This window comes from Bidens hawaiensis, unplaced genomic scaffold, assembly GCF_021521415.1.
Source record: "Bidens hawaiensis isolate Kalapana, Puna unplaced genomic scaffold, B.hawaiensis_p1.1 tig00030202_1, whole genome shotgun sequence".
Lineage (NCBI taxonomy): Eukaryota > Viridiplantae > Streptophyta > Magnoliopsida > Asterales > Asteraceae > Bidens > Bidens hawaiensis.
Genome location: NW_027495021.1, coordinates 1 through 56,168, shown reverse-complemented (window position 1 = coordinate 56,168; position 56,168 = coordinate 1). Strand labels below are relative to the sequence as shown.

General features: G+C 36.6%; 2 protein-coding genes and 2 long non-coding RNA genes across 4 annotated transcripts; 1 reads left to right on the top strand and 3 right to left on the bottom strand.

Moving 5' to 3' along the window:
• The first annotated feature begins 23,838 nt into the window (after positions 1-23,838).
• Positions 23,839-28,076, top strand: LOC143580017 (uncharacterized). The gene is made up of 13 exons (XM_077063162.1): positions 23,839-23,976; positions 24,050-24,104; positions 24,172-24,227; positions 24,879-24,979; positions 25,229-25,298; positions 25,387-25,456; positions 25,602-25,658; positions 25,760-25,827; positions 25,894-25,974; positions 26,428-26,505; positions 26,591-26,746; positions 26,820-26,972; positions 27,631-28,076. The coding sequence occupies exons 1-13, from the start codon at positions 23,839-23,841 to the stop codon at positions 27,712-27,714; spliced, it is 1,167 nt and encodes a 388-aa protein (XP_076919277.1). The 3' UTR covers positions 27,715-28,076.
• On the bottom strand, positions 27,909-28,632 carry LOC143580019 (uncharacterized). Its single transcript, XR_013143574.1, has 3 exons — positions 28,589-28,632; positions 28,266-28,343; positions 27,909-28,011 (listed from the first exon to the last, which is right to left on the bottom strand). It is a non-coding gene; the product is annotated as an uncharacterized LOC143580019 (long non-coding RNA).
• A 19-nt stretch (positions 28,633-28,651) lies between these two features.
• On the bottom strand, positions 28,652-29,035 carry LOC143580018 (uncharacterized). Its single transcript, XR_013143573.1, has 3 exons — positions 28,964-29,035; positions 28,812-28,878; positions 28,652-28,729 (listed from the first exon to the last, which is right to left on the bottom strand). It is a non-coding gene; the product is annotated as an uncharacterized LOC143580018 (long non-coding RNA).
• Positions 29,036-29,116: 81 nt separating this feature from the next.
• Positions 29,117-31,335, bottom strand: LOC143580016 (uncharacterized). The gene is made up of 8 exons (XM_077063161.1): positions 31,254-31,335; positions 30,967-31,083; positions 30,753-30,833; positions 30,240-30,341; positions 30,067-30,150; positions 29,864-29,982; positions 29,355-29,456; positions 29,117-29,267 (listed from the first exon to the last, which is right to left on the bottom strand). The coding sequence occupies exons 1-8, from the start codon at positions 31,266-31,268 to the stop codon at positions 29,147-29,149; spliced, it is 741 nt and encodes a 246-aa protein (XP_076919276.1). The 5' UTR covers positions 31,269-31,335; the 3' UTR covers positions 29,117-29,146.
• Between the last annotated feature and the right edge of the window lie 24,833 nt (positions 31,336-56,168).

Sequence of the window (56,168 nt, the reverse complement as noted above, 5' to 3'; positions counted from 1 at the left end):
ATATATATAACCTTAACACCTGATGTTGTGGGTACCCCTACCCACCCATAAGCTAAAGAAGCTTAAGAATAAAGGAACAACAAACACAAGCTTATAAGCCAAGGAGGCTTATGAACAAGAACGCAATAAACATAAGCTTCCAGACGGGAAGCTTGACACTTGCCCAACAAGGTTCCTAAGTTGACCAGGAAGCTCCTGCTACAGTAACGTCAGAAAATTCATGGCTAACAAAAGCTGGTGTGTCACACCCCGTTTAACAATTTCGAAAGCGTAAAACGGTAATGTAACAGACACCTCTGGTATCAACCACATTGTTTATAAAGAAACAACGCTAACTAATTTACAGTACATTACATCGTTCCAACTTCGTTTACAAACTAGGTGATACAAATCAAAACCAGTCCGTTAACTACTTTACTTCTTACTAGCACACTTCATCAATTTACACAGCATCGATCACAATCCGAACACGTTACACATAAGCAATCTACTCCAAATTTCTGCACATCTGAAAAACATGTTAAAACGGGCCAACTACGAATAGTTGGTGAGTTTTATAAGTTTCAACGACATCAGTTATGCGTAACCATACCAGTAATAGTTTGTATGTACGCATGGATAATATATGTACGTTTGTATGTATGTTTGTATGTCATATTTACGTTTTTAGGTATGTTTGCATGCATATATGTACGTTGTCATGCACATATGTATGTTTGTAGTGTAAGTATGTCAAGCTATAGTGAATCTTGACTGCTTGTTCGTGCTACATGCCTCCATTTCCCACGTCTACCACTGTGGCCTCCGTTCCGCCAACAACATATCTCAAGTAACTATGTCTAATACTACATAGTGTGTATGTATGAATATATAGTCATGTATAATTGTAGTAGATTCTTGGCATTAATGCCATACTCAATTTTGTTTATTAAATCTTAGTAGAATCTTGGCATTCGTGCCATACTCAATTTAGTTTGTTCAGTTGCAGTAGAAACTTGGCGTTCGCGCCATACTCAACTTAGTTTGTTAAATTGCAGTAGAACCTTGGCATTCACGCCATAATTTAATTTGTTCAATTGCAGCAGAACCTTGGCATTTACGCCATACTCAATTGGGTTTTGTCACATAGATTCATGTATATAATCAATATTAATATCCACATTCCACCGACTAATAATCAATTACTATAGGGATCTTTCGTATGTCAGCACTTAGGTAATTCCTATGATAGTGCGTTTCCAAACAGATAAATATGTATAAACATGTTTTTCACCCCAAAAGTTCGTAAAACATTTTAAAAGAGGGGTCATGAAACTCACTGTATTGTAGTGTACTCAGCACAGTATCAGTTCGCGCTTTGTTTCGCTTGTTATCACTCAGTTCCTATAATCGGTATTATAATATTAATATTTTAATATTATTATTGTCCCCATACTAAATCGGGCTGCATATCTTGTTTGGGTATAGCTGTCACGCACATAACATGATAGCAGTCTTAGATTGTGACGTTGTTCAATGTCTAATGTTTAAAATCAAATTTGCCTCAGTTTCACCGTTTCACCTGCTGGGCCAAGTTGATTGTTTACGCTTTTAGGAAATAGGTAAGATCATACAAACTCGGGTAAACGTGTTGGTTGATAATATGATTCAATTTATAAAGAAAGATCAGAGTTTAGATGTCTGGGTTGCTACATGGCTCGTTTCCGTTTTATATTGTTTGGTTTGGAGAAAACACGCACAATTCATCCGAATTGTCCGAATTTCTCACAAAATATTCGGTTTTATCCAATTTAATCCAAAAGATGGTATTTGGCCACTCTTGATGTTATGATATTCTACCAGGTTCGTTAATCGCAAACCTGTCGGTTTTTATCAGAACTGTATTTGTTTAAGTTTCAAATTAACACAACTAATTATCTATTTATCATTAAATTACAAAAAATTATACCCTTGCTAATTAATATATGCATATTTTTATAAAAATATTACTGGGAATATTTATTGATTTATTAATATATAAAAATTCATTTTATATGCTATTTTTAACCGGTAAATCATCCGTTTATACCAAACGATTTCCAAAAAATCTGATAAATGTTTTGAGTGATAAAAATAACTTCCAAAATATCCTGTAAAATTTTCAGAACTTAACAAATTTGCTAAATTATCTGTTTGAGCCAAAAACTCCGTTAAAACTCGAATAAACGCGAATCCAGAAACCATAGTTAGGGTTCTCCAATTGATCCCAAAATTTATATGTGATCATTTGGTGCATCACCTGAGTTCTAAATAAAATTTCATAATTTTTCAAGTAGTTTGAGTATTGTTTCCCAAATAAACGCTAATAAAATCGCCTAATATTCCCAGGTTATCGAAAAATTACCAAATTTGGACAGAGACTCATTCATATGGTCCCTTAGGTGACTTCAAATTTTTATAGTCTAACAACAAGCATGTCATAATTGAATCCTAAACAGCCCCTAAACGAGGATTTCAGTAATACCTTTGCGGTTTTCAGTAGTTTTGACCTGTTTCTCGATTTTCCGGGTTCTTGGCCTTCTAGCTAGTGTATATGCAGGTCATATATCCCAAAAACCAAGCATGTAACATCAATCATCCAGCCTTGGAACAAAGGGTTTTGGTTAGGGTTTCAAACCGAGTTTTTGAGCCGTAAAAACGCGATTTAAACTTTTTAATTCGAGTTTATAGACGAAAAAGTATTTGATTAAGATTTCTAACCATGTCTAATACCAAAGTATGTTTTTGTATCACTTTAAAGGTTTTTGCATGTCTAAGCCCCCGAGACCCGGGAGTAATGTAGCGGAAAATAAGTAATGTAAAAAAAACGTGTAATAATAAATGAATAGTATCTAGAAGTAATGTAAAAAAACGTTCCCATTTATAAGTAATGTAAAAAAAACGTTCCCATTTATTCAAAAACACGTCTAGAGTTACATGCAGCGGAAAATAATCAAGTACCAACTCCCAGAACCGGGAAATATGCCCAAAAATCAAAATTTAAATATGTTTAATAATAGATGAAAAGAAAATAGTTTGCATTATTGATTCTCCGGCCTGCAACCATCCGGGTAGTCTCGAGTACGTCCAAGCGGTAGTCCCCAACTTCTCAACCTAAAAATCAATCTAACATACAAACAAACTTAGCTTAAGTTGAGTGAGTTCATGTTTTTATAAACAACATTTATAAATCAGTTAAGATTTATAAATATAAAAATAATGAGAACCTCATAAGTAAATAATATAAAATTATAGAGAAAATAATAAATAATTAAACCATTAACTTTTTTCTCGGTCAAACACGCAAACAGGGGCCTCCCCACCACGAGTCAAGACTCGAGTAATATATTGACCCGGTCGCAGTAAGACATAAACGCGTAACACGAGCCTCCCCACCATGAGTCAAACTCGAGTAATATATTTGACTCGGTCACAGTTTAACAAAACCTAAACACGTAATACGGTCCTCCCCAGTCCCCACCATGAGTCAAGACTCGAGTAATATATTTGACCCGATCACTGTTTAGCAAAACGGCGGGCCTCCTCACCACGAGTCATGAGACACGAAGTCAAGGACTCGAGTAATATATTTGACCTGCCTTAACATAAACATGCAAGACGGGCCTCCCCACCACGAGTCAAACTCGAGTAATATATTTGACCCGGTCACAGTTTATCAAAAACATACACATCAATAGACACGCCTACGACATCTCAGCCAATCAATCAATCAAATGGCATCATCACGCGTAAACTATAAATAATATATTGTTTAGGAATTAATACAAGGTCTAATAATATCCTCAAGTATAGACTATAAATAATATATAATTTTCAGGAATATATGATCATAGACAAGTCTAAATAATATCCTCAAGCATAGACTATAAATAATATAAATCTTAACCAATCGATCAACCAAAGAACATCATCACGTGTAAACTATCATTAATGAATAGTCTAGGAATTAATACAAGGCCTAATAATATCTTCAAGCCTCGACTATAAATAATATATATAATTTTTCTGGAATATATGATCGTAAACGGGTTTAAAAATATCATAAGGCATAGAATATAATTTGTACAATTCTATAAATATACAAATACTAGTAAAACTATACAATATCGTCCAAATAGTTTAAACGAGTAAAACCGTAGTAAGGTATATATGCTAGTCCAACACGTAAAAAGATTAAAAAGGGAATCATAAAACTCACCTAGTGTCGCGTGTAATAGACTTTTCTTAAAAGTCAAAAGAATGTACTTGACTCGTTAACTGATACCTAGTATGAGTGTTTAATTATGAGAATGTGTTCATGCAACTAGACAACCCAAGTGTTCAACCACACATAGTTCTATGGTTCATATAATGACTCACAATGCAACGAGTTTGAACCGTTGGTGATTATATTAATGTCATGAGTGGAAACAAGTTCTAACATAATGCATACATCAAGTATTGACCAAATAACCAAGCATCTCATCGTATAACACATGAACAGATTCTAGATTTATAAGACAGATTTTAACATGCAAAGATGTATTTTATTACATAGAAATATCATAGAAATAAATTATGAAATTTTTACCAGAGTTGCATAAATATCTTAGGTTTCTAGAAATATTTTTTTATATTTTTCCAGTACACACAAAAATCATAAAAATTCATTCAACACAGAAAGGTACGTGCAGCTATTTCAGTGTGCAACAAAATGGTTTTATTTGTTTAAAAATTAATATCAAACAAAATTAAACGATTTTAATTGGGTTAGAATTCTAACTCAAAATTTGAAGTTCTAGAAGTGGAAATAACCCATTTGGACTTGTCATTAAAGAATTATGATATCTGGAAGACAGACCAGAATTTGACTCTCGCATCAGCTTTGACACATATTTTTTTAAATCATAAAAACCATTCAAATCTCGTCCAAAAATTACAAATTATATCTTTCTGAAAACTAGATTCAAAGTATAACATCATGGAAGCATGAATCAATCAAAAACAATCAATTATAATCAATTTATAGATCAAACAATAAACGAGTACGAATCCGTCAGCAAACTATTATGATCAAAACTCAAACCCTAACATGTTTATGACATTTCTAGGTTTTTAATTCATCAATTAATCATAATAATCATCAATATTACAGAGATTTAACATCTAGGGTTTCACAATAACTCATCAAAACGTGAAATTGATGTATAAGACTTACCAGTTAACGTTAGGAATGATGAAAATCACTTAAAAATACCACCAATTGCAAGAAACAAGATTGAATTGAAGATGAGTTAGGGATGGGAGGTGCTTGTGCTCGTTTAAGAGAGCAGGGGAAAGGATCGATGGTTTTATGTGTGGAATTTAGGGTTTTAATTTTATTAGTATCAATATTAATCCTATTTACAAGTATGGCCATTTTACAATGAGCTTTGACTTGAACAAACCTTTTTAACTTCAAACCGGTTATAACAAATCATTATGACTAACGTAATAACCTAGATCTATATAAAAAAAACCTCGTTGTTATTTCATAAAATATTATTCTTTTAAAAAGTTGAAATCGTATGAGTTAACGTGCAATTGATCGAAATTTCACACAACAAGCTACGAACTAAACACACAATCCTTTAACGTGTAATTTCACATAGATGATTTAATAAACATATGCTCAAGATATTATTTTCATATTTTCACCAACGTTCGGGTCAGACTCGTGTGATTTGGTAATTCTCTAATTATCGCAACGTGAATGTTTGTGCAATATAAACGGCACACTTAATTTACCCTAATTAAGTGAAATGCATGAATGAGTGTTTGAGATAACGGAGATTGTATTAACGGTGTTAACCATAAATTGCCGAGTGTCGCAGGATGCACCTGCCCCTCCACAACTATCAGTACAGAAAACGAACTCCAGATTCGTTCGGTTTTACGCGTTAACAGTCGAGTAATTCGAAACCCTAGCAAACGAACTCCGTTTTGGGCGATTCATATATCCACGCGTTCGTCTCGACGATCCCCATCAAAGCCACCATTTCCCGTCGCCGAAAGCTACTGCCACTGTCACCAGAAAACCAAACCGTCTGCCGAAAACAGAACCGTCAACCGGAATGCGAACCGTTTCTTGTTTTTCTCAGAACTTGGTCATATGAACTCGAAATCAAGCAAATAATAAATCCACGCGACCGCGTCACCGAGCACTACGACACTGTACAATTTTCACCGCTGGCTGCTGCCATAACAGTCGCCAGAAAACCCAAACAGTGGCCGGATTTTAATCAAAACGAAGAATTGATCAATAAACGCGTATACGAAGTGGATTAATGGTGAAGAATATGTTCCTTAATATAGTAATAACCTTGAATTGGTTTATATAATCTTGGTAGAGGATGGATGGAAGGAGGAACGGCCAAGCTTATTTTAGGTAGAACATATTACAACTTTGGCCCTTCTACTTTGTAAATGATATTACTTGTTCCTAACGTGTAAAGAATGAACTTACAAGAAGTACCACGTGCATGCCGTCAAACGAAAATTAGCGGGTATTACATACAAATTTAGTCCTTCAAATTATGAGAGGTGATGTCTTGAGCAAAAAGATGGATAAATGGACTTTTAAAATGTACTATAAGGCTCCTAAATTAGAAATATGAAACCCCGCCTTTTAAACAAACTTTTATAAAAGATCATGTAACATCCCGAAATTTCCAAAATGGTATTAATTATATTACTTAATAATAGATGGAAAGTTTACTCGGGTTATCGGGAAATAAATAAATAGAGTAGGAGTTGGTATGGGTCGGGCTAGTGTTGGGTAATGGATATGGGTTATGGACTTGGGTTATGAAAGAAGGAAGGAGAGTCCATGGGCTTAAGCCCATGATCCCTAAATATAAATACCATTAATCACCCTTTAATCCTCATTCTCACATATTCCATACACACACACCCAAAACACACACGACCCGAACCAAGATCCGAAGGCGAAAACCCGAGCTTGTTGGTGCTGGAACGTTGTGACGGACCAAAACAACATCAAGGCTTCCGTGTTCGTAGTTCGACTCGTTCAAGGTACGTTTATAGTTAGAAATCGTTCGTGTAGGTTAGGGTTGATTTGAGAAATGATAGATCTGAGTTTGTATGGTAAAAACGAATCCAACAAAGCTAATCTTACTGAAAATGGTTATGATTTGATGGGTTAATCGATTGATAAAAAGAACCCGTAACCTATATGCCTAAATCGCACCCTTTAAACATCGATGTTAGGTCGATTTGATGGTTGGGGTTTGTAGGCGCTGGTCAGACGATCCCGTGGGTACCTAAATCGAGTTATTTGGTTAAGAAACGAAGGTGATTAAGGGATTTAAGAACGAACAGTAGCTGCAGACGACAACTTCGCCTGCAAGCTAAGTTCGCCTGATGAACTTCGCCTGCAAGCGAAGTTCGCCTGATGACAACTTCGCCTATAGCCAAGTTCGCCTGATGACAACTTCGCCTAAAGCCAAGTTCGCCTGATGACAACTTCGCCTGCAAGCTAAGTTCGCCTGATGAACTTCGCCTGCAAGCTAAGTTCGCCTGATGAACTTCGCCTGCAAGCTAAGTTCGCCTGATGACAACTTCGCCTAAAGCCAAGTTCGCCTGATGACAACTTCGCCTAAAGCTAAGTTCGCCTAAGGTTTAACTTCGCCTAAAGTTAAGTTCGCCTAAGGTTTAACTTCGCCTAAAGTCAAGTTCGATTAGAGAATAGATTAAAACGATAAGTAAAAGTAAGCTAATACTAGGCCACCAGATTAGATCAGGCGAGTATTGATACGTGTAACTTATACAGTCATCTGAGCACAGTTAAAGAAGGGATTTACAACTATCAGAGGAAGAAGCAGAGTTCAGGTGAGTTTCTAGCCCCATTCCTTGTTATGTTTTCGGGGCTGTGTGCATACTCGATGTGTTTGTTAATACATTTATCCTAAGTGATAAGTGTATGCCATATGTGATATATGTGATGGATATGAATGATTGCTTGTCGGTACGCGAACGATCTTCGGATATTGCGCGTACCGTCAGGTTAAAAATAAAGGTACGAATATTATATATCGAAGATGTATGAATATTACAAATGAATACTTGTCGGGGCGTGAACGATCTTCGGATATTGCACGTAATGACAAGGGGTATGGTTGTTAAATGAAGGATGTAAAGAACGCCTAGAGTGTTCTTATGCTATAATGTAATTATTGTATATGTGAAGTATGTGTATACAGGTACACGAATGGTATGTGAGTTCTACGTTCGACATAGTAAGTTAGGATGGCAAATCCCTCTAACTTCTGTTGGACATAGACTTGGCAGGTGATGGCGTAGTTAAGGACTGCGAGCCTTATACGTGATGTAGATGATAGATGTAAACGTAGATAGGGACGGTGAGCCTTATACGTGTTATAGGAGATAGACGCCAACGTAGATAAGGACTGCGGACCTTATACGTAACGTAGATAAGGACTGCGGACCTTATACGTAATATAGATAGGCGTCAGCACAGGAAAGGACTGTGGACCTTATACGTGCTTTAGCATAGGGGAGGACTGCGGACCTCGTACGTGCTATGAATTAGGTTGCAACATAGGGAAGGACCGTGGACCTTGTACGTGTTGTGGATGTATGATGGTATAGGGAAGGACCGCGGACCTTGTACGTACCATGAATGGTGAACATAGGTAAGGACTGCGGACCTTTTACGTGTTCACGATCGTGAGTACAGGTATAGACGGCGGACTATGAACGTACTCTCGGTAGACTGAGGTTAGTGATTGTAGATATGTATGTATGTATGGTAGCAAGTATGTATGTAGAACAGAAGGGTAACTAGTGAAGTATGGATATGTATCTTCGGATATGTATGTATGTGTTGTATTGTATGGCGTACGATTAACTAGAACTCACTCAGCGTAGCTGACTTTTAGTATGCACGCAGGTGAGTAGGATGAGGCAGCTCGCTTGAGGAGACACGTGGCACTGAATAAGAGGCTGGCATCGGAAGACTCAAGACGTTTAAGTTAATGTTCGTTAATTCTGAAAGACAAAATGATGTTTTAAGACAAGACGTGTTTTGTTACGAAATGTTTTATGAAAGCTTTTATATTCCGCGAATGTTTTAATTAACTCTGATATTTAGAACTGCGTTTATGAGTAAATCCAACGCTAAAGTAGGGCTACCGGTGTCGGGGCCTTACAGATCAAATCGATTAACGAAATTTCTGGGCGTTACAAGATGGTTAATCATGGTTTTTACTAATCAAACAATAATCTTATGTATTAAAACATGTTTAAGCAAGCTTTAAACCATCAAAATCATCATGTTTTACCTTAAGTTTTGGTCAAAATGGAAGAGGAAAGGCTGGAGCAGGTTATAGATCAGCTAAAGTGTGAAATATAATGTTAAAAAAAGCATGTAAAACCAGATATAACAAGGGGTAACAACCCCCTCTATTGCGGCCGCCAATCTTAGGGGAGGGGCCTTGGGCCATTTACTTATCTAATTTCATTTTTTTGCATGCCATACGCGAAATCCCGAGTCCAATTTATTTTGGATTTGGTTTTTGGCAAGAAAAATATATTGGTTGTGACAAACAGCGCGAAAATGATTGCTTTTCGCCAGATTTTTGTAAATTAAGAAACATATCATTTGGTTGTAAAAATCCAAAATATTTTCATAGATCGTTTAAAACATCTCGAATAAGTGTTTTGTAAGTCTTTTTCGGCTTAACGGATGATACAATGCTTGTTTTGGAACTAGCTTTCGCGTTTAATGTCATAGCGTATTATTAAACGAGTATCTTTTCATTAACTAGTTTGCTATGTACAATGGCCATAATATCAATATGTTACCTTCTAATATACTTATATCACTTATAGATGCCTCCCCGGGATATCCGGGTCATAACCAGACTCCTTTGGTTATTTGTTTGTTCGTTATGCAATAAACGGTTAATCGCTTATTCGATAAGTAAATACTAAGGAATACCTGATTTTGTCACGAATTCCACATGGTGTCTGCCATAAATTAAAAGTAACAAGAAGACAAATAAAAGTTGAGTGAAGCGTATATGGAAATCGCATACACCCAGCCTGCGTAAGCTGAAAGGAAAGCTGACATTTTCCTTTTAAGAAGCTTCAGCTTCCCCTAGGTAAACTTCCGACAACCTATAAAAGGAACACTTCACCAAAGGTATTCTCATTCCATCTTCACTACATTCTCTCTAAACTCTCTCTTTACACTCCTACAACCTTATAATCATGTCATATCATTGATTCTCACATCGGAGGTTGATCGTAGGAGATCCCCTCCTATGGTGAGACTAACGGTCGTGTTTTCTTTGATTCTTAGCAGGTATAGAAGCTCTGGTTTGGATACACTCTTGGACTACTATACTATTGTTGTTAGCTACATCGTTGTAGCAATAAGTGATGCCCATAGTGGGGCTACGCTACTTAGAACAAGAATTCCGGTAGTTCAGCTCCATTATTCTTAAGTATTGTCCTTTCATGGCTGAAAAGAGTAATTCTGGCAAGAGTATTCCTCCGAACGATGATCGGCCACTTGATAACTCCTGCTTAGAGGAAAATATTGGTTGTAGTTCACCAGAGACGAGCAGGCCAACAGCCACGTCATCACAATCTTTTAATTTCTAAACACCACCTTCAACTAGAAGTGGAATCTTCTCTCCGAGTCATTTTTTTACTTCCAACGGAGAAAATAGATATGACGCCGATGGGTGTTAAACGGAACTTCCTCCAGCTTAGGGAGCTGATGAACAATTATGCTCAAGATGAGCGAGTTAAGGGGGTGAGAATAAGGTTAGATTATACCGAGGAACCCGAAGTTACACTCTCCCCCATGCCTGGTCCATCAAACACGAGCACACTTTCTCCCTCGAGAAGAAATGCTCAAGGACTCAGCAGCTCACAAGCCGAAGAATGTGAAAACATGAACTCTCCTCGAGAAAGGGTAAGCCTCACAGCTTCGCCCATCACTCATGGCAGAGAAGGAGAGTACACCATGGAACAGCTTTTTCAAAGCTCACCTGCTGGGGTACCTCCCCCCACGAGCACCTCCTTGGCAAAAGCTCTGATGTCAATTCTTCTGGCAAGCAGCATGATGACCTCATCCATAGTAGAAGCTGCATGTTCCATGCCACAAGCTTACCTACAACCAGGTCTTATGTTGTCCGGCATGACGTATCCTCATATGGCTGCCCTCATGATGTCTCAATATGGCCAACCTTGGTCGGGAAGCCTAAACTGGCAAGCTTCTCAAGGCTTCCCTACCACAAGCCAACCTGTGGTTACTCAAGATCCAAGTATTGCTACCACCAGCATAGGTGACCTAACACATCTGGAACCTTATCAGCCATACAAGCCTTCAACCTTGTCATGCTTGTCTGAACAAATAGCCAACTTTATGTTCCAAACTAAAAGCAAGATGCCATCCAACATAAAGACCAATGATGGAAAAGAAGATCTCGAAGATCACCTCCAGATCTTCACAGGAGCAGCTACCGTTTGAAAGTGGAACAATGTTGAATGTTGTCACATGTTTATGCAAACCCTAATACCTGCCAGGCTTTTGTTCAATTCCCTTCCATCAAGAGCCATAGCTTCCTTTGATGACTTGTACTAAAACTTCCTGGCGAACTTTAGCCAAGAAAGAAGGCGCACCAGGGACGCTACAGTCCTACACCAGATTAGGCAAAAGGACCATGAGGACCTCCGAATCTTCATGGAAAGATACAAGAAAGAATGTTTGAACTACAGCGGTGCCTTAGAAAAGATGAGTGTTTCGGGTTACATGAATGCTATCAATGCAAAGAATCTTGTGAGAAGGTTTCATGAGAACATTCCCCTAACCATGAAGGAAGCTTTCGAAAGATCAAAAGCTTACCTTCGAGGGGAAGAAGCTTTGGACAATCAAGAAACAAGAAAACACGACCCAAGAAGCTGGATAAACCACTCCTCAGAAAGAAAGAAGCCATGATTCAGCCCTTTGTTGAGAAGCATCCATCAAAACACTATGAGCATAGAAGGTCAGATGACAGAAACTGTCTTTCTCGCAGCAAAGACCTCAAGAAAAGAATAAACTAATCTTCTCGGTTCTAATCAAAACTCCACAAGAGATATTAGCAACTAAGGAGGTTAAACATAACTTCCGTCCTTCTCACCCGTTATCTAAGCTAGCAAGCTAACGTGGCGCAGGAAAATTTTTAGCCTTCCACAACGACATGGGCCATCACACCAATGATTGTTTCCAACTAAAGAAGCTCATCCAAGACGCTATCCAAAGTGGCGAGCTAGCTCACTTGCTAAAAGATCCTAAAGAAGGTAAAGGGAATAGGAAGAAAGTATTCGGAGTAAATATGGTTTAGATTAGTAACAAAAGTCAACGAACGCTTGCCTGGAACCAACAAAGCATATGCTTCCCTCTAACTGACCCTCACCACAAAGTCACAACTCCAGTCATAGTGGAAGCTGAGCTGAATGGCTTCCCTATAGATGGAGCTTACATGGACTGTGGGGCAGCAACGAAGGTGATGCATGAAAAATTCTTCCTTCAACTCCCTCAAGAAATCAAGAAACAACTCCAACACATGGAGATTTCTCTCAAAAGCTTCACTGGAGAGAAGGTGATTCCCTTAGGGAAGCTCACTTTAGATGTTAGGCTCAAAGACGGAGACCTTTCTAGTATAAAAGATTACCTTCACAGTTGTCAGGTATCCTTCTAGTTATAACATACTCATTGGTAGAACTGGAATTGACATTTTCGATGCAGTAGTTTCTATAGCTCATGGCATGATGAAATTCCCAACCACGGCAGGATTAGCTATTCTGGTCCCAACACTAGAAGCTTTACTCATAGTAGCTACTGAAGAATCATGGGAGCTTAATGAAGACATGGAAGATAGCCCTGTAAGGGAGATAAGCATTAACTCAGTTTATCACGAACAAGCTATCAAAATCAATAGTAAGCTTCGCTCCTAAACTATGAGTAAACTCATAACTCTTTTGCAAAATAACAAAGATGTTTTTGCATGGTGTCCAAATGACATAACAAGGGTTCCAAGGGAATATGCTGAACATTCTTTGAACATCTCACCCACACATAAACCATTTGCTCAAAGGAAAAGAAGCTTGGCTACCGAAAGAAGCTTAGCTGCTTGTAAAGAGATGGATAAGCGTGTCAAAGCTGATATTCCCCGAGAAGTAAGATACCACTCCTGGATTGCAAATCCAGTTATGGTCAAGAAATATGATGGGTCTGGAGAATGTGTGTGGACTTTAAAATCCTTAACAAAGTTTGTCCCAAGGACAGCTACCCTTTTCAAGAAATTGACTGGAAGGTAGACTCCCTCACTGGCTTCCAATGTAAATGCTTCCTGGATGCATACAAGGGGTACCATCAGATTTTGATGAAGATCGAAGACAAAGAGAAAACAACATTTCACACTGACAAGGGGATCTTTTGTTACAAGAAGATGCCCTTCGGATTAAAGAATGATGGGGCCACGTACCAACGTCTGATTGACAGCACCTTCTTCGAACAAATAGGTAGAAACTAGAAACATGGAAGCTTACGTCGACGACCTGATCATCAAGAGCAAAAGTGAAGAAACAATGATCAATGACAATGAAGAAACCTTCCAAAACCCGAGGAGCATCAACATGAATCTTAATCTGGTCAAGTGTTCTTTTGGTTTCGAAAAAGGAAAATTCTTGGGACATCAAATCAATAAGCAAAGCATAAAAGCTAACCCAAGTAAGGTACACGCTGTTCTTGACTTGCATTCTTCAAAGTCTAAGAAAGAGGTTCAAAACCTCAACGGTAAGATTGCTGCCTCAAACGATTCCTTTCAAAATCGGCAGAAAAATCTCTACCTTTCTTTTGAACTTTGAAAAAATGCATTGACAAGAACGACTTCCAACGGACTAGCGAGGCAAAAACTGCCTTCCTAGCCTTAAAGAAGCATCTGGCTTCCTTACCTGCTTTGACAGCTCCTCAAGCAGGAGAGACAATAACAATTTATCTTTCTGCATGATGGGAAGCTATCAGCTCTGTGCTTGTGGTTGAATGAGACAAGGTCCACGTTCCAGTATATTTCATCAGCAGATCACTAAGGGAAGCTAAAACGATACTTCTAGGCTTATCAGATGAAGATGATCACCGACAAGCCCATAAGGTCAATTTTGGAAAACCCAGAGATTGTAGGAAGGTTAGCTAAATAGGCTATTGGTTTGGGTGAACATAGCATAATGTACGAAGCTAGGAAGTCAATCAAAGGCTAAATTTTGGCCGACTTCCTAGTTGAAACACAAGAAGAGCCCATGGAAGTAAACGAGTGTCACACCTTGCCAAAACGAAAGCGCGGGTGCGTGACGTCATGTATACCGTAAGCATATGATTATTGCCAACATAGTAGCATTAGGATACCAAAAGTTTTAAAAGCGTTTACAAACCATAACATGTTTGTAAATAAAATAGTTTAAGTCAAAATTGGGATTTTCGTATATGATCAATAGAGCTATACAAGAGAAACCCCTCCAAAAGGTATCCTAATTGTGCTTTGAGGTCCCGTCTTCATGATTCCTTACGCGCTTTTTAATTTCCTAAAAAACATATATTTTAAAAAGTCAACACAATGGTTGGTGAGTTCACAGCTTTTGTAACTCAATATGAAATCACGTTATTCAGAAAACTTTAAATCATTTCACGAATAAGTATACGATAATCTGTTGAAATAAATACGATGATCCTCTGTAGACTAGCTAAATCTACGAATTAATATGACGAACCCTGAGTCTATAACCAAACCACGGCTTATATCCTTTTTCCCTGTTCAAATCTCATAGATGGAATATACGCACCTTGTTTCGATGCAATATCGGATGTTAGAACGACTAACCTAAAATAGGGGGAAATGTCAACGTCAATAGTACTATTCGTATATTCCTGTGACTAACTCCGTTAACTAATGGTTATAGTATGCAAGAAAGGGACTTATAGCACTACATAGTTCAACTCATGTTCGTATAAGGATTGGTGTTTTGTTTCTAATTATCGTATATAAAAGCAGTTGTGTATGTTTTCCACCCCGATATTTATAAAGCAATAAAATAGTAAAAAGGGGTCGTGAAACTCACCTGTTGATTTAGTTTTGTACAGTCTAGTAATTTGATTAAGTGCGGTTCTCGTGACCTTCTAGTGTCCTAAACGCGAAAGGTCAGATAATTTTAGTTATCGACTAGCAAGTCTATTTATGCTAGTTGCTTTCACTCAACTAGTCATCTCGTTAATTCGTTTGTGTCGGTTTCTTTCACCAACCGAACGTTTTGTTTGTTTGTGTTGGTTGATTTCACCAACCGAGCGTTTCGTTTGTTTGTGTCGGTTTCTTTCACCAACCGAGCGTCAAATTTGTGTCGGTTTCTTTCACCAATCGAGCGTTTCGTTTAATTTTTAGATGACTCGTTGGTGATAAGTTTTTATATTCTTTTTTGAAAATAAATCCTTATATTCTTATATAAGTATAAATAACATAACTTTTGTTTGTGTCGGTTTCATTTAGATATAACTGATTCTTTTGGTCGAGTAATAAATATATATTAAAATTATATATTTCTGTCAAGATGATATTTCCTTACGTTGCGACCGATATTTTTGTGAAACATAGTATGTTTATATTTCCGTTCGAAAATTTCAAACTGACTTTATATATAGTTTGGCCGTTTAACTCGTAAAAGAAAACATTATTGTTACTCTAACATATAAATATATATTTAAGTAAAAACCACCTTTTTGACTCCAAATACCGTTTTATCCAATTTTTTTAGTTTCAAACTAACTAATATTTATTGTTGTCGTATTAAACGTAAAATTATATAGTTTTCTTTTAGAAACCGCGTTTAAGCTATAAATATATATAAAGGTATATTTTACATAATAATTTATAACAATCCATATTTGGTTTGTTATATATAAGTCAAAAAGCTTAGATACGTTTATTTTATATTTGAAAACCGATCATGGCCTTTAACCATATCCTTGCACTTGTATGGCCATAAGCCATATATTTAGTATTAAAACTAATGAAATTTTTCACCAAAACTATTTGTATTTAAAGTCGCCTATTTCACACAGTTGTTCAAATAACCGCTTTATAGACCCAATAACTCATGTTTTACTCATTTTATCTTTTTACATCCAAATTCTTATATTTTATGTTTTCATTTAAAAACTCCTTCTTAAATTTAGACATAATTAGGTTATGGCTTTTAGACATTAGTTCGCCACATCTAATTTGCTAATATTTTCTTCTTGCTTTTACGCATGTTTAATGACACCAAACATTTTCTTATTTATAACACATGTTTGATCATGACTCTAACCAATCTTTTACAAGGCTTTATTTTATTTTTATTTTTTTTCATTTATTTAGTTTATACCAAAACATATATTATTGATTCAATCTTATGTTTTATATCATTAACCCACTGATGTGTAGTTTGATTGTTAGGTGTTAAGAGCTAGCATAAACACACGCTAAATATATTTATAAAGATAGGCTCAAGTAGTTTAGCTCACTTAGTTTTAGGATTAAAGTTTAGAGAGATTAGAGAGTCTTGAGCTTGTTTCACCACGTAAATCTTGTTCAACTTCCCGGAAGAGATCTCATACACCATCTTGATTCTTGAACTTAGGATAATATGGATTCCTAGAATGTTTGTGTGTTTTTGTATATTAGCCATAGAGAGAGAGAGAGAGAGACAGAATCATAAGTATGTGTGTACGTAATACCTTAATAGAGATTTTAGAGAGAGAGAGAGAGAGAGAAGGTGGTGGTGGATGAATATGGTAGTTCCGGACTTCCGAGGTGGTGGTTTGCGGTGTCCGCTAAAGGATGGAGTTGGTTGCTGGTGGTGTTTGCGGCGTTACGGTGTAACGGAGATGGAACGAGATAGTGTGGAAGGTGATTAGTTCGGTGGTGGTTGACGGTGGTTATCAGAGAAGGAGGCGAGAGGTGAGGTGGTCTCATGATGGAGATGGTGTACCGGTGAGGATGGCGTACTGGTGGAGGGAAGTGATGGTTGTGATGTTATGCATGATGTGGTGCGGTGGCTGTTTATCGAGCATATGTGGGCTTATGATAGACTAATTGTAATTAAACTTGAAAAGTTTAAATCTAGAGGGAATTAACGTAAAGAAATCATTTTTAGTGATTGTATGGAAAATGTCTTAGTTTACGGGGTTTCATAACGAGCTTGAAGAAGGTGAACCTGCTATCCCTCTTGGAAAATTGACACTCTATACCGACTGAGCCTCGAGTATAGAAGGTTCCGGAGCTGGTTTCATCGTCACAGACCCCCAAGGAACCGAATATACTTATGCGCTCCAACTAGAGTTTCCATGCACTAGCAATGAAGCTGAATATGAGGCTTTGATTACAGGGCTTCGCTTAGCAATAGCGATGAAGATTCAGGAGCTAAATGCCTTTGTTGATTCAAGATTGGCAGCCAACCAATTTAACGAGTTCATGGTAAGGAAACCTTCAATGCTGAAGTATAAGCAGAAGGTCAAGGAGCTTATGAAGGAATTCAAGAACTGTTCCCTATCTCAAGTTTCAAGAACTCGAAACAAGCAAGCTGATGCTCTTAGCAAGCTAGCTTATCTGACCTTCGCTCATTTGACAAAGAAGGTCCTAGTGGATGCATTAATACCCCCCCCCCCTCCATTGAAGACTAGAAGTAAAAGATGTCATTGAAGAAGAAGGGGATACATGGATGACTCCCATCCTAGAGTTCCTTAAGAATGGGAAGCTTCCTGCTGAAGAAAGAGAAGCTATAAAGCTGAAGCTAAAAGCTAAGAAGTATGTTGTAGAAGAAGGTGTCCTATACAAGAAAGGATATTTGAGCCCTTTGCTATGATGTGTAGGACCAGATCAAAGTAATTACCTCGTAAGAGAAGTGCTTGAAGGCATTTTTGGAACACATTCTGGCCCAAGGTCAGTAGTAATCAGACTAATGAACCTAGGATACTATTGGTGAACAATGCACAAGGATTCTCCTGAGGTAATACACAATTTTGAAGCTTGCCAGCTCCATGCTCCCGTCAAGACTAATCCAAAGCATAACCTGGTACCCATCATATCTGCTTGGCCCTTCTACAAATGGGGAATGGACATTGTCGGGAAGGTGAAGTTTTTTACTAGTGGCTGTGGATTACTTCATCAAGTGGCCAGAAGTTAATCCCTTAACTTCTATCATAGGGAAGCAGGTGATAAACTTCGTATGGGAAAACATAGTTTGTAGGTATGGGCTGCCATGCTAGATAGTAACCAACAACAGGAAGAAAATTGTTGAGAAACCTTTCAGCCAATGGTGCAAAGAGCTACAAGTTAAGTAAGTATTTAGCTCGGTTGCCTACCCCCAATCAAGCGGCCAAGTCGAACAAATGAATCAAAGGATAGTAGAAGACATTAAGGCAATATTGGGAAGGTATGGCAAGAATTGGATACAAGAGATTCTGAGTGTTCTTTAGGCCATTCGAACAACGGAGAAAACAAGTCATGGCAAAACACCATATAGCTTAGTCTTCGGTTCAGAAGTTGTGATCCCTACTGAAATAGGGGTAAACACAAGAAGGTTCAGAAGCATCGATCAAGAAGCTAATGACTTAGAGGTTTTGCTCAACCTCGATCTCCTCGAAGAAGCCCATGACCAGGCTGTTGTCAAAGAAGCCATGTATAAGAATAAGCTGAAAGCCTTCTACAACACGAGAGTTAGAAAAGAAACATTCAAGCCTAGAGACTTGGTGCTCAAAAATAACGAGGCTAGTAAGCAGTCTGACACGGGGAAGCTGGGACCCAAGTGGGAGGGTCCCTACATCATCAAAGAAGCCCACAGGGACGGATCCTACAAGCTCAATGATCTAGAAGGAAAGAAGGTGCCACACCATTGGAGTGACAAGCACCTCAAAAAGTTCTTAGTGATCTTCATCGAAAATCTATGTAGTAGTTGTTTTGTTTATGTGAAGAAATTAATGAATGATTAAATCTTTTGAGTAACATACTTGTTAACTATTCTATCCAAGGGTGATCCCCTCCAAACAAGGCTCCATGAGGTCCGGCGAAGTTCCTACTCATGTACAGGGTTGAGCTCCTAGGCCATATAGCTCAGCAGGTAACAAGATGCTATATCTTCCTGTATATCGGCTGAGTCCCTAAAACAATACGACTCCAGAGAAAACAGAAAAAGAAATTGTATCCATGCAATGAAACTGAGCATCTCTCACCAACTCGCTCCATAAGTACAAGAAGCTAGAAGCTTACAAAGTTGAGAAGCTTAAAATAGCTAACGACTTATGCAACAATATACCACAAAACAAGTCATAAAAATTTCTTTTATCGTGTGGACTGACTAGCGGATAGGATATACTTTGCATCGGTTCTTAGTCACTAAGGTAAGGAAGGTGTATGCAGCACCACTCCTTAGAAAAGTTTCAAAGACATTGCAAAAATAGCAAACATAAAAAGCACAAGTAAATACAAAACAAACAACTACATGATTAATTAGGAAACATAAAGACACCATACAATGGTGCTACAAGCATCACAAAGAGTAAATAGTTTGTGCCGACAAAGGCTTACACACATGAAATAAAAGGAGCTTCACACATTAAGCTTAAACAACTAAATAGGCTACTTATCTCCGGCAGTAGCATCACCTTCACCCTCACGTCTTGAAGCTTTCGGGTCTCACCAAATAGGTCCCCATACAACATACTCATCTCAGCATCAAAGTTATCTAGGGAAGCTTCGGAGTGGCAAGAGAGGGAGTATCCTCAACCTCTCCTACAGGAGTATGGGAAGGATTTGCCTCAACTTCCTTATCATCAGAAGGATGGGTGGCAAGACCCCTAGTCGCAGGTGCTTCGGCAATGGTCTTGCCACCATTGGTAACATTCTTTTTATCATCTTCATCAACACTAACTTTCCCAGTGATCTTGTTAACCATAGCTTGAATAACCTGGTGAGCGAGTCCCTTCTTTAAACCTTTCGGCTCAATACTCTGAAAATTTGAAAATGGAGGATCATGAAAATGAGAAACGGCTTCGAGATAGGAGAAGGTCTTCATTTCCATGCCCTCACAGCAGCCGCAAAATCATTTGCGGCATGAGGTTGATAAGCAGGAAGTTCCTCGAGAGGACAGCCGGCTTGGCATGCCTCAAACCCAAGAGATAGGCTGTGATGACGACCATGGGCAATGGCTCTTGTATAAACTTCCCCAAGGTCTGAATTAAACTCACCGCTATTGAAGAGATACGAAACAACATGAGGAATACCTTGCTCGAGTAGTAATCGTTTCTCAGAGAAAAGCTCGTCAACCTAGGCCTGAAGATTAGTAATGGTAGTATCAGAAGCAAGCTTCCCATCTATGAGCTTCTGCCTCTCACCTTCCAGCTTCTAACGCTCAACATCCAGCTTTTTTTTCTCTTCAACGAGAGAGTTCCTCTCCTGACCAACCTCATGGCGTTGCTTGTAAGGTCCTTGGGATAGGCTTCTACTTTGTTCCGCTCATCCTCGGAGGAAGCCTTATATGCAGAAAGCTCGTGAACCAAGATTTGTTCACGAGCGGTTAGAGCCACAACCTTCTCATATGCCTCACTCAAGGCGCTCTCCAAGGATACCTTCTAACTTACCAGCTTTTTGGTCTCGCCCGGAGCATCCTCCACCGTCCCAAACCTTCCAGGACAAGAGAGACCAAGGAAGCTAGATGTTCACAATCTTTCCGATAACTTCACCATCTCCCAAACCTTTAACAACCTTCTTCGCTGCTACGGGAATAAAATGAAGAAGAAGGTACGAACAAACATGGGCTCTCTTCAAAATATCACCATTACGAATCTTCCACGATGGAACATACACAGAGGTAGTTTCATCAGAGGAAGCACCCTCAACATCAGCAGCTTGGGAAGCAACACCCTTCCCCTTGACCTTTCCAAATTGACAGTTTCTTCAGACGCCCCAACGCTAACAGACTCTTTCGCTTTCTCCACCACTTTACTAGAAACAGTGGGAGTTGGCTTCTTTCTAGAAAGCTTTAGCAGTTTTCTTTGGATTCATAGCCAAAGCTTCCTTCTCGGAACTTGTCTTCACATGTGACTTCAATGGAGAAGAGTTGGACTCCTAAGAACTTTCTCCACACCAGACGGAGTAAAACCAGTTTTGAGGCAACAAGTGCAGCATCTTCATCCAGATCCATAGGCTCGGTAACGGAAGAACTGGGAGTAGAAGTTTCCTTAAATCTTTTATTGCATCGAAAGGAAGCAGAAGCTGTCTTCCTAATAGTACCTTTAGGAGGAAGAGCTATAAAGGATAAAGTAGTCACATGATCACCAGGTTGACGAAAGTCCTTAGCATTCTCAACCACGTTGGGATAGCCAGGGGCAAAATCAGTTGACACAAAGGTCGTAGTAGAAAAATAATCAAGTTGGAGAAACTCTAAAGCACCACTCCCTGCAAAAGAGGAAGGTAAAAGTTAAACCCAAGAAGCAGAAGAAGCTTAAGCAAAAACGAACATACCTTTCTCATCAACAAAAACCTTGGGCTTCGTATGAGGGTTAGGCCATTTGATGCTAAAACCTAAGTAAACAAGGAACTCCTTCGAGAATGTCCGAAGCTTCACAAAACATAACAAAGGTTCTTCAAAAAAAGCAGCATCAAGCACCTCAACCTTAGGCTCAGCAAGGTTCAAAGCAAGTTCATGTTTCCTCCAGACAGAGGAAAATGGCAAATTGGATTTTGAAACAAAGAAAAACTTATCTTTCCATGGGGAAGTGAGCCCAACCATACTCAAAATCAATCCCGCTTCACAACGAGTCTTCTCCACGGTAAACCTTCCATTCTTAGCCAACTAAAATAACCTCCGCTACATCAAAAGGTCAGGATCGTACCCAAGAGAACGACATACTACCTCAAAATGTAATATTCGAGCGACCCCAACAGGGGCTAATTGACCAAGGAAAACGTTATGATGCTTCAAAACACTCACGAAAAACTTAGTGAAGGGGCACCGAAGGTTACATTGGTCAAAACAAGTATATATGGTAATTTTTCTACGAAGAAAACCGGACATGGGAGTAGAGTATTTGGGTAACTCCGGCTGAAAATCCGCCCCAATCCCATATTTGGAGAAAAATCGATCAAGTTTCGGTTGGGTCAGTATCTAGAATTGAGTCGCCATATCACCCTTAGAACCCATATTCAAAGAAAACGAAGAAGAGAAAACAACTTCTATCTTAAGAAAAGAAATGAAACAAGAAAGAAACCACCGGAAAAGGAAGTTATAACCGATGGTAATTAAGCGAAAATAAAGAAAAATGATGAGAGTCGCGGTTCTTTAGGGTTATAAAGGGATTTTTTGAATTTCAAATCCCTAAGAATCTGGACAGGTGGAAGGTCAGGATTAACATAGCCATAGCTATGTCAGTCGGCTGCATAATGGCCTCCTGACACAAAGGTCAAATCAATTGGACAAGGCAAGTAGAAGCCGTCATATTAGTGCATCACAATAATAACTAACAGTTTCTCTAAAAAAGCTTCAAGCTCTCACCCTTAGAATAAAACACAGAATCTTAGACTCATGAGCTTCAAGCTTCCAAAACAAAGAACATCACGAAATCACAAAACAAATAATATAGCATACGGTATGCCATAAGCTCCTATCTTCTAGCTCTAAGCTTCAGTATCAGAAGCTCCGGGCCACAAGCTTCTAGCTTCCGGACCACATGCTATAAACATTTTCCCGCTTATGGACTTCAATACACAAGTTCAAAATAGCGAAATGGGTATATGCATTGGTCTATGAAGATGCATGCCGCTGAGCCCAAAAGCATTAAACACCCCGGGGGGGGGGGGGGAATCCCAAAAAGAAAATGAGTTGAGTCATAAGCATTCATCATTACAATCCAAATACTTCTGCTTGGGGGGTTGATGACGTGGGTACCCCTACCCACCCATAGGCTAAAGAAGCTTAAGAATAAAGGAACAACAAACACAAGTTTATAAGACAGGGAAGCTTAGGAACAAGAAAAAAATAAACATAATATTCCAGACGGGAAGCTTGACACTTACCCAGCAAGGTTCCTAAGTTGACCAGGAAGCTCCTGCTATAGTAACTTCAGAAAAAATCATGGGTGACAAAGCTGGTGTCTACAATAAAGTAAAAGTAACAAGAAGACAAATAAAAGTTGAGCAAAGCTTATATGGAAATGGCATACACCCAGCCTGCGTAAGCGGAAGGGAAAGCTGACATTTTCCTCTTAAGAAGCTTCAGCTTCCCCAGGAAAGTTTCCGACTGCCTATAAAAGGAACACTTCACCAAAGGTATTCTCATTCCATCTTCACTTCATCCTTTCTAAACTCTCTCTTTACACTCCTACAACCTTATAATCATATCATTTCACTGATTCTCACACCAGGGGTTGATCGTAGGAGACCCCCTCTTATTGTGAGACTAACCGGTCGTGCTTTCTTTGATTCTTAACAGGTATAAAAGCTCTGATTCAAATACACTATTGAACTGCAATACTCTTGTTATTAGCTACATCATTGTAGCAACACCACCCATTAGGAGATATATGAAAAAAGATATCTATATAACAACATTATATTATATGAAGAATAACAACCAAACATAACTTATCTCTATTCAACGACTCAAAAATAAACACAACGGCCAACTAACTTCCTTCCACTCGCGCCAAATCCCATCCCCAAAATGCCCTCCGTCCTCCTCCATCCGCTCACCATATCTCAGCCGTATCGCCACCGCACCTTCCTCAATCACATTCTTCCACAAACAAGAAACCGTTCAATCGCATTCACCTGCAAATCCATCAACAACGATGCTGATGATGTATGCGTGTTTAGTTTCTAATTTCTATTTTGGTTTTGTTAACAATTTGTTTAAATTTAAGTTTCTCAATCAGGGCTATTTGTTGGATGCTCCTGTTTCAGCTGGAGATGGCTTCTCTTTTAGTGGAGGTTTTTGTTTATTCATTTATGAATTTGTGTGATTCTTTTCGGCTTTATTAATCTTTGTTTTGAGCAGGGAAGTACTCGGATGGACCGAATCCGGCTGATGAATGGTTTAAGAAAGGAAAATATGTGAGTTTATGTTTATTCAAAATCCTAAATTTAATTTCACATATGATTGCAGCTAAGGGTGTCAATCATGTCGGGTTGATGGGCTAAAATGTGCAACCTAAACCCACAATCCATGCTATTATTATTCGTGTCAAAGATTTCAACGCTAACCCGCATACACATAAATTCGGGTTAACCCGAGCTCAACCCGTTTTAAGTGTTTAACCCATCTATAAAAAGGAATCTAAAAATAAAACTGATATAATTTATAGTCGTAGAGTAAATGAGTAACATGAATATAATTTTTTTGTTAGTTATTGAAAATCTTGAAATTGAATTGGAAATTACAAACGTGCCAAACAATCAAACCATTTTTATAAAGTTGTTTTTAAATATAATTACAGTTGAAACTTGAAAGGGTTAACGAGTCAAACAATCAAACCATTTTTATACAGGTAAACCGGAACCCAAACCATTTTTAACAGGTCGTGTTAGTCGACCTGAACCCGACTCGTTTTTTAAATGGTAGAGTTAGTCGAACCAAAACCTGTTTTTTTTCGTGTCAGGTTCCGGTCGTGCTTTGGGTCGTGTCTACACTTGTCGCCCCTAACTGGAGCATAACATATGAGTTTTTACTTTTATTTTTATTTTTCTAACAATTTAACTCTTTAGATGAAAGCACATCCTGTGTATGGCACTGGTGAAAAGGCCAAAGATCCAATTTTTGGTCTTGCAATGGGTGGCAATTCTCAAGCTTCAACAGATCTTTTCAGGTACTCTTTAAAGTATTACTATTCTTTAAAATTACTCACCCATCCAATGAAAATTGCAATAATAATTCTTCGGCTTGATGATCAAAGTCAACATTTTTGCTTAACTTAATTTGGTCAAACACTGCAATTTACATAGGATGGAGGGTAAAAAAGTGAGTGAGTTAGGTGATTGTAATGCAGTAATTGAAGTGGGCTATTTGCAGGGCGTACCGATTGAAACATGCTCTATATATATAACTTTTGCACCAGATGGTTTTGTGTAGAAAGTGGAAATGCTGATAAACCTTCGGTTATATTAATTCATGGATTCCCTTCACAGGTGAGTTTTATTTTTCAGATTTTATAATAGATAAGAGGACTAATAACTTCCTTTAATTGGGTAATAAATTTCATTTGGTGTGTTTTAGGCTTATTCGTACCGCAAGGTACTTCCACCACTATCCAAGGATTATCATGCCATCACTTTTGATTGGCTAGGTAAGTCATTCAGGCTTTTTAGTAAAAGGCGAAAGAATAGTTCGGTTTGTGCTTATTGCATAGCTGCGTCAGTCATTGACGTGGTCAACGGTCAAAATGATGACATGTCAGTAGCTTTGACCAGGTTGTCTTTTTCCTCTAACAGGTTTTGGATATTCAGACAAGCCTCAACCTAAATATGGATTCGATTACACCTTAGATGGTAAAAAAATAAATTCAGTTTTTCATTTTCGTTGGCATTTTAAACTTCTATGTAGAATATTATACATCATTTAACCTTATGCTGTATTTGCTGGTAAACAGAATTTGTTTCAGCACTGGAATCTGTAATTGATGAGCTCAGTGTCAATAAGGTTTCACTGGTTGTTCAGGTATATTAATCCACTTTAACTTATTAATTTATCATAAAAGCCGATATGGATATCTAAACCTTGCAGGGTTATTTTGCACCCATTGTTGTTAAATATGCAAGCAAACATCAGGAGAAGTTGAATGATCTAATTTTGCTTAATCCTCCGGTATGCACCTTCTCTTTCCATATTGTTTCTACTGAAGCAATTTTATTAATGCTGACTATTGACATAATAATTCTGTATTGAATTTAAAATTTGAAGGGACCGATGTTCCGAAATACCCTTACCTATTGTCAGTACTGGCTAATAACTCGTTGTTTAACCAATTTTTCAAAGGTAAACTGTTCAGAAAATATGCATAACTTCTTACGAAACTGTAAAATAAGCTTTTGAGTTAGTTACTCGGATGGTCCATGTAGTAAGTGTAGATTGAAATGACTAAAATACCCAGACTCTTCTTGTCGTTTAGTATATAAATTATGCATTAAATGAAAAACAAACAAAACAATAAATGCCCAATCTCTCTAAACTCTCTTTTTATTTATTTATTTTTTTTAATATTCCCATTTAACTGGAAAATGAGATATTAAATTAAAAATTTTGGTTCAATGACTGTAGCTAACGGCCAAGCATGCGAACCTTCCTTCAACATTGTCAATATTCAGTAACTTTTTGTTGGGTGAAATATTCTCACAGGTATATGACATACTAATACATGTTACTAGAATTACATTTTGAATATTAAATGAATGACATAATTTTTGAAATTTTTGTTAACTAGGATCCTCTAAGGGCGAGTGATAAAGCCTTAACAAGCTGTGGGCCCTACAAAATGAAAGAAGATGATGCAATGGTGTATAGGAGACCATATCTTACGTCGGGTTCATCTGGCTTTGCTCTGAATGCAATTTCTCGTTCAATGAAAAAGGAACTTAAGGTGCTATATATAAAGATAATCACTTCAAAAATATTAAGATGTTTTTGTATATTTGGAATATTATTGTGCGTAGAAATATGTTGAAGAAATGAGAAAGATCCTGATGGATGACGATTGGAAAGTCAAAACTTCAATTTGTTGGGGTCTAAGAGACCGATGGCTAGATTTTGATGGAGTTGAAGATTTTTGCAACGCTACGAAACATCGACTAGTTGAACTTCCAATGGTACTAATCAAACATGTCACAGATACAAGGAGAATAGTGTGTTTTTTTTTGGGGGGGGGGGGTCGGGTGGCAGGTTAAAAAGGTCAATTTTCGTTGGGTTATTTTTTCCTAAATAGTTTTGTGAATTAAACATGGTTAAAAAAATATATCAGTACAATAATAATCTAAATTTCCAGATATAGCAATTTAATTGGCTGTATAAATTACAATTTCTGTTGAGTTATTTTTTTAATAAATAATTTTGTGAATTAAATATGGTTAAAAGAATATATCATTACAATTATAATCTAATTTTTCAACTAAAGCAATATAATTGGTTGTAACTAACAAGAATAACATCGTACCCGGCATAATCCCACTTATAGCATTAATTTAATCGGTTGATGAATTTAAAATATATACTTCCTTCGTCTGACTCGTGTATTAGTCTTTCCTAATAATTTGGGGTGTTAACTGTGAATAAAATAATATCTTATTACCCTAATAATCTATTTGTTTAAATAAAACAATTTAATTGGTTGTATGGATTAAAAGTAATACATTCTAGTCATTTAACTGTTTATTTTTTAGCTAATTTTTCTGTTTCTTTATTTTACCATCTGACCTATAAAAATAATAATGTAACCCAAATAATTAAGTTGCAAAATTTGGTTTGCAGGCAGGGCATCATGTACAGGAGGACTCGGGTGAAGAACTTGGAAGCATTATTGCTGGACTCATTAGCCGAAAGGTTCGAATTTGATATCTTGATCACATTTCTTTATCCAAATTACCTTTTTTCATGTGAAAATAATGGAAAAAAAAATATGATATATATGTGATTAATTATTGGTATCTGTAAGATACATATGAATTTGAAAAGATGTATACTTGTTAGGTTATTGTAACTTTATAAAATAATGGAAACAAAGGGATTTTGTGTTATAATAAGTTAGCGTCACTGATGGCTGTATGGATCAACCCAACACGTATCTTGTTCAACTGCTTTTCGCCATCTTCGCTTGAATGTTTCTAGCTCGTTAAATGACTGTTTTCGAACCTGCCAAATTAAATACAAGATTTGTAATTTAATTTGTCAACTTAAATATGCCCTTTTGACTTTTCTGGTCAAATATGTAGTTTTTAAAAGATTGGGTTTTGCAATTCAAAAAGGGGTAGCGGCGCAGCTTGTTGTCCGCTTGCCTTCTGTTTCGATGTAATCTAAACATTAGAATTGAAAAGTTTTTTTTATTTTAATCAAAATGAACCCAATAATCGATATGTATACCCATAAATGTCTTTTGTATAACCTACCTCAGTTCTTATATCAATGTGATTGGGTTCCAATGAGACTGCATCTTGTGAAGGTTGTTTTGATGGCTCAATATTTGTCTGCACAAACAAATAACAAATTCACATGATCACATGTGCACTCATTTCTTTCTTCATACTCATGCCCAAAAATCAAGCCATGTGCATGAGTCAACCATCCTTATAAAATCGACCTTTTAAAATCTAAGAATTTATTTATCTATTTAATTTGTTGTCATTTCGCTAAAGGTTAAATTATGTAAGATGGTTCAAAAGGTCGATTTATGACCTCAAGTTAGTCTAGAATATGCTGTAGACAAACAAACCTTGTTTTCTGATCCCCCGAGCGTAGGAAGACCATAGTGAACAACATACTCTGAGTCAATGATCCCGATATACTGAGTTCTATTACCTTGTGCACAATATCCCAATTGCATGTCTAACCCCCACGCATGAATCAAGTCATTCTGTCACAAATCAAAATTAAATGGCCTTTGTGAGAACAATTATATTTACAAGAAAGTGATTGTGTTGTATGATGTGGTTTACCTGAATCATATGCCATACGCACCGCCATGCTTCTTTTGAGAACACGGGAGCCATCATTTCAACCCACCTGAGTTAAGTCATCACATTGCTCCACATATTAAAAGAAAGGAACTTCATTTTGATGCTAATGAATGAATGTTTTAGCGTCTTACCCTGTACATGGAGGGTCTGTGCTGTTCCTGTAACAGTTCTTTTTCGAGCGACTCATTCTTTCGATCCTTCTGATATTGTCACATCAGATTTCAGTCATAAGACAATTTTTGACTTTTGGGATTAACCATAATATAATAGTTGGCCTTTTGAGAAAACATCAAACGAGATTCGAGGTCAATTGTTTACCTGTGTACTGTTGACCCTTTTTCTCGTGTTGTCATTTCATGATGCACCTCTGATTTCTCAGGGTCAAGTGCAGGCTGTGAGATATGAAGCCCTTCGTTTCTAACTATCGATACATATCTGCATCATTAATATTACCAAAACAAAGTCACATTCCTTTGATGTTTTGACTTTCTAAAAGAATGTAAAGTCAAACAGATGAATAACCTTCCGGCATCAAAATTTTGGACACCAAGATCTTCGTCCCAAAGAAAGATGTAAGCATACTCTGAGACAACATCCGGGTGCAAAAATCTCTTAGCAAACCACCTGTACCATCCATACACCATAGTAAGAATCAAATAAAAAACAAGCAAAGGTATCCAGTATAATCCCACTCGTATGATAGGTCTAGGGAGGGTGGGACAAGGACAAATCTTTACTCTATCTAGAAGATAGAGAGGCTTCTCCCACTGACACCCTCGACTACTCTTCTGATGTGCAGTATAAGTATAACTTATTAACTTTTTGAAAAGTAATAAGGTGTTTGGGATTGATTATGTTGTGAGAAGAAAATTTCTATAAGTTACACTTTTGTAACTTATTAACTTAATGAAAAATTATAAGGAGATAAAATAAGGAATCCCAAACACCCCCTAATAATAGTTGCAGTACCCTACCAATCAATAACAAAGAGGTGGCTAAGAGAGAGAAAAACAAGGAAACTAGAAACTTACCACTTTGTTTGACTAATAGCCGAAAGATGTATGGCGCGGCTACTCCATTCTAGATCCTTCCATTCATCCACAATCCCGTCATAATGGAAAAGCATGATCACAAAATCGTCTGCTGGGAACTGTAGGAAACCATATAAAATGAATATACAAAATTGTTTTTTATATGGAGTATATAGTTACACTAGAAAACTTTGATGAATTACCTTCTTAATCATTTCATTCACATTTGCTTTTTGCTTCTTTCCAACTGCCATAGCCAACAAGCTCATTGGTGATTTGGGGTTCTTCTAATACACGATATAAGACTAGTTATACATATATGAGCACTTCCAAGTCGACATTTTTGTTTTAAAAAGGCAGAGAAACTGGTACGCACCCGTTTCTTACGTGGTCCCCACAATGGCCGCATCTCTAGATCAGATGTTTTGACTACAATACCTTTAGGTAAAGCTTCACTTCCATCAAGACTGCATTGATTCTTTAAGAAAGCCATTGTGAAAATATCAACTTTCATCTTTATAAATCAAGAAAGTTAAAGATAAATTCATTCTGGAAATAAACATTGTAAATGATAACTTTGATCGTTGTAGATCAAGAAGGTTAAAGACAGATTCTTTAAGAAAACCATAGTCAAAAGATCAACTTTGATCTACATAAATCAAAAAACTTATATATTGATTCTTGAAGACCATTGCGAAGGATTAACTTTGATCTTTTATATCAAGAAACGTAAAGATTGACTATCCAAGAAACCATTGTGAAGGATCAGCTTTCATCTTTGTAGATCAAGAAAATTAAATATTGATTCTTTAAGAAGCAATTGCAAAGGGTGAACTTTCATCTTTATATATCAAGAAATTTGAAGATTATTCAGAACGGCGGGTCGAACCTGGCATTCGTTTGTTGGTGTAACCTCAGTCTGCTGTAGTTCTGGAAACTTCTGAACCACGATTGCTCGCAACTGTTGGAGCTAATAAAATCAATGAATACAAAACGAGTAGCATGAGTGGTTTTTTATAATTTAAGTGCGATCAAGGGCTGCTAAGTGGTTCAAACTTCAAACCCGAGACCTTATGTTTGGAAACAACTAACGATGGGGGTACCTGTTTATGACTTACACCTACAATCGCGCCTGCTATAAAGAAAGCCGATGAAACTAATATAGCACCAAAAAGAATGCTGCAAATTACTGATTTTTGCCTCTTTCTTGGCAAATTGACCTACAAAGCAATCAATCATTCATATATAAATTTTTCATTTTTCGTTAAACTAACGTCCTGAATGAAATGTTGGTGAGAATGATCAAATGTGAAAATTAATATGCTAACATTTTTTGATCATTGGATGCAAAACTGTTATTCGAATATCAGATGAAACAAAAGCAACTTACATAAGTGTTCTTCATGTGATTAGCTTGCAGAGAAGACGGAGTTTTAAGTGAAATGAATTCAATGATCAAGAAACAAATAATATGCAGAATCTTGTTTAATAATATATATGCGTGTGTCTAATGCCTATATTTGAATGAATGAAAAGTAGCGTTGACTTTAGATGTCAAAAAAGAAGTGGAAGTTGAATAGAAAAGAGCACCTTTCCTTGCAATTGGGGAAATAAGTTGCGATTTTACCCGCAAACTTTAAATAAATAAGAATATCCATGAAATTCGAATCCACGTTACCCGCTAAATTTATATTCTCTTTAATTATACGTAAAATTTATTGCTTATTCAATAACAATATATATATATAGGGTTTGGATCAAATATAAATGAAATTAACGTGCCAAACGCGAGAATCAAGTAAAGTAATTATATATACAAGTAGAAATGAAATTAACGTGCTAAACGCGAGAATCAAGTAAAGTAATTATATATACAAGTAGAGTAATTATGTAATTACACTACAGAGTAATTACGTAATTACTCTATGGTGTAATTACATAATTACTTTACTTGTATATATAATTACTCTACTTGATTCTCATGTTTAGCACGTTAATTTCATTTATACGTTAACCCTTCCTTATACACACACACACACACACACACACACACTAGTTTTTATCCCCCGTATTACGGGGTTTTTTAAATTTTTCATTTCTAATATTATGAATGCATTTCTTTAGATTTTAGTTTATTTATTGTAAGAAGTTAATAATATACTTAAACCTATTTTAATTAATTTATGTTGAGTTATGCAATTTTTTTAATGAAATGCTAAATGAATTATCTACTTAATTTTTATATTTATTCGTTTATATTCATTTGCTATAATTTGGATATTATTTTGTGAAACTTTTCATTTAAGTTAAACTTGAAAGAAAAAAGAATCGCCGATGTAACTAAAAATGCATATTAAGAAATCAAATTAGGATTTGATTACGGAGTTTGTTTTACATTTTACGTTTCTAGTATTTATATATATTTTTTATTTATTATAAGGAAATAATAATAAAATTAGGCTTTAATAATGAAAAGGTTTTACAAATAAATGAGATGTTATAACCCATTTAAAATCTATTTGGGTTTGATGAGACCCATGACCTGCTTATTTTTTTACTAATTATAAATAATATCTTTTTTAAAAAACTTCGGATATTAATTTTTAGTATATCCCTATTTTATAGAATTTTCATATCAAATATTTGGTGAGATTAAATTTTAATATAATGAGATGTTATAACTCGTTTAATGGCTATCTAGGTTTGGTAAGACCCATATCCGTCAATTCGGGTCAAATGCATGAGAAACCACCATTTAGAAATAAAGCAATCTGGTGGCTTAAGAAAAAATAGAGAGGTTTCGTTTATATATATATATATATATATATATATATATATATATATATATATATATATACTAGCATTAAGCCCGTGTAACACACGAGATTATCCAAATAATAAAGTTATAAATAAAGCAAATAAGTACATACTGTATATGAAAAAATGATTACAACTATGTTTATACCTATACTATGTGTAAATAAATTGATTTTATGTCACACCCCGTTGAGCGAATTGCGGAAGCGTAAAAAGAAAATGTAACAGACACATCTGGTATCAACCGCATTGTTTATAAAGAACAATATAAACTAGTTTATAATATTTTACATCGATCTAACTTTGTTTACAACTAGGTGATACAAACTAAATCCAGCCCGTTAAGCGACTTTACTTCTTACTAGCACACTTGCATCAATTCACCCAGCATTGATCGCAAGTCAAACACGTAGCACATTGACTTTCTAATCCAATCCAGTACCTGAAAAACATGTTAAAACGGGTCAACTACAAATAGTTGGTGAGTTTCACGAGTTTCAAGAAATCAGTTGTGCGTACAACAATCACAGTTGTAAATACGCGAGTATGTATGTATGTACGTTCACAAGTACGTTTGTTTGTATGTTTATGATGTAATTATGCTAAGCTACAGTGAAGCCTTGACTGTTCGTGCTGCGTGCCTCCATTTCCCATGCTCAACCAACCATTGTGGCCCCCTTTCCGCCCACAACATGCCCCGAGTAGCTATGTCTAACACTACATAGCGTGCTTGTATAATTATGGTCATGTGCAAACGGGATAATGTCTCAGCAAACCGTGTTGGCCCCGCCTGGGTTTGTCAAACCAATAGTACTATTCACAAGCCACCGGCTCGAAGTTAATCACTGTGTTAGTAGGGACTTTCATGTGTTAGCATTTAGATAATTCACATAATCACATGTTTCAGATAAGTATATAGATATAAGCAAACATGTTTTTCACCCCAAAAGTTCATAGAACAGTTCAGAAAGATGGGTCATGAAACTCACTGTTTAGTAGATAATCAGTAGCACGTCGGTTCAAGGTTTGAATAACTTGCAATCACGGTTTCCTATAATCACTATTATAATAATATTAATATTTTAATATTATTATAATCTCAATACTAAACTGGGCTGTATAACTAATCTGGGTATAGCTGGAACGCCCAGAAAGTGGCAATAGGCTTAGGTTGTGATGTTGTTCAATGTCTAATACTTAAAACCAAACTTGGCTCAGATTATCGTTTTCCCAGCTGGGCCAAGTTGTTCGTTTATGAGTTCAGAAAACAGTTATGGGAAAATAAGCTTGGGTCAATGTGTTGGTTAATAAAATGATTAAGTTATAAAGAAAGATCATATATTGGAGTCCCGGATTAGCTACGGGGCCCGTTTCCGTTTATTCGGTTTGATTTGAGAAGAAACGCGCACAATATATCCAGATTGTCCAGGTTTCTCATAAAAAGGTTCGTTTTTACTTAATTAATCCAAAAACATGAATGTTGATCACTTTTGGTGTTTTGATATTCCCGCAGGTTCGCTAATCACGAACTTGCCGGTTTTTATTAAAATTGAATTTGTTTAATCTTCAAATTAGCATAATTAATTAACCGTTAATCATTAATTTATGAAAATTTTGCCACTTATCAATTAAAATATGTAGATTTTTATAAAAATATTTCTTGACTTATTTGCTTTTTTATTAATTTATAAAAATTCATTTCACCTGCTATATTTAGCCTGAAAATTGTCCGTTTATCCCAAACGATTTCCAAAAATTCCACAAAAATTCCTGGATGTTCAAATTATATACCAAAAGCATCTGTGTCAATTCCAGAATGTAAAAAGCTTGTTCAATACTCTTTTCGGCCCAAATTCGGCTATAAAAACTCATATGAACGCACATGTACAACACACCATTAGGCTTTTCCAAATGATCCCAAACTTCATGTGTGATCAAAATATACCAATCCTGAGTTTTCAACCAACTTTCATAATTTTTCAAGCATTTTAACTATTTTTCCCAATTAAACATCCCAATTCGGTAATAAATTTGCTAAATATTCTCGGATGGTCGAAAAATTACCAAATTTGAAAAGGGACTCAATGATATGGTCCCTGATGTCCCTGAAAAATTTCAAGATCTAACAATATGTACATCACAACCGTAACCTAAACAGCCCGAAATCGAGTGATTCGGTATTACCTTAGCGGTTTTGGTTCGTTTTCGCCTTTCTAATCAAGTTTTCGGGTTCTCGCGCTTATATGAAAGCTAGATACAGGTCCTATATCACAAAACAAGCATGTTTCATCAATATGGCAGCCTCTTAACTTAGGGTTTCGGCTAGGGTAATAAACCGAACTTTTGAACCGTATAAATGCCGTTTAAACCCTATAATCTGTGTTTATGGCCAAAAAAGAGTATGATTCTGATTCCTAGCCATGTCTATGATAAAAACATGTTTTTAGACCATTTTTATGGTTTTTGCATGGTTATGAATGATTTTTGGTAATCATACTATATTTATATGAAGTTAAACTTGTTTAAACAAGATGTAAATGATCAAAATATGAAAGGTACCTTGAGTTTTTCTTTTTCTTTTTTTTTTTTTTGAAGATTGATGTAGTGCAGATTTCTCCAGAATTTAGTGATAGGTTTCATGTCAAAATATCTTAGTAAATGTATAAATAAAGAAAGGTTTCTTAAGGTGGGGTTTTCTCACATTTCTTTTTTTTTTTTTGCGTACGGGACATTAATTAGGCCCACTTGGGCCTATTTTGGTCCAATAATCTGGATTTACAAGCCCGTACGTGAAAAGCCAAGTCCAATTTTAGTTCAGTTTCAGTTTTTGGCGCGAAAAAAATATATCGGGTACGACAAACAGCGCGAAAACGAGTGTTTTTCGGCTATTTTCATATAAATTTATAAAAACATAGTATACGTAAGTAAATTTCGAAAATATTTTCACGGATTGCTTAAAAAATTTCAAATAAGTGTTTTGTAAGTCTTTTTCGGCTTAACGGATGATACAATGCTTGTTTTGTAACTATCTTTCGCATTTAAATCTATAGCGGGTCGTTAAACGAGCATGTTTTCGTTTAACTTGTTTGCTATCGAACTAAGGCCATAAAACTAATATATTAGCTTATATTAAATGTATATTACTTATAGATGCCCCCCCGGGATATCTGGGTCATAAACAGACCCGTTCGGTTATCCGTTTGTTCGTTATGTAATAAGCGGTTAAACGCTTATTCGATTTGTGAAAACTGAGATGTATCCGGTTTTGTCACGATTGTCACATTTTATTTATATAAGAAAATGATTTTTTCAAAAAAAATGAACTTAATAAAATAATAATAATAATAATAATAATAATAATAATAATAATAATAATAATAAAAACGCAAGTGCAAAAACATACCTGAGAACAGCCCATCTATTGGAAATTTGATTCTCAGTATCATATATATATATATATATATATATATATATATATATATATATATATATATATATATATATATATATATAATTGAAATAATTTTGGTTATGAACCACTTTTAAAAATGACTCTTCATACAATAATAATTCTGAGCTATACCATGAAAATGATTTTTATAATTTAGAGAGGGGCTTCTCGACTTTGCTATAATGACAGCATATAAAAATAATATGTTAACCTGTTCAGTGTTGTAAATGTTTTGCTTCACTTGATCATAATTTTGTATGACATGTTTCACGCACTACATTTTAATCACTATTAAAGGAAAATTCAATTCTGACATATATGTTTCAAAATTGGTAAAAGTTAGAAGCATTGATAGCCTGGAGGTAGCATGTCGAAAGTGTTCGCCGTATTTTCTTAAATTTTAGTAGTTGTGGGAAAAATATTCAATGTCACACCCCAACCTAAGGCGGAAATGTCGCGGCGTGATATGATTGCTCACAGCTCAAAGATACTATTATATATAAAATGTAACAATATCTAATTAATTATTTTATTCAAATAATACACACATTATCCAATTATAACAAGCAACTTACAAATATGAATATAAGCTCAAATAATGTTTATCTCGATTATATCTTAAGGTCTTGTCTACGTGTCCAAACTTCAATCTTCAATACAAGCAACCTGCATATGCATATAAAATGGAGTTTGTCAACATAAAGTTGAGTGAGAATATCACCGGCTTTGACACAACAATATAAATAAGCATAACGTGATAAGTGCGGTAAATATAATCAAACCATAAACAAGTATGTAGACCATTGCCAAGCGAATCGGGCATTGGTCAATAGCAGCAGCACCCATTATATGAATGAATGAATAGTAAGACAAGTAAGCAAGTAGCACGTATGTTTGATTAAGTCACTCACAATTACACGTATGCATTTATTTGAATATATATATATATATATAGTATGAAATACGGATAGGTACGCATATGTCCCCAAAACATTTAGAAAAGTTGGTAAAATAGGGGAATGATAAACTCACCTTAGATTAATGACAAACGAATGTAAATACGGATAAGCGAGTTAATGAATAAGCGAGTCGTCCACTACACGTCAAACGATATAAACAATTCAGAATCTGAGATTTTAGGATATGATAATATAAATAAAAACGAACTCGTTGGACGTTTAGAACTCAAGTTGTGTTTGTTTTAAGATTTAAGCGAGCTAGTACTGATCAGAATCCGAACAACGAGTGTAATGTCCGTTAATTTCGGTTAAGTGTTGGAAAGTATGTAGAGTTTGTATAATTCACGGTTTGTTCCGGCATGCATTGAGGACCCTCTTGTCATTCCCGCAAGTTTAATTACTTAGCTTTTCACCCTTGTTGCTGCATAATTCAAACTTAAAGGGCCAGAATGTAACTTTATTAATATTATAACCAACCCTAGCCCTTTTCCCCTTGCCTCGCTGATCGCACAGCAGCAGCAGCAATAGACCTGCGATTTTCTTTTTTCCAGCCAACATTAAGGTGTAAAAATCTAATTCAAGGTTAGTCCCATGTCCCCTCTAGTCTTTTACACCTTAAACCATCCTTATACATCGCGTATTGATCGTTAAACCGCTTGTTTTAGGCTTACCGGGTGGCTGTCCAATTGGGCAGTTTCGGTGCTGTTTCGGCTAAGGTTTTTACACCACAATCTTCCTAGGTATGTCCCATATAACATACTTAAAGACCATGTTCATTGGTGTTCGTTAGGTTGGTCAACTAGTTGTAGTTTGATTGTTATGTTCGGTTGGCTAGATTGTAGTTTGGTGCGTTTAACGCGAGGGTTGAAGTGATTAACGACCATTCAGCTCGGGGACACTTGGTTTGATGTACGGTCTGTTGGAAAATCATTTTTATAAGTTATGGGGCTGAATTGGTTGTCGGTTACTCCAACGGGTCGGTACAACGCGCAATTGTGTTTATTGAATAGTTGGTGCATTGCACTTGCGGGTTACCGACCCATTTGACTCGTGTAGCGTCGTGTGGACTTGTTGGCTGTGATTTTATCATAACGGGTCCACACGGGGCTGAGTTGGATGTTAATGGCCTAAACGACTCTTAAGCGCGCGTGTTAGTGTCACCTTGTGCTTCCGGGGGCAAATTGGGAATTCCTTATCCTCGGGGATACCAAAGGGTCGTTTTGGTGAATGTGAGTCCTCGGGGGCTGTTGTGACTTAGTTTGATGAGGTCGAGGCTTTACGTAACTCGAACCATGTTAGAACGTCTCGTAGGATAAACGAGTCCTTTTGATGTCATTAGTAATGTTTGAATGTAAACCGCCAGGTGTTTGAGTTTTGGGATTTCATAGGGATCATCTAGCACGTGGTGAATTCGTATATTGTGTCAGGTGAGTTCATGATGCCCCTTTTCACTCTTTTCATGTTTTGGGCTAGCATGCACACCATGTTGAAATTTTATCCATCTATACTCGTTTAAACTAATCGGATGGTTTTATATGGTTTTACTTGTGTTCGTGGGATTTATGAAAGTATAGGTGAATTATAGTCGGTGCCTTAGAATATTTGAGGCTCGTTAATGGTTATATATTTTACAATGTTATAGACATTAATTATGGTCTAGACTCAAGGATGTAGGCGTACTCGTATTATAGTATGTCAGGAGGTGAGATTTATGAATGTGTACGCGGATGTTACTTTATGACCCAAGGCTTACTTTCATGATGGTATGTTAGGAATGTTATATATGTATATGTATAAGTATATTTATATACATATATGTATAAGTATATATATATATATATACACGCGTGTTTATGCATGCGTTATTGTATGGCCAGTAATTGGCGATGTTAATTAGTCGTTTTCGACTAAGGATGTTGCGTATGCCTACTTTGTGTTTGCATACGGATGGATGGTGATCTTGGCTGAGCCAAACTACACTACTCAGGTTCTTAAATCTTGTGGCGGGCCCTGAAAAGCCCGTGAGGGGGGAGGCTCGTGTGGCATGATCATCATCGGATGTTACGTGTTTGGATTGTACGTGTGCTCGACCCTGATGTTATTACTTGGATATTACGTGTTTGGGTTGTACGTGTACTCGACCCTGATGTTAATACTTGGATGATATATATGTAGGGATATGATTATAAGAATGTTCATATATATATATATACATATATATAATGATGATTACCTATTACTAATGATGGCCTAACTGTTGTAACCCGTTTTATTTTTAAAACCCTTGGAATGATTATGACTATTATTATTTTAGATGTTAATTATTAAAACTTGAACTCACTCAGCTCAAGTTGACTTTGTGTGCATGTTAGTGTGAGTTTCAGGTTAGGTGGGGGATGCGTTATCGATTGGACGTGCACGAAGCTACTTGGACGGTGGATGGCATACTCAGTCGGAAGATTTTAATAATGAACTTGTTTATTTCAAAGTTTCGTTAACTACATTGCAATTTGATTTTGGGCATAATTTTCGGGTCTTGGGAACATGTTTTAAATGTTTTAATTTTCCGCTGATTTACACTCTGAATTGGTTATTTTAATGAAATGAACTGTTTTTGACTTTCCGCTGTTTAGTACTCTGAAACGATTTTAATAAGATGAATTGGGTCGGTTTTAAAATTTTGTGAATTTTGGATATGATTACCAACTGTAGGATTCCCGGCATTCGAGGTCTTACAAGTTGGTATCAGAGACATGGTTCGAGGGATCCGAGCGTCCCCGAATGTTTGGACTCGTACTGTAAGGAGAGAGACTAGTATGCCCACCGCGAGTAGCTGCACACCAAGAGGTAACTTTAATTTGTTTAGTCGTTCCTTTGAAATTTTAAAGTTCCCATTATATGATTAATTGCGTAAATGTTAGATAGAACGCTAATGTGGTTAGGGTCGGGGGGTGCTTAGGATGGGCGGGTGAGGTAAACAATTAATAACACTTGATCAACGTTATTAGCATTTTACCATTGCCTTCCATGTTCTAAACGCCACTTATACTTGATTGTGTTAAAATTCTGTCTTTGTAGGGATAAGTCATGGTTAACACTTGTACTGCTAAGAGAGGTCATCCGAGTGTTCGTGGCTGGGGTCGTAAACCACGTGCCGAAGCTGAGAGTGAGATTCGTACATCCCAGCAGGAGGAAACCCTGATTAATGAGGAAGGGGATAACCCTGCCTTAGATCCGGCTATACGCGCGGCCATCGCAGATGAGGTTTACCAGGTTCTTCATAGCGTTATTCCCGAGAATGTTGCTGAGGCCGTTAGGGTTGCAAAAGAGTCAATGGATGGTAAAGGTGCGGATAAGCAAGGAAAGGGTCAAGAAACTCAGGTTGAAGAAGAGGTAGTGGTATTTAGTGATGAGGAGGAAGAAGCTCGTGCGTTTAGTGTGCCTACTAAAGGATGTTCGTATGGGGATTTCAAGAAGTGCGACCCTCCCGTTTTCGATGGTACCAAAGATGCGTTGGCAGCTCATCAGTGGGTTAGAGAGATGAAAGCCGTATTGAGGGTCAGTAAGTGCAAAAGGGAGGACATGGTGACTTATGCAACTACCTCGTTTCGTTCCGAGGCGCTGTGTTGGTGGGATAATCTAGCTCAGGCTATGGGTGATCGTTCAATTAGGAGGATGGCTTGGGAAGAGTTGAAGCAGTTGGTTATCGATCATTTTTGCCCTCCGCATGAATTAGATAAGATGGAGCAAGATTTCTTAGCTCTAGAAGCGGGTGATATGTCACATCGAGAGTATACTACAAAATTCAACCAATTGGCTCGTTTATGTCCCAATCTAGTTACACCTGAGAGTAAAAGAATCAAAAAGTACGTGAAGGGTCTTCCGATAGATGTTCGTAGGGGTGTGGTGACCACCGGCATGAGCTCGTTCCACTCGGTGGTTACCCTGGCAGGTACGTTGTTTGAACAGAGAGAGATGGTGAGCTCAACTGAGTCTAGAAAAGATTTGAAACCGAGCTCTAACTCCAATGGAAAGCGTTATGGGGGCAATGATTCTATGTCGGATGGGAAGAAAGCGAGGACGTAGGCGTCGGATCGTAGGAGTAAGGGGTATGACGATAGATGCAGGGAGTGTGGGAAACCACATAGGGGGGAGTGAAGGCTGGGGACTATCCCTTTTTTTTGATATGGGGATATGGGACACCCCCACTACGAGTGCCCGTCGTTGACATGTTACCGGTGTGAGGGGTCTGGTCACTTGGCCTCTCGATGTACTTAGCGTGAGGCAGGAGGTTCTGAGCAGGGAGAATCTTCTCGAGTTAAGTTGGAAGGCGAACCGAAGGCTAAGTCTAGGGCCTTCAGTATCTTGACGAAAGAGGCAAGGGAGGATGCGGACAGCATTTCAAGTAACCACTTGTAATCGTTAATTTGTTAAAATTGCGCTGTCTATTTGTCTCCCTCTCGAAAGCTTTCGTGGGTAATTGTTTGGTTAGGAGGTAGTACGATATCATTAGTAGGGGTGCTATTTATACCCGTTCTGTGTATGATGTGATGTCCTGAATTGTCTCAATCCTTGCTCGTTCCTGTGTGGCGGGATCCGGGGACAAATCCCATCTTCAGGGGGGTAGACTTGTAACGTCCGTTAATTTCGGTTAAGTGTTGGAAAGTATGTAGAGTTTTTATAATTCTCGGTTTGTTCCGGCATGCATTGAGGACCCTCTTGTCATTCCCGCAAGTTTAATTACTTAGCTTTTCACCCTGGTTGCTGCATAATTCAAACTTAAAGGGCCAGAATGTAACTTTATTAATATTATAACCAACCCTAGCCCTTTTTCCCTTGCCTCGCTGATCGCACAGCAGCAGCAGCAATAGACCTGCGATTTTCTTTTTTCCAGCCAACATTAAGGTGTAAAAATCTAATTCAAGGTTAGTCCCATGTCCCCTCTAGTCTTTTACACCTTAAACCATCCTTATACATCGCGTATTGATCGTTAAACCGCTTGTTTTAGGCTTACCGGGTGGCTGTCCAATTGGGCAGTTTCGGTGCTGTTTCGGCTAAGGTTTTTACACCACAATCTTCCTAGGTATGTCCCATATAACATACTTAAAGACCATGTTCATTGGTGTTCGTTAGGTTGGTCAACTAGTTGTAGTTTGATTGTTATGTTCGGTTGGCTAGATTGTAGTTTGGTGCGTTTAACGGGAGGGTTGAAGTGATTAACGACCAATTCAGCTCGGGGACACTTGGTTTGATGTACGGTCAGTTGGAAAATCATTTTTATAAGTTATGGGGCTGAATTGGTTGTCGGTTACTCCAACGGGTCGGTACAACGCGCAATTGTGTTTATTGAATAGTTGGTGCATTGCACTTGCGGGTTACCGACCCATTTGACTCGTGTAGCGTCGTGTGGACTTGTTGGCTGTGATTTTATCATAACGGGTCCACACGGGGCTGAGTTGGATGTTAATGGCCTAAACGACTCTTAAGCGCGCGTGTTAGTGTCACCTAGTGCTTCCGGACGCAAATTGGGAATTCCTTATCCTCGGAGATACCAAAGGGTCGTTTTGGTGAATGTGAGTCCTCGGGGGCTGTTGTGACTTAGTTTGATGAGGTCGAGGCTTTACGTAACTCGAACCATGTTAGAACGTCTCGTAGGATAAACGAGTCCTTTCGATGTCATTAGTAATGTTTGAATGTAAACCGCCAGGTGTTTGAGTTTTGGGATTTCATAGGGATCATCTAGCACGTGGTGAATTCGTGTGTTGTGTCAGGTGAGTTCATGATGCCCCTTTTCACTCTTTTCATGTTTTGGGCTAGCATGCACACCATGTTGAAATTTTATCCATCTATACTCGTTTAAACTAATCGGATGGTTTTATATGGTTTTACTTGTGTTCGTGGGATTTATGAAAGTATAGGTGAATTATAGTTGGTGCCTTAGAATATTTGAGGCTCGTTAATGGTTATATATTTTACAATGTTATAGACATTAATTATGGTCTAGACTCAAGGATGTAGGCGTACTCGTATTATAGTATGTCAGAAGGTGAGATGTTATTTTATTACCCTAGGCTTACTTTCATGATGGTATGTTAGGAATGTTATATATGTATAAGTATATATATATATATACACACGCGTGTTTATGCATGCGTTATTGTATGGCCAGTAATTGGCGATGTTAATTAGTCGTTTTCGACTAAGGATGTTGCGTATGCCTACTTTGTGTTTGCATAAGGATGGATGGTGATCTTGGCCGAGCCAAACTGTACTACTCAGGTTCTTAAATCCTGTGGCTCGCCCTGAAAAGCCCGTGAGGGGGGAGGCTCGTGTGGCATGATCATCATCGAATGTTACGTGTTTGGGTTGTACGTGTGCTCGACCCTGATGTTATTACTTGGATATTACGTGTTTAGGTTGTACGTGTGCTTGACCCTGATGTTAATACTTGGATAATATATATGTAGGGATATGAATATAAGGATGTTATATATATATATATACATATATATAATGATGATTACCTATTACTGATGATGGCCTAACTATTGTAACCCGTTTTATTTTTAAAACCCTTGGAATGATTATGACTATTATTATTTTAGATGTTAATTATTAAAACTTGAACTCACTCAGCTCAAGCTGACTTTGTGGCATGTTAGTGTGAGTTTCAGGTTAGGTGGAGGATGCGTTATCGATTGGACGTGCACGAAGCTACTTGGACGGTGGATGGCATACTCAATCGGAAGATTTAATAATGAACCTGTTTATTTCAAAGTTTCGTTAACTACATTGCAATTTGATTTTAGGCATAATTCCCGGGTCTTGGGAACATGTTTTAAATGTTTTGATTTTCTACTGATTTACACTCTGAATTGGTTATTTTAATGTAATGAACTGTTTTTGACTTTCCGCTGTTTAGTACTCTGAAAAGATTTTAATAAGATGAATTGGGTCGGTTTAAAAATTTTGTGAATTTTGGATATGATTACCAACTGTAGGATTCCCGGGATTCGAGGTCTTACAGCAAGTCGGAAATCGGGTTTTGGGAAGTAGCCTTAGAATTACATTTTGAGAATAAAAGTCTTGGACCGAACGTTGAATCCGACCAGAAGTATGAGAAAATGTTAAGTCAAACTAGTTGACTATTTTGTCCTTTAACGAGTTTTAAACGATTTGACTAGTCAACACCCTTCAACCATCGAAATTGATTGAAGGTTATTGACTAGGGAATATTAATAAACGATTTCTATGTTTACAACTTACCCGGAAAGTGAAAGAATCAAGAGATATGATGAGTTAAAGGTCAATACGCATGCAAAGTCAAACGAACAAGCATTGTATCTTCAATGAATAAGCAAAAACCGAAGGATTTGATGATGATCAGAGGTAGGACGGCTGAGAAGGCTCCTCTAGGGTTTGTGTAAAGTGTTATGGAAGGAGATTAGGGGTTGTTTATATAGGAATAGCAATAACGAACCATATTTGGAAGATTTACTCGTTTAAGTAACAAAATACGATTTTAATGAGAATATCTATGAAATAAACCAGAGATTTCGTGCTTGATCAATAAGTTAAGAGTATGGACTTGTATTTTGGTTAATATCCCTTTCTTGGACCTTAATTTACTCGATTTATGCCTAAAATAAGCGATTTACATGCTAAAAACGAACTAGGAAACGAAATAACTTAAACGATCTGATCAGAACCTCCATAGCGCCGCGTGGTGGGGGAGAGGCTTCCCACCACGTGGTGCTTCGGCCTCTTAAGGTGGAGTTTCATATTTTAACAGTTTTGGTCCTTATGGTTTGAGAATTGGATAATTAATGAATCTTTTATGCACGAATTAAGAATTTAGCATCTTTTAAAGTATGAAGGGCCTAAAGTGAACATATGGAAACTTAATTACTCCTAAACATTTGATTTTTATTAATAACAAAGATCTAAAATGTTTTCGGTCGGGCTAAACGTAAACTCATACGGGTTCGGAAAATCCGAAATGTTACAGTCAATTAGCCAAATCCTAAATCTTTTCATTATTTCCAAAAATGCCATTGAAAATAAATGTAAAGCCAAATCCAGTTCTGGTCCACGATAATAGACAGGGCCCACTCGAGCTCCGTTGTCGAGTCGTCCATTCGGGACCCCGTCCACCGATACCTTCACCGCATTGTTTCCTGCTCTATCATTGGCCGTCATTCGGGCCACGAGAAGTGCAGCAACATTGATCTTTTTTGTTTGCTATCAATGATTACCGGCCGGGAGGCCAATATCGCGACGCTGCTTCTCGCGTCGTTCTCCCGGAGCCTGGGTTGGCAGGGGCTGTCAGCCCAATTATCTATGGGTCCTTACATCACCTTGATTGCAGAGAGCCTGGGGGTATTCGACCGCTATCCTTGTGATTATTTTACCCTAGGTCCTGCGTCAACCCCATATGATTTGGAGAATGCCCGGAAGGCCGGGTACTGTGAGCTTCATGATCCACCTACGCTCGTCCCGGTCCGACAGGGTCCTCAGGCACCACCACCTCCGGGGACAGACAAGGCTATCGCTCTCCAGATGGGCATTCCTACGCACCGACAGCCCGTCTATGTCCCCCATATTATAAGACCCCAGCAGCAGCATCCGCTCCGCCAGCCACAGCAGCCGCAGCAGCCAGTCACATTAGAGATTCTTCATCAACAGCAGCTGGCTTTATAGACAGAGATGCGGGCCCACATGACCCGTCAAGACGACTATTTCCGCATTTTATTCTCTCATCTGCAAGTACCGATCCCAGCATCTTTACAGATCCATCAGCAGGCTGGAGATCAAGCGGAGGCATCAGGGTCAGGTCAGGCAGCTGATCAGCCTGACCCAGCAGGAGGTGATTAGATAGTAGATGGCAGCAGACGCCGGTTACCGTTTTTGGTTGTTTTTCCATTTATTTTGTTTTTATTCATATGGTCTGTATTATATTATATTATATTATATTTAGGAAAACATGTATGGGTAACCGGTTGGGTAACACTTGTATATATATCTTGTGATGGTTGTCTGCTGTATTTGATCTGTATATTTGTATATATTTGTATATTTGTTTGTGTTTCCTTTGGAACTTTGTGGGTGTGTTCACTATAAACCCTCACGAGACCTCACTCTTCCACCCGGGCTACCGGGGGGTTTAAAGGGCTTGTTGCATACGCTAAATGCAACCGTGATTCTTACGAAAGTGAGTTAGGTCTTTTATTATTTTTAATTGGTTAACAAAATTTTTTATGAAACTGTATAACTCGGCTCGGTATTGTTTATATAATATAATATTTTTAAGTCTCGAAAGACCTAAATCGTTATACTTGTGAGTGGTTGCTAATACATGTCTCGAGATTTGTGCAAATTTAGTTAGTCGGTATTGGTCAGTGGTGGAGACGTGTGTCACGAGTACATTGAGAGTCGTGGGCCAAGTTTAGCATTGCATTGTCATTATTATCAGGTGATTTCGGTTTCATAAACTATTTTGTTATTTTTATATTTTTAGTTTTTCTTTAGAACTGTAATTGTATATTTTGCTTAAGTCCATCACATTTGTACCCCGGGTTTTAAGTAGTTAAATTGTCAGTTCGATCCTGTCCCCCAAATGATTATCAATTGTTGTATTATTTTAACATTGAGGACAATGTCAGCCTCAAGTGTGGGGATGGGGAAAAAAATCTGAAAAATCAGCAAAAAGACAAAAAGAAGTTATCAGTTTAGTATTTCAGTTGTTTTTAGCAGTCGAATACGTAAATAGCAGTTGATTGTGTATTTGGTTCGTTTGTATTCATAAGTCTGTATATTAGTTTGTTTAACTGGGTTTCATCCACCTGAGTCACTAAATAGTCCCAATTCACACCCGAACCTAAGCCTCAACAAAACCTTTGTCCGAGTCTTTATGCAACCGGTAGTTAATGGGTGGAGATAAGACTGACCTGCAAGCGAATTAAGTTGTAACTCATATTAGGTATTTTGCGGGTAGAGACATATACTAGCACATATTTTGCTAGTCCAGATATTAAACTTAGAGGAGTGTTGATAGTGTGAGGGGGTGTGAACATGTATGCCCTAACCGGAAACAAAGTACACTTGTCTGGGCAATTCTAGGGTTTTATTGTAACATTAACTTTATTTGTGGGTTGTCAATCTAGAAAGTGTCAGTCTGGGAAACTGGGTATGACCTTAAACCTTACTAGTATTAATGGCGATAATTGGTTGACCTATGATGACGGTTAATGTCTACTTTAGAGTTTTGCTTTATGGCAAGGAAAAGATAAGTGTGGGGATGTGATGTTCGGTTTAATTGTACATATATTAACGTGTTAACATAATCATTTTAATCGTTTAGTTTAGGAACTTTGGTACTTCATACGTGTTTATTGTGTTTCAGGTCATAGGTACTTAACGCGTTTAATTTGGACCTATACGAGCACGGAATGAAGACCTGGGATGTCCAGCATGCAAACCAAGGCATTATTTGGAGTTGCTGAGTGAAGCCACCCATCGCGTAGCGCGATGGGTGTGGAAGGCAGGGCATCGCGCTGCGCGATGCCCCTCACTTTACAATGTGGTGACTTTTGGTCCATCGCGTAGCGCGATGGACCAAGGGAGGAGATCAGCGCTACGCGATGGTCCCCAGAATCGTGAAAGTTAGGGTTTTGAGTTTATATTCATTTTGACAACCCTATACGCCATGATTCACTTTCCAGGCGATTTTCAGAGCAGCACAGAGGAGAACAATCACTTCCAATCATCTCAAGGCCTCATATATGTTCCATAACATCATAACCGAAGCCCGAGAGATGCCGAGACATGGCTAGATCCTTCGAGTCATGCCCGGGATGTAGAATATTGTATTTAACAGTTTTTCTCATGTATTAAGAATGAATTATTTGTAACCATGTTTGATTAATCTATGAGTATTGATGTCTAGTATTATTGTGCACTCAGTCAGTTTAGGTTTATGTCGATCAGAACGATTATTGTGCCAGTTGCTATGATAATTGCTTATAGGATTGTTTTGATTAGTTGAATACGATGAAGCATACGTTTGCCCTTAGTTGAGTAACACTGGCAAGGACCGTTTGATAACCAGTGCCGTGTGTTAGCGAGTGTGGATGCCTAAGGTTTATCTAGTTAGTCAGTCTGTGTTGATCATTAATAGTTAACCTGTTAAGTTGCATGAGATAGCTGTTTGTTTACTTACTTGAATCCTGGGTGTGACTTGTCTTTGTTAATTGCTTGAAAGTTGTTTATTTGTTTGATCAATATTAAAACTAAATCGTTTGCTAGTGTGATCAGCACTTTAATTGAACTACTTCATAATGTTAGGAATTGATTTCACTTCACACTGACCACATACTCCTCGTGTTCGACACCCTACTTACCCTAGCTTGCTTAGGTGATTAGGAACACTGATTTAATAGTTTTTGACTGGATAGAGACAGTCTAGCATCAATTATCTCTTTTTGACCCGTAACAAATTTTGAGCCAAATGCAATAAACTTGAACCACACAATCTATTTACCAACTTTTGACCTGTAATAATCAAATTTAAGTCCTACAAAAAACTTGAAATAATCATTGATAAAAAAAATCGAGAAACTGACTATGATAAATTTTATTATGTATGAAAGTGAATGGTATATATTATTACATTTTAACTATATATATATATATATATATATGTATATATAGTTTAGTAAATTAACTGAAAAAATAAATGAATAGATTTAAAGCATATATTTATAATTTATAAGAATATTTATTTTCAGAAAAACGTATAGTATATATAACAAAATAGAGTTTAAATGAACGTGAGTAATTTAATCATGCTATAGATATAATATAAATTAAGTGTGAAAAGAAAGTGAATAATTGTTGATATATGAAATAGTTATTAGTTTGAGGGGAAAAAAGTTATGATGTTTAACCATAAACTGACACGTGTTCACAATTATTTTACTTTATTAGAATAGGTATATATATATATATATATATATATATATAGGGGAGGGTTAACGTACAAATGAAATTAACGTGCTAAACGTGAGAATCAAGTAGAGTAATTACGTAATTACTCTATGGTGTAATTACATAATTACTCTACTTGTATATATAATTACTCTACTTGATTCTCATGTTTAGCACGTTAATTTCATTTGTATTTGATCCAAACCCTATATATATATATATATAGATAGAGAGAGAGAGGATCAGAATCATGTGAGAACTTTTTGAAAATTGAGAACTATGAGAATCATTTTGGACCACATAAAACTCAAAAATAAAAAAAAATCATAAAACAAAAAAAACCACAAAAATAGAAAAAGTAAAAAAAACTAAAGTTCTTATTTATCATCCCTGTTTCTAAAAAAACGAAAAAAATTCTCGGTTTAGCTAAATTATACATATATGTATAATATTTACATATATATACACATATATTTTTTTTCTATACACATATATAATTTAAGGTAAATGATAATGTAGATATATGCATATTACTTAACTAGAGATTAAATGAAATTATACACACGTGTATATGTATACGAATTAATTTTTTTTTTGTTTTTTTATGAAACCAGAATGAAATATAAGAATTTTGGTTTATTTACTTTTTTTTAAATTTTCATTTTTTTTGTTTTATATATTTTTTTAAAGTTTTTTTCGTGCTCCAAAATGGTTTTCAAAGTTCTCAATTTGTCAATTATTTTCTTAGGATCCTTATATATGTGTGTGTGTGTGTGTGTGTGTGTGTGTGTATATATATGTATATATATATATGTATATATATATGTGTATATATATATGTGTATATATAAGAGATGGATCAAATACAAATAAAAAATCCGTACTAAACATACGAATCGAACAAAAACACCATACCCCCATCTCCATCTTCTTTCTCATCTAACCACCAAACCAATCTCCATCTTCTTCCTCGTCCATCACAAAACCACCGGACTCCGATCACTCCACCACCAACCTCCGCCACCTTTCCTTCAACCAAGGCTCCATTGCCTCGCCGCCGACACCAACCACCGCTTCCGTCCCCATCTCCATCTTCTTTCTCATCTAACCACCAGAGCACATCTCCATCTTCTTCCTCGTCCATCACAAAACCACCGGACTCCGATCACTCCACCACCAACCTCCGCCACCTTTCCTTCAACTAAGGCTTCGTTGCCTTGCCGTCGACACCAACCACTGGTTCCGTATCTACAACTGCGACAAATCCAGCGAGACTTTGACTCTGGTGGCGGCATCGCAGTCATTTTTTGTTGCAACATACTCGCTCTAATCGGCGGTGGCCGACCACCAGAGCCGATGTATCGTTCCAATCGGAAGTTAAATCCCTACGTCTCCGGTAAGAACGAATTATTGTGATGATATTAGAGAAGATATATGTTTACAATTTCACCGATTTGAAGCTTTTTACAACAGATTGAAACAATAGAACATGCGATTTGCCAATCAATTTTGTAGTTACTGGGTAATATTTGAACCATCATGATTTTGAAGCAGACTATTTGAGGAAGAAATAGATACAATAATTACTCTACTGACAACATAATTACTTTAGTTGAAACAAAATTAAAGTAACTCTATTACTCTATTTCTAAACTATGTAGTGTAACTAAATTACACTACTTGTAAAAAGTATAGTGTAATTAAATTACACTACGTGTTCTATTGAATTACCGTGTAATTACACTACAAACATGATTTTCATTTATTTCCAAAAATGCCACCGCCTCTAGTTTTGTTTTAGTTGGCACACTTAGCACAGTTTTTCCATTTGCATGTTAACCTTACCATATATATATATGGGTGGGATCAAGTAAAAACTCCTCTTAAAGAGAAAACTTAAAAACTCTTAAAAAATTATTTTTAACATTTAAAATTTTTTTTTAAGTTTCTTTTTTTCCATTATTGTTATATTTTGTTATTGGTTCCCAAAAAAAAATATCTTTTCGGTAACCTCATCGATGTAGTGCACATGTGTAATAGTGTGCATTGCATATATGCAAAAGTGTTGTATTGCATAGAATACAACATTATTGCACATATTTCATACAACACTACTATATATATGCAATATAAGGCTAACACGTGTCACACCCTGCCATGGGGACCTGGTCGATTTATGGACAAATTGGTACCAATGTAAGCAGCGGAATATCATTAATAAAGATAAAACTACACTGTTTGTACTATGCATTTAAAACAAGGTGTAATATCTCTTCTCTGACACTGCTGCAATCCGTGTAATCTCTCTTCATTGTTCTTGTTCAGCATACGCTTCTATCCTTGGGCATACTCATTACAATGCTAATCCAAATCGCTATCCACAAGGTACCTGAATACATGTTAAAAAGCGTCAACTAAAAAGTTGGTGAGTTTGTGAATTTAGCTCACATACACATAAAAGAGTTAATTATAAAGGTGTAAAAGCTTGCGTGTATGTAAGTATAAAGCATGGTGCACATCAATCAAATCCATAATCAATCCTGCATCCGATCATAAGCCTCCCCTCGACTTATAACCTAACGAACCCCGTCCCCAATTATTATTCTGCCAACCAATAATCCAAACGTAAGGTCATATGCCGCAATGGTCCACAGACCTTAGTGTAGTTTACCCGACATAGGGTCACTGTGCGTGGGGGTCTCCCAAATAGTACTATCCATACGAGCCATAGGCTCACTCCCTGAGTTGATGATTACGTAATTTAAGGTGGGACAGAAACATGGAAGAAACAGTTCTTGATAAATATCACACCATAAGTAAATCACAGCATGTATTCAACCCAAAAGTTTAAGTAAAAGGGGCAGCACGAAACTCACCTCAGTCCGTATGCAATGTATATGAAAGATAATCAATGAGTTTGCGCTATGTTAGAAATCACCAAGTATGCCTAGTATATACATTATTTCAGAATAAGTTATTAGACAACAATGTAAAGTTTGTTATTGTTATTGTATACCAGTTGATTCTAATTGCCAGCCAATGTGTTTGGTTCCCGGTGAATAAAGTTCCCCTTTATAGAAAGTTTACACTTAAATAATTTTACAATATTGGTGTTGTTGTATAAGTATTATAGTTCAACTCTTGAGAGTTTTAGTTACCTCGGTTTACTTGTCGAGTTTCAATAAAGTTTCCATTTTTGGAAAGTTCAGGCTTTCGTTTAGGTTTTGGGCCACCGTATGAACATAGAAGTTATATACATTTCATTGATATCAAAAATTTAATGATTCTTATTTAAACAGCCATGCCTAGTGTGTGAAAAAGTTGACAATATCGGTTAGCCGGTGTTGTCGGTTTTTAACGATATGTCTTGAATGAATAGTTTAAATAAACGAATGCTCTTGTAACTAAAACTTCAAATTTTCTAGAAACATATATTATACAAAAATATGCTATTTCCATATCTGATTATTCAGAAAGTTTGGTGTTGTACAGGTTTAATATCCGCACTTTCGTTTAACATTTGTTTTGGCAAAAATTGGGTAAAAGACTTAGTTAATATTGGTAAAATAAGTAAACACTCAAATTATGGTTTATAAGCTTATACTTACCGTTAGAAATCAAAAACTTCATAATTTTGTATTTTTCAATATGCTTGTTCGGTTTATGCCGTTTTACCGTAAGTCACGTTTAAACCCCAATTTTTGACAAAAAGGGTGTTGTGTGTATTGAAAATGGTTTATAAAATTATATTAAAGTATTTTATATTTAACTTATGGAAAAATACCCACATAATATTTTTGAAGCATTTTATTCTTTAGAAGTCGGCCCATTCGTCGGTTTTAACTAAATAACACCTTTAAGCTCGTAAACGGGCCCTTTTTCAAAATTCGCTTATCCTCAAATGTTTTATAGATTATTTTTGGCGCATTTAACTCATGAGTTTCTAGTCTCAAAACGTATTCTTAAACTTTCAGTTTTTAAGAAACAACCGGTTTCCATAAACGCCCTTTCGTTATGTTTTTAACAAAAACTCACTTTTCGTCATCTAAAAAGTTAGGACATGTTATAATAAATTAAAATATGTTGTTTTGGCATTTCATGGGTTTTGAAAGATTATTCATATATGCAGTTTCGCTAACGGGCCCGATTTTGGCTCTTTCGGGTCGTAGTTCGGTTTTAAAAGCGAAGATTCATGCAAAATAGTTCCGGGTCAGATTATATATAACTAATAATGTATAAAGTATATTTCTGGTAAAAACATGTATTTTATCATTTTGAAACAATTAGACTTACCTATGCTTTTTCATTGTCGGTTTTAAGCGAACCATGCGTGTTATAAAAAAGGGGAAATACCGACCACGGTCAGAGATTTTGGTTCAATGGAAAGGCGGAAACTGTCAAGACGCCACATGGGAGAATGAGTGGCGTTTCCGACGTGCTTATCCCGAATTCTCACCTTGTGGACAAGGTGCTTTAAGAGGGGAGGAATGAGATGGTTAACACATATTAGTCACAAGGACGGATGACATGGTTGCTACATAGCATCACCTTTATCTTTACTTCTATGTATTTCGATTTTTAGTATTTACACATGTTTATTTACTTTCATTGGGTACGTGGTAATGTTCCCATGTTGCATGGGACTAGGTCATGTAGTGGGTCCTAGAAAGTGGTTGGTAGTTATTGTTATTTGGTTATTTAATTCATGCATGCCTTTCTATGAAGTTAAGTAAAAAAATAAACCAGAAAATTGCTCCATTTCTCTTTCTATTTCCCTATCATTTTCACTGTTCTTTACGATTGGGTTTTTGATACTATCAGAAAATCGCATATTATAATGACCTTTTGAAGCCACTTCCTAAGGTAGCCTGTTTAGCCTTCATTTTGTTGTTTTTGTTGTCAACTATGGTTGCAAGTATGAACTTCGCCTTTCACGCATGAAGCAAATAAAGTTATTGGTAAAGTTGAAATTAATAAAAATTATAATTTAAAGAAATAATAACAAAATAATGAATTAATAAAATGCATACTTTTACTTCTACTGTTTCCCACAGACATCGTCTTCAGTTCTGTCACCTTGTTTCGGATGTCAACAATAAATAAAACCAACAAAAAAAGATGAAAACTAAAACGACTATTGAAGGTTGCACGTTAAGTCAGGTAGCGGATTTGCTTTAAAGTTAGCAATTTTTGGTACATTTTGAACCACACCCAGTTTGGCTGACAAAGATATATCATTATTTGCTCAAAAAAATTACAACAAAAATGATATTTATAATGAGGTTGTTCGTTGCGGAGGAAAAGGTCTCAGGTGCCATGGGGACGTGGCCGATCGACGTGGGGGTGATTTTGCAAGTTTCCTTCGTTATCCGCGCTAAATAGCGGGAGAAGCGTTATCCGGCCTGGCGCTATGTGGATGGCAACAGAAGGGGAAAAAGGATGGGCGTTATGGTGAGCTGACTATTACTTTCCGACGTGAAAGACCATAACGCTGGCCCGCGTTATATGTAACGAACAGTCAAATAGAGATTGTCGTATTTCAAAAACAACATCATTTTCCGTACTGATTAACTGCACTCCAGTTGAATCGACCGATTTGTTCCTGTTATCATCCATCAAGTTAACATCCGCGGAAGCAGCAAGTAAAACCTTAACCACTTTAACCGCCATTCCCGTGGCGCCTTCAAAATCAGACAACTTGTTAACATCCACCTTGTTTGTACTAATTAATAAATTGTTGTTTTCTTTCTTTCCTTATCAAATTCGTATTATATGCATTCTCATATTTTGAGTTAGAACGTATCAGCATGGTTACAATTAGAGTATTATTAAACTTTTATTAATTTTAAACTAGGTTAAATACTCATGTCATACATGAGCTTGACAACTTAAATTCTGTAAGTGATAACTTTTGATAAATAAAGTTAAGTAATACATTAAAAGTATGAAGGAAAATTACAACTACTATTCACAATCTTAAAAATAAATCATAATCTCTAAATACTTCTTTCGATACAACAGTAGACGATACACTAAATATGGTAACAACTAAAGTAAAATAGAATTATGAGAGCATAAACAGTACAATTGGAACAATACAAACCAGTCATAATAGAAGAAAGCTTTCAGTCAGTCGAAATGTGTATCAAAGAGAATTAATAAGGTTTTGATTGACAATATACTGATAGAAAGAAAGAGATTACTGTTATAGGGGAAAAGAAGGCATGTTGGTTCAGTTAAAGACCCACGTATTTTTAACAATGAACCCGCTAAGTAAGTTTTAGGAGTTAAGATTTTTCATATGCATATAAATGTTTTCTTACATATAAAAACGATATAATTTTCATAAGACAAATTAAATAATGAAAATGTTCAGTTTATAAAAATGTTTTATAAGCAAACCTAACGGTTTTAGAAATAAAATATGTTTTGTAAAAACAATTAGAGAAATCATTAAACAAAAAATATATAAAAAGAACTTTAAAAATGTATAATTAATAGAAGAGAGAGGCGATAAAAAATAGTAAGAAATGCATAAGGGAATGACATGTAACTTTTATGAAATAAAACATGTTTTGTAAAAGCAATTAGATAAATCATTAAACAAAAAATATATAAAAAGAACTTTAAAAATGTATAATTAATAAGAGAGAGAGAGGCGGGAAAAAATAGTAAGAAATGCATAAGGGAATGACATGTAACTTTTAAAAAATAAAATATGTTTTGTAAAAGCAATTAGAGAAATCATTGAACAAAAAATATATACAAAGAACTTTAAAATGTATAATCAATGTATAATTAATAGGAGAGAGACGAAAAAAATAATAAGAAATACATAAGGGATTGACATATGACACGAGGAAACTCTTATTTATTATATAGTATAGATTGGCATACATCTATACTATGTTCGATGGATGACTACATGATTTTAATAATTTAGAATATCTTTAGAAATTTGTTGATGTTTTTATTTGAAAAAAAGAGAAAACAAAGGAAGCTTTGACTGCATGTCGGTTACTATTTTAGGAAAATGTAATTTCATTTAAAGTGAATTAAATGACTTAGTTGCAATTCCCCAACGCGTGAAACT

Bases quoted from the DNA above. Each gene is read 5' to 3' on its own strand.
- LOC143580017 (XM_077063162.1), top strand. From the start codon at position 23,839: ATGCCCTCCGTCCTCCTCCATCCGCTCACCATATCTCAGCCGTATCGC. The intron at 25,975-26,427 runs GTATGCACCTTC...CAATGACTGTAG, and splicing joins TAATTTTGCTTAATCCTCCG to CTAACGGCCAAGCATGCGAA. The intron at 26,506-26,590 runs GTATATGACATA...TTTGTTAACTAG, and splicing joins TGGGTGAAATATTCTCACAG to GATCCTCTAAGGGCGAGTGA.
- LOC143580016 (XM_077063161.1), bottom strand. The intron at 30,151-30,239 runs GTGCGTACCAGT...ATCGTGTATTAG, and splicing joins GGGGACCACGTAAGAAACGG to AAGAACCCCAAATCACCAAT. The intron at 29,268-29,354 runs GTTATTCATCTG...TTAATGATGCAG, and splicing joins CAAAATTTTGATGCCGGAAG to ATATGTATCGATAGTTAGAA.